The following is a 55392-nucleotide window of genomic DNA, read 5'->3' on the forward strand; positions in this document are numbered from 1 at the left end:
ACTATTAACTATAACTATACTCACTCACTCACTAACAAGTACTTTTAAACAAGTAGCTACAGTTAACTATAACTATACTCACTCACTAACAAGTACTTTTAAACATGTAGCTACTATTAACTATAACTATACTCACTCACTCACTCACTCACTAACAAGTACTTTTAAACAAGTTGCTACTGTTATCTATAACTATACTCACTCACTCACCAACAAGAAGTTTTAAACAAGTAGCTACTATTAACTATAACTATACTCACTCACTCACTAACAAGAAGTATTAAACAAGTAGCTACTATATACTATAACTATACTCACCCACTCACTAACAAGTACTCTTAAACAAGTAGGTACAATTAACTATAACTATACTCACTCACTAACAAGTACTCTTAAACAAGTAGCTACAATTAACTATAACTATACTCACCCACTCACTAACAAGTACTCTTAAACAAGTAGCTACAATTAACTATAACTATACTCACCCACTCACTAACAAGTACTCTTAAACAAGTAGCTACAATTAACTATAACTATACTCACTCACTCACTAACAAGTACTCTTAAACAAGAAGCTACTATTAACCACTTACACACATTCATCTAAGTGGTAATGGATGCTCGTACATTTTAACAGATTACTTATTCCTCCGCAATAACTCCTACCATTTATGATGACATTAGTAAACTCGACGCAAAAGAAATAATTCCATTTTCAACATCTTCGTATTAACGAGTAAACGCTTCATCCATAAGGCTCCTTCGCCGCCCGGAACTTGACGAATGCCTTACTGTCCACGTGACAGAGAAGGTCGCGTTCTCTACGGCTTAGGTGCGTTCATTCAAATGTTAGCTAAAGGAATCTCCTCAGGTCTCTCCTCAGGAGTCCCTATGTTCTGGCGTTTACATCTCCTGTAGACGATTACAATGGCGATGACTACAGTTGCGATCCCAACTGCAATCCCAACTGCAATCCCAACTGTACTAGCTCCATCTGATGAAGACGTTACCGCGGACTGTGTGGAGGATGTCGGCATGTCAGTACCTTCAAGGGAGTAATAGGAAATATCATTGGAGGTTAGAATACTAGCAATCGTTTGAAACTATTCGATATTTGCACACGTGTATTTTAGCGATTCTTAATAGTGATTGGTCAGCTAAAGCCCTAATACGTCACAGTGCTTCATTGTCGAGAACAATACGATATGACGTCATCCATTGTTCAAGAGGTCACAAAATGATTGCAGACGTCATCTGAACAACAGGCTTCATAAGCTTTTCTTCATTTTCTTTCTTACACTGTCAATGAGTAATATCTGGAATGATCTACTCGAATCTCGGAATTAAGTCTCTTGCCAAAGGCTCGACCCGTGAAGATCTGGGGAGAAATAGATCTTCAGCAACCCATGCTTGCGTAAAAGGCGACTATGCTTGTCGTAAGAGGCGACTAACGGGATCGGGTGGTCAGGCTCGCTAACTTTTGTTGATACATGTCATCGATCGAAATTACGTGGATCGATGCTCTTGATGTCAATCACTGGATTGTGTGGTCCAGACTCAATTATTTACAGACCGCTGTCATATAGCTGGAATATTGCTGAGTGCGGCGTTTAACAACAAACCAACCAAACCAAAGCCAAAGGCTCGAGATTAAGACAATTCATTCACTCGTGACAGATGCTCCGGAAGTCCTCGAAGCTGGTTGGCTATTCTCTCTAGACTCTACTCAGTAAGGATGTATTTAATGTTCTGGTGGTATTAGCATATAACCGAAATAATTAACACGTTTAATTGAGGATGCAATTAAAGATATGTCCAGAGTGCTTGGAATGATGCATTGTGGAACTAGCACAATACGAAAGTGAGTGAGTGAGTGAGTTGGGTTTAACGCCGCTTTTAACATTATTCCAGTTATATCGCGGCGTGTCAGCTTAATCTGGGAGGAAAGCCCGAAGTGATGCAGGTCTCAGACGTTTACCACTTTGGTGAAACCCACGAGCACGGGTATGGTGCTGACAAACCTAGAAACATAATCGGGGTAACCGGGATTCGAACCCACAATCATAAGTTTCTGGCGTGTCCAGGGGACGCAACTCTGCACAGCGAATCGCGGCGCCTTAGACGACTGGGCCTCCCGTGCCCCCCACAATACAAAGACAGAACAAAGTTGTAGACACCTATCGTTCTTGCCCTGTGATGACATTTGTTCTTACCTTCAGCCAGCTTGTGTATACCCCCACAGGACACGTTCCTACTGCTACTACTACACGAGTAGATCAGACCGACCTCCCCGAAATGTGAGCTTGTCATGTTGAACTGTGTGGTCTCATTGAACTGTGTGGTCTCATTGATGAGAGTGGTGCTGATGCGTCCCGTCGTCAAGACAACCAGAGACGACTCAGAGCAGTAGCGTCTGGAAAGGCTCACTGTCAGTGTAAGTTTATCTCCCTCGTTGAGAGAGCTGGTGTTCGTGTCGCTCGTTATGTTACACGTTGGTATCTCTGAAAATTATCATGTAAATAATGAACGAAAACGTGAAACAAAAAGAAATCACCTTATAAACTGAATACTCAAACCTATATTAACATTGTCTGAATCTTATTGGCATCTTCTGGTGAATTCAGCAATGTATTAGAAGCAAGGTGATGATATATTGTGGATGTAACAAGTCAACAGTTAAGAAAATATTTATCATTCATTATTTCAAGTAGACTGTATGTGATCAGGATTTGTTGGTACCTGTGATGTTTTGGGTATTTTCTAGTGAGTGAGTGTGTTGTTAAACGCCGCTTTTAGCAGTATTCGAGCAATACCACGGCAAGGGTCACCAGACACAGACTTCACACTTTGTACCTATGTGGGGAATCGAACCCGGGTCTTCGGCGTGACGAGCGAACTCTTTAACCACACCACCTCTCCCCCTTTTTTTATAGAGACTCGGTTCCATAAGTTCTAGGTATGTATTTTATTAACTTATAATGTAATTAAAGCACTATTCAATACTTATGAGACAAAAAAATGACCTTGTACTAGGTTTATGATTGAGTTGAAACGCCAGTTCATACTTACTGGGGCGGTCGGGTAGCCTAGTGGTTAAAGCGTTCGCTCGTCACGCCGAAAACCCGGTTCGATTCCCGACATGGGTACAATGTGTGAAGCCTATTTCTGGTGTCCCCCGCCGTGATATTGCTGGAATATTGCTAAAAGCGGCGTAAAACCATATTCACTCACTCACTCACTCACTCACTGATACTTACTGACAACAGTCATGTGACAAGTCTCAGGGCGTAGATTATTTGTATCATTCACACATTTCCAGTCACCCCCATGGGAGGGTAGAACACTGGGTATAGTGAGAACACTGCATGTATTGTTGATGACAGATGCTTTACCAGGTGGTATACACCCTCCATCTGACAGATTACACATTGCTGCAGTACGTCCACCGGGTGTTAGGTAGGAAGTGACATTACGACTGCTTTCACGACAACAGGTCAGATTCACCGACGAGCCCAATTCAACGACTTCTGGACAGCGAAAACTGGGTGTACCTTTGGGAAAATATGTCCAGATTTGACACACGCTATTTGGAGACATTACCGCTTGGATAGTACACTGATCAGTGTAGCAGGGTGTCGCTGATTTTACGCAGGCAAAGCTGACAAAGCTACAAACTCTGAGCCAACTCGACCTCTATAAAATAATTTATGTTATGGTCTTCCTTCGTACGGAAGCCTTTTAGGGCCATTTGTTTTTTTATTTTGTTCGATACTATCTTGAAATTTCAAGACATTAAGTTGAAATTTCAAGATACTAAGTTGAAATTTCAAGATACTAAGTTGAAATTTCAAGATACTTTCTTGAAATTTTAAGATACTAAGTTGAAATTTCAAGATACTTAGTTGAAATTTCAAGATACTTTCTTGAAATATTAAGATAATAAGTTATTAACATCCTAAGATGTAAAAATACGTTTGAAGTGAATAATCTTGAAATATCAACTTAGTATCTTGAAATTTCAAGATAGTATCTTGAAATTTCAACTTCTCTATCTTGACATTTCAACTTAGTATCTTGAAATTTCAACTTAGTATCTTGAAATTCTAAGATAGTATCGAAAAAATTTAAAAAAACAAATGGCCCTAAAAGGCTTCTGTACCTTCGTGCCTTAAATAAATCTTTATTATGCTTAGTCTGTATATATATATAATCAATAGAGGATGGGTATATAATGAAATAGGGGATGGATAAATTATATTTATATGAATATATGATGAGAGGCATTTAGACGTTGGAGTACTAAGTAAGGATAAGATATATGGATGGACAACTTCTTTATTACAATTAGGAACCACGTTTCGGTGTAGGTTCTAACACCGTCATCAAGCAAGCACCATATATCTTATCCTTACTTTCTATAAAGTGGTTCATTTTATGGGCTTCCCTCGTCCCTTAAATAAATCTATGTAATACGTAGTTTGGTTTGTTTGTTGTTTAACGCCGCACTCAGCAATATTACAGCTATATGACGGCGGTCTGTTAAAAATCGAGGCGGGACCAGACAATCCAGTGAATAATATCATGAGCATCGATCGTTAGTCGCCTCTTACGACAAGAATAGTCGCCTTTTACAGCAAGCATGGGTTGCTTAAGACCTATTCTACAATCAATAGAGTATGGATATATAATATATGAAGGGATGGATAAATTATATTTATATGAATATATGATGAAAGAAGAACATAACCTACATTTGACGGTTTTCATCAAAAGGGAAATCAAGATGAAAGAACGCATGTATCCATCACATCGGCTGCTCCTATGGAGAACTGACATCTGTAAACACGAAGGTCAATGTGGTGCATATTAAAAGCGGTAATAGTTTTTTTGGTTTGTTGTTTAACGCCGCACTCAGCAATATTCCGGCTATATGACGGCAGTCTGTAAATAATCGAGTCTGGACCAGACAATCCAGTGATTAATATCATGAGCATCGATCCACGCAATTGGGATCGATGACATGCATGAACCAAGTCAGCGAGCCTGACAACCCGATCCCGTCAGTCGCCTTTTACGACAAGCATAGTCGCCTTTTACGACAAGCATAGTCGCCTTTTACGGCAAGCATGGTTGCTGAAGACCTATTCTACCCCGGAATCTTCACGGGTCGGTAATATGAAGTGACAGTGGAAGATGATTCACACATCGTTTTTTTCTTGTTGCAGTTGTAACTGTAGTGAGTGAGTTGGGTTTGAACAATATTCCAGTTATATCAGGGCGTGTCAGCTTGATGTAGGGGAAAGCCCAAAGTGATGCAGGTCTGAGACGTGAAGCACTTTGCTGGAACCAACGAGCACGGGCATGGTACTGAAAAACTTAGGGAGAAAATCAGGGCGAGCTGGGATTCGAACCCACGGTAATAGGTTTCTGGCGTTCCCAAGGTACAACATCAATAATCGTGCTCGTTTACCTAACTTCTTGAGAAGAGCAGGGACGGCTAAAGTTTTTGCAGAGCTAGATTCACTTCAACCTCTTGTCGACAAACGGTCTGAGCGAATGAAGTAAGTAATACATAGAGAATCTCACCCGAGTTTCTTTTGATATCAAATATATCCACACGAGTTGATAAAAGTGGAAAAATTCCGAGGCTTGCCGAGGATTTTTGTCACTTTTATCAACGAGTGTTGATATATTTGATATCAAAAGACACGAGGGTGAGATTTTATTTATCTTCCAGCATCATCCTTCCAAGTTTTTCCATTTGTAGACAGTAATGAGCAGTGTCTGCAGTGTAAAAAGTACTGCTAACAGCTTCAGTGGTACAGCCATTAGTGATGTCATTTGATTATGATGTCATGGTAACCAGTGACGTCTCAATGTTCTGCAAAGCATTGTGATGTAATTTCATTGCAGCGACATCTACAGTGTAGATATCGCTTGATCTATAGTTCAAGCGATATCTCCTATGGGAGCCAGTTTTGGATGATAAATAACTCTACATAAGAGATACGTGTCAAGACAAATGAACAAGATAATGAATTAAAAAAAAATAGTTCCCTTCATCCAGGCAGTGCTGTGTACAAACAGAACGGACTGAGAGTTTGATCATGACTAGTCATAAATCAAATGTGCAAGTTTAGTGCTCATGATATAGTCGGAATAAAACCATCAACTCTGCTTTATGCAGAGATGTCTATTGGATATGTAAAGGGTTTTGTCACTTTATTGAAAGAGCGAAGGCTAAAGCTGCTAGAATGTCCTAGCGTGTGTCAAGTTTCTGTTGGATAGACATGGAAGTCCCAATGGGACCCTGTACAAGCTCTGGCTGGGCCCGGGTAGCCTAGTGGTTAAAGCGTTCGCTCGTCACGCCGAAGACCCGGGTTCGAATCCCGACATGGGTACAATGTGTGAAGCCCATTTCTGGTGTCCCCCGCCGTGATATTGCTGGAATATTGCTAAAAGCGGCGTAAAACCAAACTCACTCACTCACTCACTCACTCACTCTTGCTGAGCCATTCGTGAAGCACTTGAGAAGTGAATACTTCACAATCTCCACTTAATGGAAACGTTCACGTCCAAATCGGAAAGATGGTGAAAAACAAGTTCTCTGTCAGAAAACAATTGTCCATTGGAGTTGTTGTTTTTGTAAGCCAAGATTATCTGGTTAGGAAAGCGTATGTTCGTGTTTACAGGACAACAAACGTGTTACACACAGCCAATTACGGACCTTATGCTAATCATGTGAATTACCACGAAACTGACTTTCAAGATTATATCTGTACATCAAACAGCTGCTTTTGACATTAATTGTTATTTTTATTGACACAAGAAGATAGTGACCTTACACCCGTGTATTATGTGATATTTTACGACCGCATCAATGTTTTCACATTAACGACAACAAGAGTTATCTTCTCCTTAATTTTCCGTATTTTCACCCCTGTGCGCGTTTGGAAGAGTACTAACATGCACAAATTTCTTAAGAAGCAGAAGTAGCAGAAGATGTTAACACAAGTAGTAGTAGTAGCAAATAGCAGAAGTAACGACAGGAGTAGCAACAGAAGTAGCAGGAGTAGCAGAAGTAGTAACACAAGTAGCAGAAGTAGTAACACAAGTAGCAAAAGTAGTAACACAAGTAGCTGGAGCAGCAACACAAGTAGCAGAAGTAGTAACACAAGTAGCAGAAGTAGTAACACAAGTAGCAGAAGTAGTAACACAAGTAGCAGAAGTAGTAACACAAGTAGCAGAAGTAGTAACACAAGTAGCAGAAGTAGTAACACAAGTAGTAACACAAGTAGCAGAAGTAGTAACACAAGTAGCAGAAGTAGTAACACAAGTAGCAGAAGTAGTAACACAAGTAGCAGAAGTAGTAACACAAGTAGCAGGAGCACCAACATAAGTAGCAGAAGTAGTAACATAAGTAGCAGAAGTAGTAACACAAGTAGCAGAAGTAGTAACACAAGTAGTAACACAAGTAGCAGGAGCACCAACATAAGTAGCAGAAGTAGTAACATAAGTAGCAGAAGTAGTAACACAAGTAGCAGAAGTAGTAACACAAGTAGCAGGAGTAGTAACACAAGTAGCAGAAGTAGTAACACAAGTAGTAACACAAGTAGCAGAAGTAGTAACACAAGTAGCAGAAGTAGTAACACAAGTAGCAGAAGTAGTAACACAAGTAGCTGGAGCACCAACATCAGTAGCAGAAGTAGTAACATAAGTAGCAGAAGTAGTAACACAAGTAGCAGAAGTAGTAACACAAGTAGCAGGAGCAGCAACACAAGTAGCAGAAGTAGTAACACAAGTAGCAGGAGCACCAACATAAGTAGCAGAAGTAGTAACATAAGTAGCAGAAGTAGTAACACAAGTAGCTGGAGCACCAACATAAGTAGCAGAAGTAGTAACATAAGTAGCAGAAGTAGTAACACAAGTAGCAGAAGTAGTAACACAAGTAGTAACACAAGTAGCAGAAGTAGTAACACAAGTAGCAGAAGTAGTAACACAAGTAGCTGGAGCAGCAACATCAGTAGCAGAAGTAGTAACACAAGTAGCAGAAGTAGTAACACAAGTAGCAGGAGCAGCAACATAAGTAGCAGAAGTAGTAACACAAGTAGCAGAAGTAGTAACACAAGTAGCAGAAGTAGTAACACAAGTAGCAGAAGTAGTAACACAAGTAGCAGAAGTAGTAACACAAGTAGCTGGAGCACCAACATAAGTAGCAGAAGTAGTAACATAAGTAGCAGAAGTAGTAACACAAGTAGCAGAAGTAGTAACACAAGTAGTAACACAAGTAGTAACATAAGTAGCAGAAGTAGTAACACAAGTAGCAGAAGTAGTAACACAAGTAGCTGGAGCACCAACATAAGTAGCAGAAGTAGTAACATAAGTAGCAGAAGTAGTAACACAAGTAGCAGAAGTAGTAACACAAGTAGTAACACAAGTAGCAGAAGTAGTAACACAAGTAGCAGAAGTAGTAACACAAGTAGCAGAAGTAGTAACACAAGTAGCTGGAGCACCAACATAAGTAGCAGAAGTAGTAACATAAGTAGCAGAAGTAGTAACACAAGTAGCAGAAGTAGTAACACAAGTAGTAACACAAGTAGTAACATAAGTAGCAGAAGTAGTAACACAAGTAGCAGAAGTAGTAACACAAGTAGCTGGAGCACCAACATAAGTAGCAGAAGTAGTAACATAAGTAGCAGAAGTAGTAACACAAGTAGCAGAAGTAGTAACACAAGTAGTAACACAAGTAGCAGAAGTAGTAACACAAGTAGCAGAAGTAGTAACACAAGTAGCAGAAGTAGTAACACAAGTAGCTGGAGCAGCAACATCAGTAGCAGAAGTAGTAACACAAGTAGCAGAAGTAGTAACACAAGTAGCAGGAGCAGCAACATAAGTAGCAGAAGTAGTAACACAAGTAGCAGGAGCAGCAACACAAGTAGCAGGAGCACCAACATCAGTAGCAGAAGTAGTAACACAAGTAGTAACACAAGTAGTAACACAAGTAGCAGAAGTAGTAACACAAGTAGCAGAAGTAGTAACACAAGTAGCAGAAGTAGTAACACAAGTAGCAGAAGTAGTAACACAAGTAGCAGGAGCAGCAACACAAGTAGCAGGAGCACCAACATCAGTAGCAGAAGTAGTAACACAAGTAGTAACACAAGTAGTAACACAAGTAGCAGAAGTAGTAACACAAGTAGCAGAAGTAGTAACACAAGTAGCAGAAGTAGTAACACAAGTAGCAGAAGTAGTAACACAAGTAGCAGAAGTAGTAACACAAGTAGCAGAAGTAGTAACACAAGTAGCAGAAGTAGTAACACAAGTAGTAACACAAGTAGCAGAAGTAGTAACACAAGTAGCAGAAGTAGTAACACAAGTAGTAACACAAGTAGCAGAAGTAGTAACACAAGTAGCAGAAGTAGTAACACAAGTAGCAGGAGTAGTAACACAAGTAGTAACACAAGTAGCAGAAGTAGTAACACAAGTAGCAGAAGTAGTAACACAAGTAGCAGAAGTAGTAACACAAGTAGCAGAAGTAGTAACACAAGTAGCAGAAGTAGTAACACAAGTAGTAACACAAGTAGCAGAAGTAGTAACACAAGTAGCAGAAGTAGTAACACAAGTAGCAGAAGTAGTAACACAAGTAGCAGAAGTAGTAACACAAGTAGCAGAAGTAGCAACACAAGTAGCAGAAGTAGCAACACAAGTAGCAGAAGTAGTAACACAAGTAGCAGAAGTAGTAACACAAGTAGCAGAAGTAGTAACACAAGTAGCAGGAGCAGCAACACAAGTAGCAGGAGCAGCAACATAAGTAGCAGAAGTAGTAACACAAGTAGCAGAAGTAGTAACACAAGTAGCAGAAGTAGTAACACAAGTAGCAGAAGTAGTAACACAAGTAGCTGGAGCAGCAACATCAGTAGCAGAAGTAGTAACACAAGTAGCAGAAGTAGTAACACAAGTAGCAGAAGTAGTAACACAAGTAGTAACACAAGTAGCAGGAGCAGCAACATAAGTAGCAGAAGTAGTAACAGAATAGCAGTTCGTTATATCCGTATAAGGGTTTCGTTATAAACGTAGCTTACTGTATTTTCCATCAGGAGCAAGTGGAAAATTAGGAAATGTAGGACCAACATTAATAACAGTATTTGAAGGTGCACATGCTACAGAAATGCGAGATGTGAATATTTGAAACTTTATGAAAGGTATACATACATCAGGCGTTAACGGTGACAAAACCAAGGTTCCTGGCAGCAACTGCAAACGTCGGGTAAATCTGAATTTGTCCACTAAATATTCGTTCGATAGTGTAAAATATATCCTGGTTATTTACTGTTCATGGTACATTGTTAACATACTTCACACTCTCTGTTATCAGCTGTCGTTAGGACATTAGAAAATAGGAAAACATCGCCTCATGTGTAACTGAATGTTACTCGGATGTGATAATGACAATGTTGTGTCAGCAGTATTATAATTTCTGAGGTTACTGCACGAATCGAACTGTAGTATGGTTTGGTTTGGTTTGTTGTTTTACGACGCACTCAGCAATATTCCAGCTATATGACGGCGGTCTGTTAATAATCGAGTCTGGACCAGACAATCGAGTGATTTACATCATGAACATAAATCCACGCAATTGGGATCGATGACATGCATGAACCAAGTCAGCGAGCCTGACCACCCGATCCCGTAAGTCGCCTTTTACGACAAGCATAGTCGCCTTTTACGGCAAGTATGGGTTGCTGAAGATCTATTCTATCCCGGATCTTCACGGGTCAGTGTATGATCGTGTTTTGGGATGAGGTTAGGGGTGGGGTAGAGATAGAGGTAAGGGGTTAGTGGTAGAGGTAGAAGTAGGGGATGTTTGTTTGTTTGTTGTTTAACGCAGCACTCAGCAATATTCCAGCTATATGACGGCGGTCTGTAGATAATTGAGTCTGGACCAGACTATCGAGTGATTGACATCATGAGCATCGATCCACGCAATTGGGATTGATGACATGCATCAACCAAGTCAGCGAGCCTGACCACCCGATCCCGTAAGTCGCCTTTTACGACAAGCATAGTCGCCTTTTACGGCAAGTATGGGTTGCTGAAGATCTATTCTATCCCGGATCTTCACGGGTCAGTGTATGATCGTGTTTTGGGATGAGGTTAGGGGTGGGGTAGAGATAGAGGTAAGGGGTTAGTGGTAGAGGTAGAAGTAGGGGATGTTTGTTTGTTTGTTGTTTAACGCAGCACTCAGCAATATTCCAGCTATATGACGGCGGTCTGTAGATAATTGAGTCTGGACCAGACTATCCAGTGATTGACATCATGAGCATCGATCCACGCAATTGGGATTGATGACATGCATCAACCAAGTCAGCGAGCCTGACCACCCGATCCCGTTAGTAGCCTTTTACGACAAGCATAGTCGCCTTTTACGGGAAGTATGGGTTGCTGAAGATCTATCTTCACGGGTCAGTGTATGATCGAGTTTTGGGGTTGAGGTTAGGGGTGGGGTAGAGATAGAGGTAAGGGGTTAGTGGTAGAGGTAGAAGTAGGGGATGTTTGTTTGTTTGTTGTTTAACGCCGCACTCAGCAATATTCCAGCTATATGACGGCGGTCTGTAGATAATGGAGTCTGGACCAGACAATCCAGTGATTAATATCATGAGCATTGATCCACGCAATTGGGATACGTTGACGTGTATCAACCACGTTAGCGAGCCTGACCACCCGATCCCGTTAGTCGCCTTTTACGACAAGCATGGGTTGCTGAAGACCTATTCTACCCATGATCTTCACGGGTCATATGATACATGTAAATAAACAATCATATTTATTACTGAATATAGATATATGATCGTTTATTCACACCCTGTAATAACCAATAGTTACAGAAAACTGACTTATTGCTAACAGTAGAATTGAACTGCAAGACATCATAAACATGTTTAAATATGAATTCTTGACATATGTCACATCCGCAGTGGAGCCCCGCTACGCAATAAAACTTGGGGGAAAAAGTAAATGCGGAAGTTAAAACGGCTTACAAACTAACACGCATTCATGTTTTAAACAGATACCATTTGTACATTTCATACCTGTATGCAAGCAATTGACTTATTTCCTTATATGCGGCAATATTCTGTGTTTGTCGCGGTGACAGTTAATGCGCCTATACGCAGTTCACCAGAACACTGAGCTGCAATGCTTCCTTAACTGAAGCAGTGGACTTTGAAAGTATTATCTCAGAAATGTAAAGTTTTTTGGGTTTTTTTGTTTTTTTTTGTAGTTTAACACCGCACTCAGCAACATTCCAGCTATATGACGGCGGTCTGTAAATCCTCGAGTCTGGACCAGACAAATCAGTTACTGACATTATGAGCATCGAGCTACGCAAATGGGACTCGATGACATGCATCAACCAAGTCAGCGAGCCTGACCACCCGATCCCGTTAGTCGCCTCTGTCGACAAGCATAGTCGCCTTTTACGGCAAGCATGGGTTGCTGAAGACCTAATCTACCCCGGATCTTCACGGGCTATTTTTTTAGTAATAGCTGTTGTAATATAATGACATATACACACTTTGATTTTCTCATAGTGTTACTTTATAGTTTCAGTTCAGAACAGTATGACATCTAAACCTTCTCGTTATTTCCGAAATCCAATAGAACATATGGATATTGGGGAATGGCCATGTATTGGGAGGGGGGGGGGGGGGTCACTGGATTGTCTGAGACTTACAGACCGCCGTCATATAGCTGGAATATTGTTGAGTGCGGCGTTAAACAACGAACAAACTAACAAACTGGATGTGGGTGTGGGCGTGTTTTTTTCTTTGATCTTCTTTTGGTGTGTGTGTGGGGGGGGGGGGGGGGGGGGGGGGGGGGGATATCAGTAACGCATTTCTCTCGACCTGTGTCAACAGTATACATGATAGTGAGGATGTAAGTGGCTTATGACGAGACATTCAGAGGCTCTCGCTGTCGCTGTCGCATATGCACTCAACGGCTTTTTGAACGAGATCGGACCGTTCTCCGCAGAGCTGGTGCAGACCCACAGCTATATATTTAGCTAAGTTTTGTCCCAGCTGCATACCGGTTGTACAGTGTGGCTACTGATAGCAACAGGCTGCGACCACCGCGTGAGATACACCCCTTTCTATTTCGACAGATATTACTTCCTGGTCGTATTGACTCGGGGCTCACCACACACAACAGACAGCTACAAGTCGACTCGTCTCACATCAAAACACGGGCTGTGTACTCGCGGGCAGATGACCACGGAGTAGGCTGACCACTTTGTCGGATTAACGAGATTGATTAATGAGTGACTTCGGTAATTTGTTGCAAATTAGGTGTGTCGCAGTCGGAGTGCGAGACTGTCGGAATAACGGGTCAAGATGGCACTGATCCACTCGGTTCCCAACAGTCGTGGCGGATAAACCCGATTGTCGGATTAACGAGACTTGACTGTAAGTGGATTATACTTATTTGTAATCATCACTTGATCACAACTCCACGTTGGCTTGCATTTGGGATTAAATAGGATAGGGTGTAGTCTGATATAGACGCAGTCCCGGTGTAAAATATGACTGTGAAAACGAAACTTGATAAGGACAGTGTAACAGTGTGGCAGTACTAATTATGTTTGTTGGGTGCCGTGTTACAGAAGGCGAAGTTCTGCAGGAAAAAAAAAATTAAATCAAGGGTATTGTAGTGATCGTAGGTTTCCGGAGGTCTTCGGAAAGGTCCGAGTTGGTCGTCCCGTGGCTGACCGCGGGAGACCCCACATTCAGTGTGTTGTCAGCCATCGTTGTGAGTAAACCAGGTCGAGTACCCAGCTCAATGCAGTATTGACTTATATACTGACTTGACGAACCGACAGCCCTTGTACGTGAGTAGAAAACAAGGTTTGTGAAACCGAGATATCGTTTTCACAACAGTGGCGCTGTGAACACATCGAATTTTCTCGGGAAAATATTTTTTTCCGAATTCGCCGACTGCTCGACATTGCCGCCACGCCGTCGCCATCTTGTTTGTCTTGGCTACAGTTGGTTGGTTGGTTTGTTGTTAAACAGACAATCCAGTGATTGACACCATGAGCATCGATCCACGCAATTGGGATATGATGACATGCATCAACCAAGTCAGCGAGCCTGACCACCGGATCCCGTTAGTCACCTTTTACGACCAGCATAGTCGCCTTTTACGGCAAGCATGGGTTGCTGAAGACCTATTCTACCCCGGAATCTTCACGGGTCTCTTGGCTACAGGGACAAGAGGGATATTTGGCTAAAGTTTAATGAAACTTTTGCATTTTGCGACATTTTTGTAGTAGTAATTTCAGCGTGCGTTGATCAAGTACGTCCGTTATCGTGACTGTGCACAATAATTAATAATTAGGGAACAGTAGCATATCAGAAATTCATGTTCTTATGTCAATTTTGACCCTTTCACATGCGTAGTTGTGTGTGGCAATTGGTGACAGCTCGTAACGGATTTTTGTTGACGTTGCCTCGCGAGTGTCACCCATTTTCGTCACGGACGTATAAGTTCGTATGTCGTAACAAATAGCGTAGGTGTTTAGTGTAAGGGGAAGTAGGAATAGAAATGTTATTTTTTTTATTAGGATTCAGGGCAAATAGTTGTCTGGATATATTGTATTATTGTTCATTGCTCGGTGTGATTTTCCATGGTATTCTACACACTGTTGGAAGATGGAGGAAAAGGGGGTGAGAGTCAATTATGCCACTTGGTTTCAACTATGTGAAATGATTTGATGACAGTGACGAGATGGTGAGCCAGTTAGACTTTGCCATAAACCCCGACCATGGCAACAGGCGAAGGAACCATACTGAGAGGATGGAGGATCGGCATGTGCAACAGCCGGAGACAAATCCATACGACTGGATGCAGGAGGGTGGAGATGACCAGGCCGAAGGGGGGGAATGGCACAGACATAGACACATCCGAGGGGCTGGGAAGTTATGGTGAGCCTGTTTGACCATCAGAAAAACATGGCAGAGGCTCAGGAAAGGAGACTATCAGAGATGCTGGCAGCCCAGGCTGAAACTAGCTTGCGGATGAGTCGGGAACAGATGAACGAGATAGCTAAGCTCCAGGCTGAAACTGTCTCGCAGATAGTCGAGGCTTTGGCTAATTTGGCTCCCACACTACAAGGCCCGGGCAAGAGTAACTCGGGCCTGCAGCAAGACAGGCCGGCACTTATGAGTCCGTCGTGGGAAATAGTTACCAGTATCCAAAGGGGACCACGGGTTCACCCGGAACTGAGGTTGGACGACAGCCCACAAAGACAGTACCACCCTGACCACGGAGCAGAACCGGAAACATGCTCGAGGATCGCCACAGGGAGGTACTCCCCAGTTTCAATCTGACAGTTCTGGCGAGTATGGGAACTCAAGCCTGTACCAGCACAAAGGGACCCCAAACAAGGAAGCAAATTGGGGCCACAGCCCACCCTCTAGCTCCCGGCGAGCTTGGATGCAAATGGTGTGAATCCATCCACTTGGGATTACCCTTTGCCCAAGCAAGTGAACAGCTACCAATCAGCAATTGACCATCAAGGCGCACCGGATCCCAAGGTGGTCAAGCAGGAACCAACTAAAAGTGACAAGACCACGCGGGACAGAGGACTTAACAGAAGAGGCCCCGATAGAAGAGATTTGGATAGTCGAGGCGACCAGGACCAGGCCCCCGTGGATAGGTATCAAGTTGAGGAAAGTGACGTGGATGAGCGAGAGGACCCACGAGAGCCTAGCCTCAAGGGAGATAGAGTTAGACGGGATAGGGGCGTGAATAGAGGTCCGGTTCGCAGAGGCCCCGAACGACGGGAAGGAGGAAAAGACCAGCCCCAACGCCATAGTACCCCTAACCTAACATATGACGGAAGATCTGGTTGGTCAGGTTTTTACCTCAAATTCCAAACATTGGCCCGCAAAGAGGGTTGTTGGGAACAGGAGAAAAAGGATCAACTCACGTTAGTGATGCGAGACGTGGCAAGTGACTACATAACTATGTGCCTGGACCGGGACCCGGACTTGTCCTTTGTGGATATGGTGTTTAAACTACAAAAACGGTTTGAACGCAGTGAACTTGTGGAGACGGCACAGATACGATTCCCTACCATGAGGCAAGAGGGGGAAGAGACATTAGAAGACTGGGCACAGCGATTATTTGCCACGGCTGTGGTAGCTTTCAGGGATTGTCCAGACCAGTTCATCGATCGTCAGGTGATAATGCGTCTCTGCCAAGGATGCGAAAACAAGGAGGCTGGACAATTCATCTCTAACATGAAACAAGGGACCCTGGAGGTCGCCATTTCAAGCTTGCGCCAATACCAGCATAACACACAGGCAGTGTATGGAAGGGCCCGTCGGGAGATATGACAGATCGCTACAGACACATCACTACCACCAGAAACACGGGTGAAGGTGGTTCAAGCCTCGAGTCCCAAGTCATCAGGTAGTTCTGGTGATTCTGGCACAGAGATAACAGGGAGACTGGAAGCTGTGGAACAGAAAGTCAGTAGCCTCACCCTGTTTGCAGAGGAAACCAGGACCTTTATGAATGAAACCAGGACCTCAAAAAAAGAGATCAGGACTTCTATGGAGGAAATCAAGACCATGGTCACGAACCTGGTGGAGAATGTGAACAGTAGAGGACGTCAAATGTCTCCGAGCCCTAGCCGACGCACTAAGGGATGCTTTATCTGTGGAGTTGAGGTGCATTTCAAGGCAGATTGTCCCCGCAAGAACCCCAGCGAGGAGAGAAAGGTGTCCTTTGTAGAGCCGTCTGGGGGCGTGACTTAAATCATGTAAGGGGAGTGCGGACAGGCCAAAATCCCTCCCCCACATCTCACAGAGAGGTCGACCAGACACAAAGGGACCGCCTCCATGACCACCATGGAGACAATAATAGAGCGGGCACTGCTGGTTCATGACATACCGGACGGGGAACTTAAGCCGGTGAGAACCAGCAGCTTATCTACAATGCCTCATAGGACATTCGACAGGGACAGACCACCTCCATGGCCACCAGACATAGCAATAGAGTCGGTGTCACTGGTTCATGACACACCGAGGGGAACCAACAGTCTCCACACTGCCTCATAGGACATTCGATCGATTGGGACAGACCACTTCCCTGGCCGCCCCCAACAGCCAACAAGCCGGTGCCTCTGATGTACAAATCACCGGACAAAGAGGACAAGCCGGCAAGAACCAGCCAAAACTCAAACAGTGAGCCGGTACAATTGAAGCCAGGAGAATCACCCAGACTTAGCAAAGGCAGAGAGATTGACATAGAGACAGGGCTTCCAATGATTACAATCCATGCCCTTAACCAACTCGCCTCCTTCACGATCAAGGTGGATTTTCAAGGTGTGAACACAGTCGGAATAGTGGACAGCGCTGCTGATGTAACCCTTATTCAGATACTTTCTATGATGGGCTATCAGACAAACCAGTCCTAGTGCAGGAGGTCATGGTAAACAATGCAGGGAGAGACCTGAGGATGAGAGGATGGGTAACAGAGCCGGCCAGGCTGCGAATTCACGGCACGACGTATAGGCAAGAAGTCTTGGTAGCCCCATTCGGAGACTCGCTAATCTTGGGAACAGACTTCCTGATGAACAACTGCACTAATATCAGTTTAGAATATCAAAACATCACCATCGTGGGGGAAAATGTCCTAATGATCATCACACCGCGAGAGGGCAAGGTGTGCCGTGTCTTTCTTACCTCCGCTGTTGTCACACGGGTGACGGGACGATTGGATAAGAAAATAGAACAATATATGGTGGAGCCTGTCCTGGGAGTCCTGGGAGTCCTGGGTGTAGTGTCTGAAGCTGAGGTTATTGTGCCGGAATATGAGACAACAATGACAAGGTGTAGAATGGTTAAGAGTCCATATCAGTACAGAGTCAAAGGGATAGCGGATCCAGTGGAAGAGATGGGGATGCCAGTGGTCCCACCTCATTTGACAGACTTATTTGAATGTTCCAAGGTTCATTTGGAGAATGACGATAGGGGCCAGTTGGCAGAACTTCTGATTGAATTCCATGACGTGTTCGCCCGGGACGAGCTTGACCTGTGTGACATCTCAGCCATAGAGCATTCCATAGGCACCGGGGATGCCAAGCGGTTGAGACGAACGCCTTTCGGTTTCGCAGAAGAAGAGGAGGAACATCTCAAGAAGATGCTGAAGGGAGGCGTCATCCAGCCTTCAAAAGTTCGGAGTGGGCCTCGGCGCCAGTGTTAATCCGCAAGAAATGTGGAGGTGTGCGCTGGTGCATAGATTTTCGCTCGCTAAATGCCCGGACTATGAAAGACGTCTTCCCTCTGCCCTTGATCGATGAGTGCCTCGACACATTAGCAAACAGCACTTGGTTTTCGAAATTACTTGCCAACTCTGCCTACTGGCAAGTCAGGATTAAACAGGAAGACAGGAGGAAAACCGCATTTGTCACGAAATACGGCCTCTACGAGCACATAAGGATGGGTTTCGGATTGTGCAACGCTCCAGCCACCTACGCCCAGGTGATGACACTGATACTTGGTGGGTTGAGTTGGGACATAGTCCTAGCATTCTTAGATGACGCAGTGGTAAATGGCATCACCATCCCTCAGCACTTTGAGAATCTGCGGACTGTTTTCAGACGATTCCGAGAATACCGCCTAAAACAGAAGCTAAAGAAGTGCGAACTCTTCCAGCAGAAAATAGAGTTTCTAGGGAGAACAGTCAGTAGTGATGGAGTGGGGGTGAACAACGCTAGTCTGGGAGTAGTCGTAGAATGGCCAGCCCCTAAGACGACAAATGAAACAGAGAGCTTCCTGGGATTTGCAAACTACCACAGAAACTTTATCAAGGGTTATGCCAAGCTAGCGACCCCTTTGTATTCAATCACTGGGAAGAAGCCCTTCAACTGGGGTCCAGATCAGGAGATAAGCTTTGAAACCCTCAAACAGGCTCTGTTGTCTACACCTGTGCTCGGGTTACCGAACAAAACAGACCCCTTCCTGCTCGATACTGACGCCTCTGACCTGGCTATTGGGGCGGAATTGATTCAAGTTCAGCACGGAGAGGAGAGAGTCATAAGTTATGGCAGTTTCGCACTGACCCCGAACAGCAACGTTATTGCACAACATGCAAGGAGTTGCTTGCATGCGGTGATCCGCTTCACAAGGCAATACCGCCATTACCTTCTAGGTCGCCCTTTCACTGTCCGCACGGAACACAACAATCTTCGTTGGCTCCAAGATTTCAAATCTCCAGAAGGACAGATTGCCAGGTGGCTGGAAGAACTTGGACAGTACGATATGGTTGTGGAACATCGCCCTGGGGCAAAGCACCAAAATGCGGACGGGTTGTCCATGATCCTGTGGGACAATGACTGTGACAGCTTTCAAAGATGGGTGGCTCTTGAATATCTACCATGTGGAATGCAAGTATTGCACAAGAGCACAGGAAAACTTGGGTCAGTTCTATGAGGAGGTGGACTATGCCATACTGCTATCAAGGTGGCTAGGGCAACCAAGAGCCTAGTTACACAGACAGAAGATTTTAACGGTTGTTTCACAGATGGCTTGCTTAGGGAGCTGATGAGGAGGACCCACTGTGACTCCCTTGATGAACCCTGTGTGCGGTCCATATCGCTGGACGCCAGCTCCCCGGAGGTGGAGATAGTGCTAAGCCGGACAACCTCAGAAGAGAAAAACCCAGATGATCTCCCAGAAGCTCAGGCCTTTGGGTATTCCATTGAGCAGATACAGGTGGCGCAAGACGAAGATGCAAATTTGGAGATACTGTTGAACTGGGTAGACCAAATAGGAAGTACCCTCTGACCAAGAACTTTTTCTGGCGAGTTCAGCAGCCAAATAATATTACCTGAACAAAGAACTGTTCTACCGAGACTCCCGGTGGGTGCTAGTGAAGAAGAACACCTAAACTGAGAATCTCCCAGTACGAGTACTGATACCAACAGCACTTCAGAGTGAGGTCTTAAAGTACCTGCATGATATTCCCATGTCAGGACATATGGGAGTGGCCAAGACCAGAGAGCGTCTTCGAGCTAAGTATTACTGGTACAAGGGTTCACAAGAGGCCAGGGACTACATAGCCATGTGTTCGAGATGTAACCGGAACAAGAAACCGCTGAAACATGCACGGTGAGAGTTGACATGTTTCCATGCAGGCGCCCCCATGAAAAGAGTACACATGGACTTTGTTGGGCCGCTGCCACTAAGCAGACGAGGGAATCAACACATCCTCATGATCGTAGATCAGTTTACCAAATGGGTGGAGTGCATTCCCTTGCCCAGCCAGAAGGCGGAGGTGACAGCCAGAGCAGCTGTCAAAGAGTTGTTCACGCGTTTCGGATTCCCTTTCCAGATACATACCGACCAAGGAAGGAACTTCGAGAGCCGAATGTTCCAGGCGGTGTGTGACCCATTGCACATCTCCAAGACGAGAACAACACCGTTCCGACCATCTTCAAATGGGCAGGTAGAGCGCTACAATCGGACTCTTCTCCAGATGGTCCGATGTCACATCGGCAAGTCACAGGACACCTTGGATGAGTTTTTGCCTCAACTTTCCAGCGCAATCCGATCCTCTGTAAACAGGCAAACAGGTTTTACAGCAAACAGACTTATGCTGGGCAGGGAGGTGAACACACCATTGGATCTGATGTTTGGATCCCCGGTCTCCGAGGAAGAGGGTCCCAGTGTCCATGAATATGTCAGAGATCTGAAGGAAGCGATCCAGGAGGCCCATGACCTGGCTCGAGTGACACTAAAATCTGCAAGTGCATGAAAAGGGACTACGACCTGAAAACCTTGACCCGGACATTCCATGAAGGCCAGCCGGTATTTGTGTTGGACTCTGCTGCGTTACTGGGCCAGTGTAAGAAGCTCTTTCCTGTATGGAAGGGGCCTTATCTTATTGTAAGGAAGATCACGTCAAACCTTTTCATTGTGGCTACCCCAAGAAGGAACTAACATTACATCATGACAGAATCAAGCCGTGCGAAGACCGTGAGCTCCCACGATGGATGAAGAAAAAGATGAAATAGGAGGAAACAAGGTGGGATCTGGAAGGACTGTTTCCTGAACCGACTGCTGATACTCCAGACCCAGGTGCAGAAGATGAACTTCTTTACTGCATATGCCGCCAACCTGATGATGGAGAATTTAGGATTGCTTGTGATACCTGCAACAGTTGGTTTCATGGCAAATGTGTGGGGATCACCGAGGCGATGGCAGAGACGATAGGGGAGTACTTTTGCCTGGATTGCCAGTAGATGAATAGGATGACTGACAGTACGGTCATGACCGCTAGGGTTAGGCAGGTTATGTCATTCCCACTCTCTGCTGACGTTGGGGAGGGTGGGACCAGCCAAGCTTATTCCGCCCTTTTGTGGAGAGGGGGTGGAGTATTCCTGTTAGTAGTTTGCATTTCCTCTCTTTCCAGGTATAGCCATGTTCAGCACAAGTGACTCATCACAGGAGCGATCTTGGAAAGAATGAGAGAGGGGAAGGAAGAAGGTGGTTAGTAGAAGAGAGCGGTCTACCGCTCCTCAGAGACACTGTGAGTCCATCGTGATGGCGGATTTCAGGGGAGAGAAAAGGCCTCATCGATGGCGGAGCCCGAGTCCAGAGAGGAGGTATCGGGGGAGCCCAGAAGGGCCATCTCATCGGCATAGGAGCCCCAGCCTGCACTGTTCAAGGAGAACTACAAACTCGCACCATCCTGCAAGATATGGGCGCAGCCCAAATCGTCGTGGGGAAAGACAGTCCAGACACCAAAGTCCCAGCGTAACCCCGGATAGGCTCAGCATCAGGCTCAGCCGTAGGAGCTCTCCAAGGAGTACTGCTGGTTACAGGAGCCCCAGTCCTCGGAGCTCCAGTCCTCGGAGAAGCTCTTACAGGAGTCAGAGCCAGCAGGGGCCAACGTGGTCGAGTGAAGACAGAAGGCACCAACAGCCTTCAACAAAATCAAACCGGTCCGTCTCGCAGGCGGATCGGGCAACAGTCCAGGTTAACACCGGGACCTGGACACATGTGCACACAGAAAGGCAGCCTGAAGCATCACAGTCGATCGTACAGGCGGATGGGGGCGCACTGAAGAAAGGCAGGGGACCTTCTTCAACGAGTGGAATAGCCACAGGACTAAATCACTCACCCGAGAGAAGCATTAGACCCCTCACTTTGTCGTCATGGATCCAGTCTGAGATGGACGCACAGTCACAGTCAGAGGAAGGCCCTCATCAACGAGAGAAGAGGTTGAGGGGATATCTGCTAGGGTCGCCCGTCGGGCAGGCGGGTGAATGAGCCCTTTTCATGGAGGAGTTGCCCACAGCTGAGGTTCAGAAGGAAATTGTGACTGGAGCCCTCCCTAGGAGGAAGACTCAGTTCACCCTTGTTTTTCTAGCCAAGACCAGTTGCGGGGGCAGGGCTCAGGACCTTCTCAGAAGCAGGGCTCGGGACTTCTTCAGGGACCAGCCAGCAGGCAGAGAAGAGGCCTTGGAGAGCAAGAAGAGTAAGAACCAGTGGGAAGGTATGGAAGCCCCAGACAGACCGCCAAGAAGAATATCTTGGGGAGATGAACAGGAGTGGGAATGTATGGAAGTCCCAGACAGCCCGCCAAGGAGGAAAATAACCTGGGATAGCCCGGTCAGCCTGGCGGGGAAGAGAAGGATACCTTGGGAAGGCCAGAACCAGGTACCCATGAAGGCATGCAAGAAAAGCGTGAGTCCACCTCCGCCCAGAAGGGATAGTTTTCCGCTGCGGGGTTGCCCTGCCAAGACAAAAAGTTAAAGAGGCATGTCGTGGACCGGCATCTGCCGTGGTATTTCAAGGACAAAGAAAATGAAACAACCATGCAAGAGCCGGAAACGCACTCTAGAAGGGCATCTGCTCTAAACCATTTGGCTCGATGGATCCTGGGAGCAGAGGGGACTGTCTTCCAGTTAGTAGAGTATGCCAATCGATGCCTAGTGATCCCATCAGACAGCGAGATCGCTCAACTCGCGTGTGCGGGGATGAGGGAGCTAATGAGGAGGGAGGGGTGGTCACAACCTCATCGCCTCAGCCTACACCCCATAAATTCACCAGCTTGTCTTATGTACTGGAGGGTGCTGGCATTGCTCATGAATGCACTCACCCCATCCCAGGTTAACGAGTTCCGGACTTTCCTACAGCCAGTGGCATCCAGAGCCATTCCAAAACCCTTGGAAACAGACTCAAAACCGGAGTCCTCGGAAAATTGGGACCAGGAACTTTCCAGTACCGGTGAAGAGGTGTGGATTCCCATGGGTCTGGAGGCCACAGAGTGGAAAGAGACGGGTGAGGGCTTGGTACAGACAATCATGTCTTCCGACTATACTTGGGGATGGGAGTCCAGCATGTCACCCACAGAAGAGGGCACGTCGTGTCTTCTGGCCAGATATTTTGCATGGGACTCCCAGACATCATACGAAGGGGATGGCACGGTACAGTATGTCGTGTCTCCCGGGCACACCAGCAGGGGAGCAGGCACGGCAGAGACCGCTGTGTCGCCCATTACCATTCACACCAGCCATAGGACCCCGGCAAGACTTGTGGAAGAGTCAACAGAATTCTCACTCCCAGCCGCATTGGACAGCCACTTCCACCTCGACCGCACTAAGACACAACTGTGGGGTAGTCTGTCCAGGGCCAGCACCGAACAGCTGTTAGCGGAGGGTCCACAGCCAGTTCCTCAGCAGTTGCCACCCGTGCCCCCTACGAATTGTACATTATGAATATATCAATAATTGAAGTACACATATATCAATGGAAATATTAAACATAGGTATATATTTTTATATGTACATATCTTCAGTAGGGTGAAAACAACAACAATAGGTTAATTTGTGGATGTGGGGAATATCACTTGAATTGGTATTGCAATACCAATACTGTTTTGATCCTTGGAGTAAACAGTGCTTTTCAAAACATTTTCTGTTAAGATAAGGTAATCAAATGAATGCATCAAACAGCAGCCTGTGAAATATATAGCTGTACATATATTTTTATATCAATTGCATAATAATGCCAAAAGAAATGATGATGATGATGATGATGGTGATGACGATGATGATGGGGATGATGATGGGGATGATGATGATGGTAATGATGATGATGATTGTCATGATGATGATGGGGATGATGATGATGATGGGGATGGTGATGATGGGGATGATGATGATGATGATGATGATGATGATGATGATGTCCGTTTAATTTACTTCAGAACTGACGACAACTGTAAAGTCAGGGTGCAGTGATAAACTATGGCTGGCTGAACAATTGGGACTGTGTGTCAAAGAGAGTAGAAGTAGCCACTGACAGAAGACAATGGACTCTTCAGGTGACACAAATCAGGGAGAGAGACCTGAACCCGAGACACGATCCAAGACTGAAGAGAGATATAATGAGGATGATCCTGTGGATGAGCACCCCCATCAAGGAGTGATCCGGCCTCCATGTCCTGGTACTTGAGAAACAGGTGCTCAACTGCAGGGAACACAGCCATCAACATTGAGACGAGTTATACAATTTGTGCTACCAGCTGTCCTCTATGGAGCTCACAGTGTCCTTACAGATGCCTTGCCACCTTTTATACCACATGTCAATGTCACAGACAACTGTATCTCTAATGACCAGCACCGTAGGCCTGATGAAAGTGATACCATGGACAGAACAACAGATAACCTGACTGGTGAAAGTGATAACCTGGACAGAACATCAGACAACCTGACTGGTGAAAGTGATACCATAGACAGAACAACAGACAGCCTGACTGGTGAAAGTGATGCCATGGACAGAACATCAGACAACCTGACGGGTGAAAGTGATACCATGGACAGAACATCAGACAACCTGACTGGTGAAAGTGATACCATGGACAGAACAACAGATACCCTAACTGGTGAAAGTGATACCATGGACAGAACATCAGACAACCTGACGGGTGAAAGTGATACCATGGACAGAACATCAGACAACCTGACTGGTGAAAGTGATACCATGGACAGAACAACAGATACCCTAACTGGTGAAAGTGATACCATGGACAGAACATCAGACAGCCTGACTGGTGAAAGTGATACCATGGACAGAACAACAGACAGCCTGACTGGTGAAAGTGATACCATGGACAGAACAACAGACGGCCTGACTGGTGAAAGTGATACCATGGACAGAACATCAGACAACCTGACTGGTGAAAGTGATACCATGGACAGAACATCAGACAACCTGACTGGTGAAAGTGATACCATGGATAGAACATCAGACAACTTGACTGCTGAAATTGATACCATGGACAGAACAACAGACAGCCTGACTGGTGAAAGAGATACCATTGACAGAATATCAGACAACCTGATTGGTGAAAGTGATACCATGGACAGGTCAACAGACAGCCTGACTGGTGGAACTGATAACTTGAACAGAGGAATGGTTAACCTAGCCGAGATCGAGAGAAGAGATCACACTGTCCGTAGTGCAAATCTGTCTTCTGGGGATCAAGCCTCTTCCCGCCAAGCAGTCATTGAAATTGGAGAAAATAGTTTGACAGTTATTGACCCTGGGTCTTCTGGTTTAAAGGTCATACAACCAAATCAACAGCCCAGAGAACGATGTCTCACCAGAACCAATCTTCCAATATCAAACACGTTAGCAAACTCACAAGTGCCGTCTCTCCATGCTTCAAGGCAACATGTTCCAGGCTTTCAGACATCACATATCACTAATACAAAGGAGGGAGCTTCACTGATGACTGCAGGCCCTTCATTCACAAAAGCTCCATCATCTAGCCAAACAACACCAGAGAATAAACCGAGGCGTCAGCCTGTGCCATCAGAAAATCAGGAAGCAATAGGTGGGAAGATAATGCTTCTGCAGTCCATATTAGTTATTGTAGTATGTCTGAAGTAATATTCATCCATCTTCCCGAGGAAAGAGAGTTAACTGACTTTAAAAGTCCAGTTTCCACCCTTGCCGAACTAGACTGGAAGTCCTCGGCTTGATCGTAGCGCCAGCAGTGGCTATTTATTACAAGTTATGTCCCTTCTATGCCTCTCCTATTGACCAATCAGATTCAACCTCTCGTATCACTTGCATTTGCTTCAAACAAAACGGTGGCGCCCAGTCAAGACGATCTGATTGATATTCAAGATCTATATTGTGATAAAACGAGTCTTACATTGCGAAGTGCATCAAATCACGTGAGCACCTTGATTAAAAGCATGAAAAGATTTAGAAAATATGTGTTGACAACGAGTTAGTGTTGCACATGCTTTCCTGCAGTCGACCGAAATCTGCATGACACTTTACAAACCAGATTTTGATTTCCGTGCGCGATTTTGATTGGACTATGCATAGACTCGTTAGTCCAGGCAAATGTAACTCCATAATACCAGCCTAGTTCGGCAAGGGTGGAAACTGGACTTTTATAGTCATTTAACTCACTAACCCGCATTACTGTTTGCTCAAACCACACAAAAACACAACTTAAAAGGCGTGCATTGAAATAGGGTTTTATGCCCTGTAGCATAACCTCATTTGACTTAAATGTCAATTCTTTATCTGGAGGTTTTGATTAATGTCATATGTGCAATCGAGAGACTACGTCTGTTTAATATACGATATGTATTGCAGGATTTGATTTGCAGTGTTTGAAATAACTTGCCGGGACTACAAGTACAAACTGATTGAAGTCTAGTTCCATTTAACAAGTACTAGTATTTCAGCATTGACATAACATCTATGTTTGTTTCGTTAAATGCTTTATTACCAATACGCAACAATACATCTAGTCATGATTTGTCTGTAGAATTTTACATATTTACATATAGAATGCTTAATTCACAAATACGTTTCAAATCTGAACACATCTCATTTGTCTGTAATATTTAATTTTTTCATTTGCTTCCAGATCAACGTTTTAAGAACATCTGTGGTGAGTAGTTTCAAAGTGTGTGAGTGAGTTGAGTCTAACGCCACTTTCCGTGACAGTATTTTTTTTTAACCGTGTGTCAAGTTAGCCAAAGTAATGCAGATCCTAGACATTTACCACTTTGAAAAAAATTGAACCTGGTTATAGTGCTGACAAGCCAAGACTTATGTCGGTGGCGAATCTCGGATTCGAACCAACGGTCATAAGATTGAATCTCTATGCTAATTTGAGCAGTGGATGTTAAAAGTATTTTCTCAGAAATGTAAAGTGTTTTTGTTTTTGTTTGTTTGTTGTTTAACGCCACACTCAGCAATATTCCAGCTATATGACGGCGGTTTGTGAATAATCAAGTCTGGACCAGACAATCCAGTGATTGGTATCATGAGCATCGATCCACGCAATTGGGATATTGCTAATGTCAAAGCCAAAATCAATGAACACAGCCTTAATATTGTAATATCATAGAATGATCAATGTACCATGTCCAGAGGCCGTAGTTTTCCTCAGAATTAAAAGTAACACGTGAATGAAGAAACAAATGATGATACCAAATCCTAACCTCAGCCTGAACAGCACTCGAAGTTTTAAATATAGCACAGGTTCCCCCTGGTTACAAGAAATGTCCAAACTAACAGTCATCTCACAGCAGTTACAATAAAAGCAACAAGGAACTTTCTACATTCCAAATAAACTCTTTCAAAAACAAATTCGATTGTACGATTCCGACTCTATCATGAGCATGATTCACAATCAAATAAGGATAACTACACTTCTGGGTGTAGCATTAAGCAATAGTCTTAGAGGGTTAAGAGTATTCTTAAGGATAGTTTGAGAATGTTTCCGACTACAGCTCCAGGAATCATTCACTCCCCCGGAATTTGAAACTGACTTGAGTTACCCCTCATAAAGACACTATCCTGGAAAACTAAACTCCCGGGCAAAAGAAACTTATCACTTGCCAATTAAGTTTTATCTGAGTTAAAGTAAAACGTTATCAGACAACATCTTCCCGATCTTGTACCCGGCCTGTTTGCTGATAACGGCTCAACAACTTGTTGATACTGGTTTGACTGCAGCTAAAGGTTGTTGCAATCTGCTGTTAAGAGGGCCTCATATCGGCCATACCAATAGCTCAGTCACGTTCCTCTTGTGTGAGCCTCGACCAAGGGTCACAACGCCGGTTGAAGATCGCTACATCTGGACAATCCACCTGTGGAACCGATACTTGACGGTGACGGCATTTGGACACCCCATCGACAGACGAACAAGCAAGGACTGTAAGTCGGTGGCAGCGGCGTGATTTGGAAAGGGTACTGTTCACAGACGAAAGTCAATTTTACTTGTTCCGAAATGGTGGCCGAGTCCATGTTTATTGACGTAGGAGAGAGCCACTGGCACCTAACTGCATCCAAGATGAACACCCTTATGGTAGAGGCGGCGTCATGGTATGGTGCAGTATTTGTGGGCAGCTTATTACACGTGGGAACCTGACTGGCCAAAGATACAGATTTTTTTATTTTGACCCCATGTCTCCTCCGCCCGGCCTTATGGCATGTGCATTACCGATGTCATTGCAATGTTGTAAAGACATTGATAATAGGTTCCTTTCATTACAATAATCATCATATAGAGAACACCTTTTGTTTCTTTTTATAGAGGTATTGAACAAGGTGATAAGTGTCTTTTGCCCTGTGATGTTATTACCATATTTTGTAATTGTTGTAATAAGTTAATTCGAAAAGACCAAAATGTTTGTTCAAAATATTTCTTTTGAGGTAGGATAGGATAACTGTTCAAAGTGTGCCAGATCCTCAACGTGATAAAATCACAATAATGAAACTGATCTGGTCTTGTATAACAATATACTACTGGCCGGATGAATGTCTTAAGAAGGCTTCATTTCCCAACATATGCACCAGATACGCTGGGCTTTCACTGTACATGAATTAGAGTGATGTATATTCTTTTCCAGAAACAACACAGGCAATGATAGGACAGCATGACTCAGTGTATGTATCAACGTATGGCGAGAGGTTTGCCTTCAAACATCTACAGCAGCGTGGTGCCATATTTATGAAAGGACGACCTGGCTCTGGGAAATCTAGATTAGGGTTAAAACTTCTTGCTGACGTCTCAAGGCAAACAGATAGGAAACCCCTGGTGTTGACATCGGCAGAACAGTGGAGAGATATCCCTCAGAAACAAAACAATGAAGCATCTGGAAAAGCAGCGAATAGGTATGTTGTCATGATAGATGACATTTTCGGATCAACGAATTTTGTTGAGTCTCGCTTTGATGAATGGACTAGAGTGTTTGATGTCATGCATCCTTCTGTTGAATCTGGCCATGTAATGCTGGTGCTTGCATCTCGGCCAGACATTAGTGAACAATGTCAGGCCCGACTGAACAAATACAAACTAACTCGTCATATGTTCTATCTTACCTTAGATGAAGATGAGTTGACACTCCGACCTAGGGAAAAGATGATGTTGCTGAAAAGCATTTGTGAAACAAAAGTGAAGTTTACTAAACATGAGATAAATGAAATAGCACAGTTAAAGACTACACTTGGATTCCCTCAATGTTGTCAATATTTTGCAGGAAGTAAGGAAGCCCAGGCTCAAAGGGTTGGATTCTTCCAAAACCCAAACGAATATGTGCTGGAGGAAGTATGCTGCTTGCAAGAAAGTGATGGGCTTGGCTATCTTGTTCTATTGTTAGTGTTGTTTGGCAAAGGATACCTTGATCACAAGTATCTTCAACCTCACAAAAGTCCACAAGAGTTTCAACTAAAGTTAGATGACTTGACAAAGTTATGCTCAAAGATTCCTAACAATCGAAGTCTGTATGACATCAAACAGAAGGCTGATTCACTTTGTGGTTCATACCTTTGGCACACTGAAAAGGGATATGTTTTCCAGCACCAGTCAATATTCGACGCAGTTTTCATAAACATATCACAAATGTATCCTGACATTTACATTCATTTGTGTCCCGCTAACATACTTGTAGAATTTGTCAGAACATCAGAAAGGGAGAGTGAGAATAGAAGAAACCTTGTGCTCTTGAATGAGGACCATTATGAAGCATTCGCCGATCGAATAATTCAATTGATGGTCAGTGAAGAAGTGGTCACCATTTTGAAACACCCATCTCTTCGAAATGAAACATTTGTAAATCACGTAGTAGATAGATGGTTTTCACAACAAAATGTTGGGGATATAGTTTCTCGTGAATTTGAAAAGTCAAGGGAAGTGATCATATTTGCTCCTGCATCTCAGTATCTTCACATACGGATTTTGGAAGTCAAAACGTTGTTGGAGCTTTTTGTTTATAACAAACATTCTTTCATGCTCACCACCTTATTAGAAAAGTGCAGCCTTTCCACCAATGTGTTGCAGGGTTGTTTGCCATGTGCTATCTATGTAGGGGGCAACCTACTCATAGAGACACTTTTAGCCCAAGGAGTTAAACCAAATGAGAGCTGCTTCAGCACCCTTTGTGTTGCAAGAGGCATCGACACAAACACCACTGAAAGACTGTTTACCAACATTTGGGATGACATTGAAAAGATACATGCACAGTGGGCCAAGGCTAACGCGGATGGTGTGCATATGTTCAACTGGACACCATTTTCATTGGCAGTACTAAATGGGAACTATACCGTTGTGAAACTGCTAACAGATAAATTGAAGCACGAGAGAAAAAACAACATCATATTTGAAGATTCTTTAAAAGCTTTATTGTGTGAGCTGCAGACAACAAACCCTTATCCTGTGTTCAAACCATACGACATGGACAAATTGACAAAGATAATGAAGCTTCTACTGAACAATTATCATGCCAACGATACTGGTTATCTGTGCTGGTTAGCATCAGCACACTCTGATGCATCAGCTCTGAAGCTGATTCTTGAATTCATCAAGACTGTTAAAGTTGCATTGAATACCTCACGTATTACACAGTGCATACAACCGGATTATGGAAGTCCATTTGATCAGGCTGCAGCATATGGTGGGGCAGATTGTTTGGAATCACTGTTAGAACTTAACAGAGATCCATTCATAAATCCAAGTAAGGAAAGGAATGGGTCCTTGCTTCACATTTCAGCCAAACATGGAAACACAAAGTGTGTTGAGATGTTGCTGAAGTTGGGTCATCCTGTTATGGCCAAGGACAGCATTGGCCAGACTCCATTACACTTGGCGGTGTCACACAATCATACAGAATGTGTAAAACTGCTGATAGAACAAAGATCATCTGTTGCTATGCGTGACAATAATGGACGGACACCACTGTTGCTTATACACACATCCTCACTCACAAACATAGATATTATACAAAATATACTGGAGTCAAATGAACATATGGAAGATGAAGAACGCAAAATGCTTGTTCATAAGGCAGTTGCTTTTGGGGACATGGGATTGTTGAGGTTATTGTGTATTAGAGGCGTTGATGTAAATATGGAAATGGAAAAATACCACAAGTACTTTGGGTCAGTTTTTCTAATCTCATTTGAGATATTGCAACCTTCGTATGTTGGATGCAAGGAGACGTTACTTCATGCTGCTTGCAGACATGCTGACGTGGATATGGTCCAATTTTTATGTGTAAATGGAGCCAGCGTTGATGCAGTTGACACGGATGGAAAAACAGTTGCACATGCAGCAGCAGCATCACACATTGGTGGAGTAGAAAAACTTCAATATCTGTTTAATGTGAAACGTGCTCTTCTTCATACAACAGACAATGAAGGAAGAACAGCACTGTTTCCAGCTGTTATATCAGCAGCAGAGACAGGCGATATGGAGCTTGTTACGTTTCTAATAGACCAAGGTCTAAGTGTTAACTGCAAGGATAACTCCAACAGAAATTTGGCGATGCAATCTCCTGCACCTACAGGTGTAAGCCATAAGTACATCTCAGAAACTGTAACACATCTTTTGAATGCACATCTTGATATCCATCAGCAAGATCTTGAAGGTCGGACAGCACTTCACTTTGCTACAAGACATACAAATATCGACTGTGTTTTGGCACTGCTTCAAAAAGGTATTGCATTAAATATAAAAGATAACCAGGGTATGACAGCACTCCACTATGCTGCAAAAGAAGTCAATTCAAGGGACGAGAAGATGGTCCTTGGCATCATGAAACTGCTTCTAAAACAGGAAACTGAACAGGAAACTGGTATTGAAGCACAAGATATTTTTGGGATGACACCACTTCACCATGCTGTTAAGTCACAGAAAATTGATAGAGTAATGTTGTTACTGCAACAGAAGGTAAATCTCAATTTACAAGAAAGCAATGGGAAAACCGCCCTCCATTTTGCAGCAACGTTTCAATCGTCGCCAATTGCTTCACGCCTCTTAGATGGAGGGTGTGATGCCAATATGCGAGATATCGATGGCAAAACAGCATTACATTATGCTTCAAGTAATGAGTGCATCTTCAATATACTTCTTCTCCTCGAGAAAGACGTCGATATACACGTTCAAGATAACCAAGGACAGACAGCTCTTCACATTGCTGTAGAACATCAAAGAGAAGAGTGTGTTGAATTGCTTTTAGAGGAAGGCATAGATCCCATGATTCAAGATAATGACGGAATGACTGTGCTTCATAAGGCGGTTACTATGATGAACACAAGCAGGAATAATATTATTGTTAAACTACTGCTTGCAAATGGCGACTCTCAAGGTGTACAAGGACAAAATGAGAACACAAGTAAAGGCAATTACTCAAGAACGGTTGATAATGAAGGGAGGACAGTCCTCCACTGTGCTGCAATTCGTGTGAATACAGATTATGTAGGAATGCTCCTAAATAGAGGCGTGGACCCAAATATACAAGACCAACATGGCATGACAACACTTGCATTTGCTACAGAACGTTCATCAGTCCAGAGCATTAAGTTACTCTTCGATAAAGGGGCAGATCCTAACTTACGTGACAGTGAGGGCCATACATTGTGGTTCTATGCACGGTCAATAGATGTATGGGAACTACTGATGGAACAAAGAGTTGATCCAACTGTAACAGATGGACAAGGGAGGACAATACTTCACTATGCAGCACGTTTATGTGGTGCGGACGCAATTAAACTGGCGTTACAAATAGATATCGATCACACGTTGAAAGACGATACAGGTAGAACAGTCCTTCACTATGCTGCTGAGACAGGATCTGAAGAGACAGTTCAACTTCTCTTGGAGAAAGGCGTTGATCCAAGCATCAAAGACAAAACAGGGAGTGTGGCACTCCATTATGCTGCAAGGAGAGATTCCATTGGGGGTGTAAAACTGCTGTTAGAAAAAGGTGATAACATAGCTGTAAAAGACAACACTGGCAGAACGGCTCTTCACTATGCTGCACAGGTAGGAATAACTGACAGTGTTAGGTTGCTCTTAGAGAAAGGATTTGACCAAAACGAACGAGATAGTCAGGGAAAGGTGGCACTTCATTATGCTGCAGGGGGATTCGGGGAGGGCGTTTTGAAACTGTTGATCGATAAAGGGACCAACCCAAGTGTAGAGGACCAAAGTGGCAGGACAGCCCTTCACTATGCGGCAATGGAACAAACAGATGCCAGTGTTATGGCTCTTTTATTGACAGGTATTGACCCAAACAAACAAGATGAGCAGGGGAAAACAGCCCTTCACTATGCTGCAATGTACGGAACAGCTGACAGTGTTAAGGCTCTTTTATTGAAAGGTGTTGACCCAAATGCTCAAGATGAAGCAGGGCAGGTGGCACTCCATCATGCTGCAAGGAGATATTCCAGTGATAGCATACACTTGCTGTTAGATAAGAATGTTAACCTGACTGTAAAAGACAACACTGGCAGGACAGCTCTTCATTGTGCTGCACAGGAAGGGATATTGAACAATGTAAGGTTGCTCTTAGAGAAAGGCTTCGACCAAAACGAACGTGATAATCAGGGAAAGGTTGCACTTCATTATGCTGCACAGTCATCTGACCATGTGGACCTTCTGAGACTTTTCATCGATAAAGTGCCCAATCCCAGTGTAGAGGACAAAAGTGGCAGGACAGCCCTTCACTATGCTGCAATGAAAGGGTTGGCTGCAAATGTTCTGCATCTTTTACTGAAAGGTACTGACCCAAACAAACAAGATGAGCAGGGGAAAACAGCCCTTCACTACGCAGCCGGGCCAGGATCTCACTTAATGTGCAGAGCGACTGTCCACATACTCTTACACCATGGCAGTGAAGTCAATATCAGAGACAGGAGGGGCATGACAGCCCTCGATCATGCTGCAGAGGCTGGCAAACATGATATCATGGCACTGCTTATCGATAATGGTGCTACTATTGGTATGCAAGATCAACAAGGAATGACTGACCTCCATTATGCAGCAGAACGAGATAATATCCAGTGTTTCAGGCATCTCGTGCGGAAAGGCATTGACACTAGCATACAAGATGAACTGGAAGAAATATCAATTAAATTGTTTACCAATTTAAACAAGACATTTCCAGCACGCCACAGTGATAAATGAAAATCCATCTGTGCCAAGAAGCATGTACTATCACATCAATCACTCAAAAGTGTTGAAATCTTCTCCGGAAAGACATGAACCCCAGTACTCAGGGTCACATCAGACGAATAGCTCTTGTCTGTGCTGTAGATGAGGACTGTGGCAGACAGACAGACGGACACATGCAGACGGAAACATTACCATCCAAAACGAGTTCCTGTCTGATGAACTATTTCAGCGTAACATATAAATCCTACTCATAAGCTACAGGTACATAATCTGATGCAAGTAATTGTTTGTTATTAATATATGACAACAGTCTAGGTGTAGATCGTTTCAAACTGTACGATTGATGGTGTTTATAACATACATGATATTTGCCAACAGAAAAGTGTGTGTATGTGTGTGTGTGTGTGTGTGTGTGTGTGTGTGTTCATTCATTCATTTTTGGAAGTTGTCATTCTATGTTAAGATAACTAGGGTGTATCTGCAGAATGAGCACAACTGATTATTTATGATCAAATTCTACTGTCTAAATGTATATGAATGTAAAGCATAAATAGCACTTGTGAGTGAATGTTGGTGTTTATTCAGTATGTCACTTATATCGTAGTGTGGTAGATTCATGTTGGAGAAAGCAGATGATGCAATTCTTGGCAGTTAACCTATTTTCAGAGCACAGGAATGGCACTGACGTTAAAGTCAGAAAAATATTGTTGGCGGTGGATAAATTCTGCTTCATACATATCATCTTCATGCAGTTTCGAAAGGTACCCTGCACTGTGTCTGGCAATGTTACATACAGTATGTTGTTTACAGTTAATGTAAATCAGAATTATTTCATAGGTACATGTACTCCATTGTTGCACTGTCATCTTAGTAGCTATGTCCATAGTATACATGATAATTAGGACCCGTGAAGATCCTGGGGAGAATAGGTCTTCAGCAACCCATGTTTGCCATAAAATGATGACTATATATAAGTACAATTGTCACATGTTTTATCAATATTGTAATTCACCAGAAGTCAATTTCAAATTCATATATATTAGTGGTTTGGACGTAAATAGCATCTTCGGTGCCATGTGCGCTTGACGCATGCGCAGTTGATGTTACTCCATTCGGTTGAAAACATTACATGTTTTACATTTCTACTAATATTGTCTTCATTTGGCTTCAGGTGAGTTGTCAATGCACAAAATACACACCTTCCATCTCATAAGCATATAAACATTTAATTGTTAGTAATATCATGTTAATTAATACTATTAAATAGTTTGTATTTCATGATTATTGTCGGCCCAATGCATAGAAGTTTTCGTCTTCTGGAACGGCATGGTCAGAAAAGTTTGTTATTGCATAAATAGCATAGATATATTGAAGTTGTCCATTAGCTTATGGTAGAAGTGTATGGAAATGAATATTTCTGTAGTTCAGATAAGTTTAGATAGGAATAAGTTTAATTTGATGAGAATTTATGTCATTTCGTCAAGTCAAATTTCTTAGAGGTATTGCCTGTATGTGTGAGAGAGTTATTTCCCTTTGCTGCAGAGCGGAAGTAAACAAATCAGTAGTGTGAAAATGTTTTCCTTCAAAGTTTGTTGTATCTTGAGACAAGTGTTAAGCAAGTCATGTGTTTGCAAAATAGAGTAAGTTTCCATTATATCCTTATGCTTTGTGATTGTCTCTCAAGATATATATTGTTATTGAGTTGTGTCAGTCTGAAGTTATCGTTCAATAGTGTCAGGACTCAGAAGTGGTTATGACGTATGATGTACTGAAAGGTTGATTTCCTTGAGTAGGTTGTCAAAGTATTACTAGATCATGTAGATAGGTTTGTCAATTAGTTATGAGTTTAATCAGAAGTATGTGTAGATATTTCAAGGCTTGCTGTGATAGTTTCTTTGAAATAAGTTTTGTTTTATTAAAGGCTTGTTTGTCTCATTTTGAATAAAATTCATTGTAAATGTTTCATCATCCTTTTTCCAAATGTATAAGTTAAATTCTTTTCATTATCATCATCATATATATATATTTTTTAACTAAAATATTATCAATATTCTAAATATTTTGGAACTTTGTTTATAACATTGTTTTTCATCAATAATTCATAAATATCTTTATTAATATTTCATCAGGAGTTTTTAAGAATTGTTTATCTCTTTCTATGCTAAATATTTTCATGTCAATTATTTAGTAATCCAAGGGAGATAATGCAAAAGTTGAATTTCTTCATTATTCTTTTCACTGGCAAACATGGTGAATTTTAATGTACTAATTTCAAGTGATGTATATGTTGTTTATATTGTCAGTAGATTTGATGAATGTATGCCTTTGATATAAGCATCTGAATGTTTCCATGAAGGTGATTTAGAAATTCAAGGGAGATAATTTAGAATGAATGTCTTTGTTATCTTATCAATGGGTGATGTTTCAGATGACTGAGTCCAAGTTATATGCTACAAGTTTCAAGTGTTATTACTGTTTGAAATATTGTCAATGATAGAATGTACAGTGTTTCTTTATCTAGTTTTAAGGGTGTTGCCAGGACAACTTGAGAGTGTAAATTCATATCTCCAGTATGTACTTTTAGTAAGTTGGATATAAATTCTGTCAATAGTTTCAAGGTTGTATTTCAAGTTATTTCCAGTTCATGTTCATATGTTTAATGAAAGTTTGTCAATGTTTATGAAGTTGCATAATTGGCCAGAACTCTGGTCAATATTTGAATGTTAGGCAAGTGATAGTTGTTCAAGACAATAAGCCTATACATGATATTCTTACTTGGTCATAACAGTGAAGAAGCTTGTGAATGTCAAGTCTAAGTTAAGGGTTAAGCTTAAGTACTAAGAATGCAATGTTAAAGATACACTTAAGTCAAGATGTAAGATTGTAGATATAAGAAGTATTCCAAGTTTTATTCCAAGTTTCATGTATCATGTATATATAAGATTTATGATTACAGATTGTATATGAAAGCACTGTTATTTCACTGTACAAGTGTGTAAGAAATGTTGCCATGTGCGCTTGATGCATGCGCAGTTGATGTTACTCCATTCGGTTGAAAACATTAAATGTTTTACATCTCTACTAATATTGTCTTCATTTGGCTTCAAGAAAAACTTTCGGTTAACATGACACCTCCTTGGGCTGGGGAGCATTATACCGACTACATATATGCTTGTTGTAAGAGGCGACTAACGTGATCGGGTGGTCAGGCTCGCTGACTTGGTTGATGCATGTCATCGAATCCAATTGCGGTCGATGCTCATGATGTCAATCACTGGATTGTCTAGTCCAGACTCGATTATTTACAGACTGCCGGCATATACTGCGGCGTTAAACAACAAACAAACATTTGGGGAAATGTAATGTTCACGAGTTGGCAGGAACCGTTTATATTGTTCTGCATGGTACGGATGGAAAAATACATATAAAATATATTCAAACATTTTATCTAGAATATTGTTTACCTTAAGGATACGATGGCCAATTAATAGTTTGGCCCACGACAACGTGCAGCATGGCTGACGCCATTTTTCGCAAATGCAAAAACACGATAGCTCCAGGTTGTAATAAGAGTGACCTCCCTTTCCTATATGTGTGAGTGAGTGGGTATGGTTTTACGCCGCCTTTAGCAGTATTCCAGCAATATCACGGCGGGGGACACCAGAAATGGGCTTCACACATTGTACCAATGTCGGGAATCGAACCCGGGTCTTCGACGTGACGAGCGAACGCTTTAACCACTAGGCTACCCGACCGCCCCTTTACCTATATGAACCACTTCTGATGTGGATTCACGCCTATCATGTGAATAATGTGCACTCGGTGACAGGAGTAACAGACATAAAGGTTATGTCCAAATTGAGTGAGTGAGTACTTACCGCAGTGGTTTTTATCTCATTTTAATGGTATAACATTGTCTTCATTACTCTCTTGCAAAGATCCTCTAATACAACACCTAGTGGTTTTGTACATACATCATGCATTTGTGTTATGAAGTGAATTGTTACTTTGACTTTTTTATCTTATAAAATATGGTTGGTTGGTTGGTTTGTTGTTTAACGCCGCAATCTTACAGCTATATGACGGCGGTGTTATTTAACTCCGTTGTATAAGGGCATGTGGCCTTTCATACAATAAATTGAGTGAGTATGGTTTTACGCCTCTTTTAGCAATATTCTGGCAATATCACGGCGGGGGACACCAGAAATGGGCTTCACACATTGTACCAATGTCGGGAATCGACAAGCGAACGCTTTAACCACTATGCTGCCCGACAGCCCCTATGTCCAAATTGAAACGCAGAGGTTAAAGAAATTGTTTCGCACAGACCTGAATTCAGTGAATTGTGACATCAGTAAATGACCACCCAAAATCAATCTATAATCCATAAATTATATTGTATTATTACTGTTGAAGGACTTGAAAGAGTGCTCCAAATCGTACTCGATAAGTAGATTCAATTTGGAAAAAAAGCCTGTCGCTCAATGTCATGTTGCGTCTTAGACCTGAATCGCCTGATTTTGAAAATGTCTGAAAACCAGCCAAGTATCACAAGTACTGACGCTCATCTTACCATCATGCTTCATATGCTCGTCAACCCTCACTTTGAATTGGAATAGTCCTTTGTTTTAACTCCGTTAATGCCAAAGGGCCAGTACCATCTTGCAATGTCTTTTAGTAGAACTTCAGATAGAGGTTAGACTTGCTCCTCAGCAACTGCTTGTCCTAAGAGGCGACTAACGGGATCGGTTGGTCTGCGTTGGTCGATGCAATAGCAATAACGGTATCGCCTGGTCCAGACTCAAATAGTTACAGACCGGCGTCATGTAACTGAAATAGTGCTGATTGTGGCAATAAAGAACAAACTAAATCAAACTCAAACGGCAAATGAAATTCCTGCAAAATTTTAATCAGGCCCTGGTGTACGAGTTCTCCATGGCCACGTGTTGACCCCCCGCTTACAAATATTCATGTTGCCAACAACGGTGTACACAACGTCGAAACCAGTACCGGTTCACTTTGCACTTTCTTGATAGGCGTGGTCATGTCTTGCGTCGACAAAATGTAGTGCAAGCCAACCTGAGACCTCATGACAGATTTGGCGATGGATCGGTTATGGTGTGGGGTGGTATGCTATGACTGAGCGAATCCAACTCCATATTGTGCAAGGAAGGCTCACTGGGCAGTACTATCGCGACAACACACTGTCACCCTTTAGTTGTCCCGTTTGCAAGGGGTGGGTCGACGTTTTGTCTTTCAGGACGACAACGCCCGTGCTCACCGTGCGCGTCAACGTCACAGGCCGCCGGCCACGTTGGCTAGACCTGGCTAGGTGCAGCAAGAGAAGGGGACAGACTTCCTCAAATCGCCTTTGAAAGACTCATCAACATTTTACAGAATAGTGGCGGTATTACGCAATACTGATCTTATGGCGACTGAAATTCCCCATCTTACCCCAATCGTCCTTCAAGATCGTCGGCGGTCATAAGATCTACTGTCATACTTCACTGCCGGATGTAATGTGTTCCCGATTCGTTCATTATGATCATTATGATCAACTATTACAGGAAACTATTATATCTTACACTTTGGAAAACTATTAAGTTATGGCTGTGCATCCACACTTATTTTGAAGAGTATATATCCAATATGATTTAAGATCGGATAGGAATTGAATTATGACTCAAAACTGAAGACAATATACGCACTCACGCACGTACACCACACACAAGAGATTTGAATATTGGTATTATCTTTTACGGTTTCCCACTCACGACATTTTTGTCAGTGCAGTGTTACATGGTGTGTCTCACAGATTAATGGACCGCCTCCGTGGTCTAGTGGTAGAGCGTCCGCCCGGAGAGCGGAAGGTCCGGGGTTCGATCCCCGGCCGCGTCAGACGTTAAAACATGGTACTTGTTGATACCCTGTTGGGTATTCATGTTAAACTGCGGCATGGTATCTCAATGAGCAAGCACTATAAATCGGCATCAGTCCGGACTAGTACAAGCAGACACACAAACACCCACACGTACATGCACGTCGCTATATAAGTGCAATAATCCTGGACGCGACGTTAAACCCCATTTCACCTCACCTCACCTCACAGATTAATGAGGGTGTATGGTATTAGACAATATCTAGCTCATGTTGTCAATCACTGGTTATTGCTGAAATACTGCTGCGTGCGGGGTTGAACAACATAAAACAATATAAGTACAATAAACAATAATTTTCTAAAAGTATAATTATTCAAACATGCGAACGAATGATTATGACTGACATACTTCTGAACACTAATCTACATAAGACTAATACGGTGGAAGTATGGAACATTACTATTGGTTCCTGTATGACGCTCGGCAGTACTGCAGATATATGACTCAATTACTTAAAATACCCGTGAAGATCCGGGGTAGAATAGGTCTTCAGCAACCGATGTATGCCCTAAAAAGCGCCTGCATTTCGTAAGAGGCGACGCTAGGTGGGTGCGCCAGCTGACATGGTTGAGGCATGTCATGGTATCCCAATTACGTGGATCGATGCTCCAGTCACTGGATTGTCTGGTCCAGACTCGATTATTTACAGATCGTCGTCATTCAGCTGGAATATTGCTTAGTGCGGCGTTAAACGACGACGACAACAACAACGATTACTTAAAAAATATCGTAATTATTAGTCAAGGGCAAATGACGTAATTGTAAAATATGGTTGCATGAAGCATTGCCAGTTATGTTTGCACATATACGCGAGGAATCCTTCGACTTGTGTAGTTGTATCTGAAGAAGTTGTGAAGGTCAAGAGGTATGATTTTTCGGACTGTAAGTGCATAGGGGGTTGCGATTAGGGGAACTTCGTGGAAACGGTGATAAAAGGGTTACTTCTATGTTTGCAAATACATTCACTGAGATTAAATGTGTACGTGAATGTATATACTTTTCGTCATAAAACTAATTAATAAATGACGCAAAATATAATTACACTATATTTAGTTTGTCTGCAGCTTTACTCCGCATTGAACACATTTCCAGAGACACGTGAAGATTCCAGGGTAGAATAGGTCTTCAGCAATCAATGCTTGCTGTAAAAGGCGTCTAATGGGATCGGGATCGGGTGGTCAGGCTCGCTGACTTGGTTGATACATGTCATCGATCCCAATTGCGTGAATAGATGCTCATAATATCAATCACTGGAATGTCTGGTCCAGACTCGATTATTTACAGACCGCCGTCGTATAGCTGGAATATTGCTGAGGGCGGCGTTAAACAACAAACCAATCAACCAACTTTTCCGGATATTCAATATAATATACATATATACCATAAGTCTCGAGGGATCGGTTGACAATGAATTTATCTCACCGCCATTCATCCATACAGACCCGGAATGTATAAGTTCCAAAAGTTGCAAATTCCGATCTCAATAATATCCAATAACAGTTATTTATTTACAAAGACACACATAGAATAACATGTCTAGAAACGTCCCATTCATCGTTTTTGGATTCCAACTCTGAACACATAGACTCTTCCTATCCATGAGACTAACCAGAGCGTTTGTTTCTGAGCAATCGCCCGCTGTTAATGTGGAACATGGACGGTCGGGTGTTGAAGGTACCCATAAAAGCTAAACGGCAAACGGGGCAACAGACGTCCGCCAGTTCTTTGATTGACACGGAATGCACTATGCCCGGATGAGGCACAAACAATCGTCATCGAGTGTTGGGCGTAATTTAGTGAGTGAGTTGGGTTTAACGCCTCTTTTAACAGTATTCCAGTTATATTGCGGCATTTCAGCTTAATGTGGGAGGAAACCCCGAAGTGATGCAGGTTTACCACTTCGGTGAAACCTACGAGCACGGGTATGGTGATGACAAACCTTGAAACATAATCAGGGCGAACCGGGAGTCGAACCCACAATCATAGGTTTCTGGCGTGCCCAAGGGACGCAACTCTGAACGGCGAATCGCGGCGCCTTAGACGACTGGGCCACCAGTGCTCCCGGTGTGATTGAAGGTGGTGTGACGGCATCACGAGTAGCGAGAAATCTACAGGTTCACCAAACTAACATGTACCCTCTTACTGACAAACAGTGCGAAGGATTGCCCAAGACGCGGACGCGGACATGTAACGTCGTTACGTCAAGATTGGGTTATAGTCCCTCTTCACTAACGTCAACGCCACCAAGACGCGGACATGTAACGTCGTTACGTCAAGATTGGGTTATAGTCCCTTCTCACTAACGTCAACGCCACCAAGACGCGGACATGTAACGTCGTTACGTCAAGATTGGGTTATAGTCCCTTCTCACTAACGTCAACGCCACCTACCGGCGTTAACTCCTGCCACCTGCCAGACACAGACAGTTGGAACCCAACCTATGTCAGCTCGCATGATTTATCAGCAGGTGCCGACATCCATACTTTGGGTTTGCGTTTCTTTTGGAATTGAGTATGTATCCGAGGTTCACGCTTTGATTCAGCCATTTTGAAAGCTAGCAGACGACGCAACCGAACCGAGTTACTCATCTTCACCAAATTTATTCGGATAAACATCGTCTCATTTCGACGATACTCATGCGTGATATAAAGCAAGTTACTTAAGGTGTGTTCCAATTGATTTCCCAGCTGGTTCCATGGAAAATAATTGGCCGCTCTTTAACCGATCAGAAGCTAGTATTTAAATGTAAGGTGAGATAACGCGGTTTGTAAATCAAGCCTGGACCAGACAAACCAGAGATTGATTTTATGATCAACATCTCAAGGTCAGGCTCACTTTCTCGGTTGAACGCGTCCAGTGACGGCGTGAGCCGAGAAGTCAGCCGGGTCATGTACTCAAGCATAAAGAATGTACTGAAGCACGTCGTGATCTGCACAATAAACAAACAAGATCAAAGTGTCTTGCTGGTTGTCTAGCGATAGATAGATCGTGCATTTTATTTCTTCCAAGTTTTGAGAATGGTCAGTTCCTGTAGGTGTTCAAGGAAATGCTGGAGCGGTCGGGTAGCCTAGTGGTTAAAGCGTTCGCTCGTCACGCCGAAGACCCGGGTTCGATTCCCGACATGGGTACAATGTGTGAAGCCCATTTCTGGTGTCCCCCGCCGTGATATTGCTGGAATATTGCTAAAAGCCGCGTAAAACCATACTCATTCACTCACTCACTCACTGCAGGAAATGTTGAGTGGTTAAGCAGCATAAGTCGATCCACAGTGTCTCATAAAACAATATCTGATTGTTATATGCATGTTGTGGTGTTTGTTTGTATGTTGCTTAACGCCGTACTTATAAATAATCTAGTTATATGACGGCGGTTTGCAAAATAATCGAGTCTTGACAAGACAATCCAGCGATTGACATTATGAGCATCGATCTACGCAATTCGGGTACAATGACATGCATCAACCAAGTCAGCGAGCCTGACCACCCGATCCCGTTAGTCACCTCTTACGACAAGCATAGTCGCCTTTTACAGCACGCATGGGTTGCTGAAGACCTGTTCTACCCCGGATCTTCACGGGCCCAGTTTGTTATGACAATTCAGATGATCAATAGTGTGGAGCTTTATTTCTTATTATTATCCCGTTAGTCACCTCTTACGACAAGCAGTCGCAGGGGTTAAAAGTATACATAAATGAATACAATGTCTTTAACAGTCTCTCGCCTATCCCTTTATGTGGAGGGGGCACGGGTGGCCCAGTCGTCTAAGGCGCCGCGATTCGCTGTGCAGAGTTGCGTCCTTTGGGTACGCCAGAAACCTATGATTGTGGGTTCGAATCCCGGTTCGCCCCAATTATGTTTCTAGGTTTGTCATCACCATACCCGTGCTCGTGGGTTTCACCGAAGTAGTAAACGTCTGAGACCTGCATCACTTCGGGCTTTCCTCCCGCATTAAGCTGACACGCCGCGATATAACTGGAATAATGTTAAAAGCGGCGTTAAACCCAACTCACTCACTCACCCTTTATGTGGAGTTAACTGTACATTCCGGATGTTTCTTGGATGCGCAAATTGCTTGGTAAACACCCAGTTTATATTCAGGGACCAATGGTTGTTGACAATAATTGGCGTAGGTTCAGCTGCGTGTTCGATGATCCTTTTGTACTATACCCACTTGTACACTGACAAAGCCTTGCGGTGTTTCTCATATTACGCTCAACTACGATTGGAACAATCACATACAATATACATGTAAGTACACGGGTCAATGGATGTCACGGTGACATTGTCAGTGTCATTTTAAAGCATCTGTAGTTAACCCTCTCTTGAGAAAAACATAATCAGATATTATTAGGTTCATACCAGAGATTCGGGGGCACGGGTGGCCCAGTCGTCTAAGGCGCCGCGATTCGCTGTGCAGAGTTGCGTCCCCTGGACACGCCAGAAACCTATGATTGTGGGTTCGAATCCCGGTTCACCCCGATTATGTTTCTAGGTTTTTGAGCACCATACCCGTGCTCGTGGGTTTCACCGAAGTGGTAAACGTCTGAGACCTGCATCACTTCGGGCTTTCCTCCCACATTAAGCTGACACGCCGTGATAAAACTGGAATACTGATAAAGCGCGGCGTTAAACCCAACTCACTCACTCATGTGGGAGGAACGCCCAAGTGATGAAAGTCTGAGTTGTTTACCTGTTCGGTGAAACCAACGAGCACGAGCATGGTGCTGACATAGCAAGAAAGAAGTGATGTGCGGATTCGAACCCAAGAGTCGAGATCAATTGTACGAGGGACACCAGCCCTGTACGGCGAAATGCTGCGCCTCAAACGACTGTGTTACCCCTGCCGCCAAATGAAGGACACGCCATTGCACGAACCAACTTTACACACAGGACACTCGGGACGACGTCTCTGCATGGTGGGTTGATCTTGTGGATATCCACCTAGCTTGGGATTGCTACCTCAACCAGGTAGCCAGGTAGGTGAACCATGTTCACTTTGTCCTTAATATGAAATATATATCCCCACCAACATGTGCATAATCACTTTCATGTATATACTGTTATATATAGTGAGTGTTCAAATCGACTGTACGTTATAAACGTGGTCGAAGTTAGCACGCATGCCTCGAGGCGGAAATGCCGATGATGATATATATTTATTGATACCCGAACATTTATTGAATAATCGCTAGGCTGTTCGCATGTTGGTGTGTGTCTGATTGTGTGATTATGTGTGTGTGTGATTGTGTGTGTGTGGGGGGGGGGGAGGTTTAGTGTGGGTGAGGCTGTGGGTTTGGGGGTTGGGGTTGGTGTGGGGTTTGGATGTGGGTGAGGCTGTGGGTTTGGATGTGGGTGTTATATAATTTATGCATAATATAGTAGAAACAAAAAGTAACAATAATAATATCATTTTGACAATATTTCAAGCATTTCCTGCCATTATCAAAATCTATATCTTCATTGTTTACATTTGCACATGTCATTCGTTCCTTAAATATAATTTATTTATGATTTTTAAATGTGAAACTCGCCTTGGTATAATCCTATAACGTCTCCTCACACCCCTTCCTACCCGACCCGTGAAGATCAGGGTTAGGTTTTCAGCAACCCATGCTTGCCGTAAAAGACGACTATGTTTGAGGCGACTAACGGGATCGGGTGGTTAGGCTCGCCGACTTGGTTGATACATGTCATGGTATGCCAATTGCTTAGATCGATGCTCATGATGTCAATCACTGGATTGTCTGGTCGAGACTGGATTATGTACAGGCCGCCGTCATATAGTTGGAATATTGCTGAGTGTGGCGTTAAACAACAAACAAACAAACAAACATCTCCTCCTTGCAGATTTACCTCTACCATAACCCCGGGGCTAACCCATACCTTTACCCCTACCCTAACTCATAACCCTACACCTATACCTTCCCTTTGTCTACCCCCCCCCCCCCCCCACCCCCCCACTCACCCCCACCCCCCACTCACCCCCACACACACCATCTACCCGTAATAGAAACGTGACCTGCGAGATTTCCGGAGAATCAGAGCAATGGGGAGGCCGTTACAGCGAGTTTCCCAGGAATAGCGTGCCACAGTACATGTATATAAAACCTGACGTAATAACACCTCCATAAATATAGCTTGACGAGGCCACTGTCTGACAACCATATCGGGCTCGGGTTGTGAGAGCGGTGGGTGTTTTATCTTTTGTATAAAGTGGTTGGAGGAAGATTTTTTTTTTAATTATTTAAAATTTCATGTCAAACACTGAGCAGTGGCACGTAAATGACGCATAACGCGAATTCACAGACACGGTAAAGAAAAAAATATCTCACCCCTCCAGACGATTATAAAGTGAATTCGCGGTATTGAGTTCGTGGCTATTGGACATGTTCTGACTGCTTGAGGCTGCATTGTCCACAGTTCTCCCGTTCTGCCTGCCTCCGGTCAGTTGGGTAGCCTAGTGGTTAAGACATTCGCTCGTCACGCTTAAGGTCAGGGTTCGATTCCCCAGATGGGTACAATGTATGAAGCTCATTTCTGGTGTCCCACGCCGTCATAGTGCTGGAATATTGCGGCGAAAACCATACTCACTCATGAGACTTGTTTCTCTCTACCCTCTACTCAATCACACTATCTACACCCTCTATCAATGTCTCTCGTCATTTCTCTCCGCAATCTGTGAATCGCTCTTTTTTATTCATGTCAGTATTTCTCTCTCTCTGCCTCTGCTCACTCTATCAAACTGTACATCATCCGCCTCGTTCTCAACACCGAAGGCCTGGGCTCCTTTGCCCTCATGGGCACAATTTCGGGATCTCACCGCTGTGTTGGAATGTTACTGAAAGCTGTAAATCCATATCCACTCGCTTTATGTTTGAACATGTCTTAAAAAATGAGGGTACGGATACCCACTCATACACCCATACATCTCTGCACAAGGGCGTGGTTGTCTGACAAGTGTCATAGGCAAAGTCCAAACATTCAGCAGTATGGGTTACTAAAACGTCTCATTACATCGCATGCTATATATTGTATATTCTTTATTGTATGGGGGCGGTCGGGTAGCCTAGTGGTTAAAGCGTTCGCACGTCACACCAAAGACCTGGGTTCGATTCCCGACATGGGTACAATGTGTGAAGACCATTTCTGGTGTCCCCCGCCGTGATATTGCTTCAATATTGCTAAAAGCGGCGTAAAATCATACTCACTCACTTTATTGTATGAAAGGCCACATGCCCATATACAACGGAGTTAAATAACACCGCCGTCATATAGCTGTAATATTGCGGCGTTAAACAACAAACCAAACTAAACATATTTTATAAGATACAAAGTCAAAGTAACAATTCACTTCATAACACAAATGCATGATGTATGTACAAAACCACTTGATGTTGTATTAGAGGATCTTTGCAAGACAGTAATTAAGACAATGTTATACCATTAAAATGAGATAAAAACCACTGCGGTAAGTACTCCTTTCTTGGATTTTCGTATATAGGGCAAATAAACATAAAATGGTTTTCATCTTCGACAACAATGTCACAAAATGGGGATAACCTTAGGGATTTCTCAACAGATAAAAATCTCCCTGTGTTAATTTTTAGCTGTATAACAATATCGCATTATGGTCATGTCACAGTGACGCAAACGGGTGTCAGGCCGACGTTGACAAACCCAATAGCTGCATACACGACAAAAGCTGGTAAACAGTCACGTTTGCCTCGCTACTGATATTCAAAGTCAACAACCATTGACGAGGGTGTTATTGTTAGTATTGTCACAGCTCGATAATCCGTTAGCTCCAAGGAATCTTACCTGCTGTACGCAAAACTGTTTCTTCGTGTTTATTGTGCTTGGCATGTGGCTATGCTATGAATGTTTTCTTGTCTTGTCTTACGATCTGTTTTTTGTTGCTATTGACGATCATATCAAATCGCGCTTTGGCAAACACGCACGACTTAGGTGACACTGGGTGTTTGGTTTTCTATATCTCAGCCAGATGTCTTGGCAATATATGGCGCACAAAATATTCTAATAATTCATCTAAAAAACTTGACCTCTTCGGGTTATTCTCAACCGGTTAATTTCAAAATAATCAAATGGAAAAGCTGGTTCAAAAGAGTAATGCACATAATGGAAATAGCCAGAATTTGTTGTTTGGCAGACGAGCAAAGCGTTATCGAATTACAAAAGTGTTCTCACGCCAGACAGTCCTTCATGTTTAGTATTGTTTTGGTTTGTTAGTTTAACGCCGCACTCAGCAATATTCCTGTAATATGACGGCGGTCTGTAAATAATCGAGTCTGGATCAGAAATCCAGTGATTGACATCATGAGCATTCATCCACGCAATTAGGTTACGATGACATTCATCAACCAAGTCAGCGAGCCTGACCACTCGATCACGTTAGTCGCCTCTGACGACAAGCATGTTACCTGTTACGGCAAGCATGGGTTGCTGAAGACCTATTCTACCCCGCATCTTCACGAGTACAGTCCTTAATGAAAAAAAACGTCAGTTAGTGAAGCCTTCGAGGACGGATATGTGCTGAAAAAACATAACGATGGAAAATTGGGGAATCGAACCCATGATTGTAGGTTTATCCACACGGCAAATTACTCCCAGTCGCGTCCCGGTATGTAGATCGGGTATAGTGCTCGGGTAAGAATAAAGGTTATGTTGAGCGTGTAGGTTGAATGCCAATTAAGAAGGGGGGCGGTCGGGTAGCCTTGTGGTTAAAGCGTTAGCTCGTCACGCCGATGACCCGGGTTCGATTCCCGACATGGGTACAATGTGTGAAGCCCATTTCTGGTGTCCCCCGCCGTGATATTGCTGGAATATTGCTAAAAGCGGCGTAAAACCATACTCACTCACTCACTTATGAAGAAGAGGTTTGGAGCACGGGTCTTGAGAACGGTATCGAGAAGTATGGCACTAGGGTATAGAGAGTGGATATCGAGAATAGGTAGTGCATGGCACTAGGGTATGAAAACGGCAATCGAGACAAGGTATGGCGCTCTAGCATAGAAAATGGATATCGAGAATAGGTATGGCACTCGCGATCGGGTCTTGGTAACGATATACGTATTGCACTCGTGTATAGAAAACGGACTTCGTCAATAGGTATGGATTTTTGCACTCAAATAGCGACGAACATGCGCGCGCGTGTGTGTGTGTATGTGTGTGTGTGTGTGTGTCTGCTTGTACACGTCCAGACTAATGCCGATTTATTAGTACTAGCCCACTGAGATACCATGCCGCAGTTTAACATGAATACCTTACTCAGACACAGTATACTGACTCCCAGCCGACCAGTCCTTGTTTTAGCCCCTTAATGTTGAGCGCCAGACAGGGTAACAACAAGTACCATCTTTTAACGTCTTTTGTTAATAAATTCTGGAATAAATCATAATAAAAAGTGATTGCATTTATCGAGAGTAGAAAAAAGATGAAATATAAAGATTTATTGTTAGATTATAGATTACAGAAGTTTTTTTTGTGTGCAGAATGTTTATCATTGCAATGTCTTTCTTCATCCGTCTCAATGACATTACTCCGCTTTTAGTAATATTCCAGAAAGCCACGTCGGTTGACACCAGAAATGGGCTTCTCACCTTATGCCACGTGGTGAATCAAACCTGTGTCTTTAGCATGCCGGCTGAACGCATTAACCGCTACGCAATGTCACCGTTCATTCTCATCTCATAAATGATTATTTGCATCTTCCTGAAACAAGGGAGTTAACTGACTGTAAAAGTCCAGTTTCCATCCTTGCCGAACTAGGCTGGGGTGACAGAGTTAAAGTTTGGCTGGACTTACGAGCCTATGCATACTCCAACCAAAATTGCGTAACTAAATCGACATTCGGTTCGTAAACAACCAGGATTTCAACGTGCAGATTTCGGTCGACTGCAGGATTTACAAAGGATGTGTACTGTCAACTGGACAGCGACAGATATTTTCCAAATATTTTCATGTTTTAAATCAAGTCGCTTACGTGATTTGATGCAGTTCGCGCGGTAAGACCCGTTTTATTACAATACAGAGCTTGATCTTCGATCAGATCGTCTTGACCGTGCGCCGCCATTTTGTTTGAAGCAAATGCATGTAATATGATAGGTGGAATCTGATTGGTCAATAGGAGGGGCATAGCAGGGACATAACTCGTAATCGCAACTGGTGGGCTATGATTGAGCCCAGAAATTCAAACCTAGTTCGGCAAGGGTGGAAACTGGACTTTTAAATTCAGTTAACTCTCTTTCCTCGGGAAGATGAATGAATATGACCTCAGAAATACTACAATACTAATATATCGACTGCAGAAGCATTATCTTCCCACCTATTGCTTTCTGATTTTCTGATGGCACAGGCTGACGCCTCGGTTTATTCTCTGGTGTTGTTTGGCTAGATGATGGAGCTTTTGTGAATGAAAGGCCTGCAGTCATCAGTGAAGTTCCCTCCTTTGTATTAGTGATATGTGATATTTGAAAACCTGGAACATGTTTCCTTGAAGCATGGAGAGACGGTACCTCTGAGTTTGCTAACGTGTTTGATATTGGTATTGGAAGATTGGTATTGGTGAGATATCTTTCCATCTTTCTAAGACCTTAACGTGTTACCACGTTTAACAAAGTCCTATTCAATGTAATACAGTGATAGCTCATAGATGTCCAAAGGTTAGATAGGACCAATTGTGTACTACCCAAGTCTTTAACGTGTTACCACGTTTAACAAAGCCCTATTCAATGTAATACAGTGATAGCTCATAGATGTCCAAAGGTTAGATAGGACCAAGTGTGTCATTGTTTACTTGTGTGAAGGGACAACAAATAATCTAACTGTGCATTTATCTTTCCAGTTTGTTGAAAATGGTGCATCAAGTACTTCTTATACTGGTCCTTACTCTGTCTATCATTGGTACGTTTAATGATCATGTTACATTCTGAGAAAAATGTTGCATGTTTTATATATAATTTAAGTTAATAATTGTGTATGATGTTGCATTAGACACATGGAATATCCTATTTATTGTATACATTTTTGTGTAGTAGTTTACGGGTAAATACGGGTATTTCATTACAAATGTAAAAACTTGAAACCAAAATTCACCCTTTTTTACACGCAGGGACATTTCAACACCCACTGTATTTGCAACATATAAAGTAGAACCGTGTTTGCAAAATCATTAATATAATTAAAATCATATATTTATATACAAACTCAGCTTCAACAAAAAATATTCTTGAAATCTCCTAGACCGCTGTTGAAAGAGAAAGAATACACGCTGGTCAAGTAACTAAAATGGCGCTGTGCGAAGCGAACAGCCTCGTTTGACGACCTAAGTGAGAAATTTACAGTTCATATCGAAACATTTTCAAGAGAATAACAAACGTGAAGAAACGATATTAACTCCGTAAATGACCGTCTGTCATTATTTTGCCTTGGTTGTGTGAAACTAACGTAAAAAGAAAGTCAACAGTTTGTGTACGGGCGAGACACTTACGATAAAGGAAATAATTTACGGGGAGTAACTTGTAAGAAAATAGTTCCGTCTAAGTGTTAAGTTCACTGCAGTGAAATATCAAGTGTTATGTTCACTGCCATGCGAATATCACTTTTCTCAACTTCATAAAACACAATCTTTCACACTGAATTATAAAATATAATTTCTGTCATCGAGCGACGGGGAAAGGAGATATTTTCAATAGTGGCGTAGCCGTCACATTTCTCCCATGAAATTTCACTCGACACATGGAATAACCTTTATTTATTTACTTTCATAATCATAAAAATAGACAAATTGCAAGTGATTCTAGGTCATTTACTTGGCTAGCCTAACAACAGTGTCTGCGTTTCCATTAACCTATTCCACACACACTAGCGGACTACTGAACCTATTCCACACACACTAGCGGACTACTGAACCTATTCCACACACACTAGCGGACTACTGGACCTATTCCACACACACTAGCGGACTACTGAACCTATTCCACACACACTAGCGGACTACTGAACCTATTCCACACACACTAGCGGACTACTGAACCTATTCCACACACACTAGCGGACTACTGAACCTATTCCACACACACTAGCGGACTACTGTTTCCTGATTGGCTAATAATGGAGTGGGAGGGGCTTGTGGTCCATTATTACGTCGTAAGATGTTACTGATTTCTTATTTTTTCATATATGTTTTGTATTAATGAGCAACCTGTGAAGTTATTACTTTTGACTCAAATATCAGTGTACATTCAGTGTTGATATCGGTTGCAACTTTAATGCCTCCATAAACGCGTATATTATTGAAGTACATCTCACATAGACCCGCCTTACAGTAGTTGGTGTTCCATTGCTGCTGTAGATGTATTCCCGACACCGGCCCCGTGCCCAGGTGGAGCGGCAGCACCCAATACAAAATACACCATAACTACTGACAGAAACTACACAGTCTTCATATGGGTGCGACCAGCTGATGGCCAGTATGTCGTCACCTGCAACCCTAGCTGCAGTCCTATCGCTGGATACAGTGCAACCATGAACGCCACACACTCGACACTCACTATAGACAGTGTTGGGGTGGCAGATGCTGGGACGTGGGTGATGAAAGATGCAGATGGTGCATCAACTGCATCGAATGACGTGTGTCAACTGAGCATCTCAGGTGAGTACAGATAAATCAATTCATGTCATGACAAATACATGACTTGTGTATATCCCAATTGCGTGGATCGATGCTCATGATGTCAATCACTGGATTGTGTGGTCCAGACTCGATTATTTACATACCGCCGTCATATAGCTGGAATATTGCTGAGTGCGGCGCTAAAAAAACAAACAACAACAAATGTTACAAGTATGGCCCCGTTAGGCAGGCGTATTCATACAGTTTCTAGTAAATTCGCTTAATTATGTACATGTTGCGACATATTTGTTACTTCGAGTCTGATATGCAATTTTCTCTTTGTATAGTTAGTTATCGTATTATAAATATTTGTGTCGTAATGTTATGAAAATAAGGCATTAATGACCCTCATCGTGCAAGCATTAATTAACTGCCCCGTAGAACAACCTCTCCTTCTATTGCAACATCAACAATTACAACATTATTTTAAAATTGAGTGAGTGACTGGCTTGTAGAAATATTCCAGCAATATCACGGCGTGGGGACACCAGAAATGGGTTTCACACGTTGTACCTGTTGGGACTCGAACCAGGGTCTTCGTCGTGGCCAACGCTTTAACAACTCGTCTACCCCACCACCCCTGTTTCATAGTTACTAACGGGATGCATATATGATGAAAACATAACATCGGTCTGAGCATGATATACCATGATCTATATACATATATGCTACAGGTCAATGTATATATCCCGTATGTGATGTACTTCTCATGTGTTTCGTTGATTCCTTTCAGCTATTTCCTCGACATCAAGTGACACGCCCACAACATTCGGTGCGTTATCAAAAGTATCGTTTTCAAAACAATCTTTTGCCAAATATACTAGCTTATAAAGAAACTGTGCACGGAGAAAATATAGATATAAGGGCACACCGTCCATATATGAAATATAGGTTTGAACACAGCAATGATCGGAGACATTCAAACGCTCATGCACGTGTCATGCGATATGGCGTCATTGATGGGGGCCTATGGACGTGCAATGTGTTACTGCACGTGCATCCTGTGCAGCTGTACACAGCATGTGCAACTAAAAATTCGCTGTCACTTTGGAAAGCATGATCTGTGGTCATTCAAAAATTCAAAACTTCTCAGGCGCAGACACAAGCATATCACAAGCAAATCATGCCAAGATTGACAGCTGCACAGCGTCATGAAGCCATGGGAATGATCCGAGCGGGAATGAGGCAACAACAGGTGGCAACACATTTCCAGTGCCATCGTAACACGATATCGGCATTGGTGAGGCGTTATCAGAACACAAATGACGTTGCCGACCACCCACGTTCAGGACGTCCCCGAGTAACGACGCCAAAACAGGACAGATGGATTCGAGTGACACATCTCCGACACAGGTTCCAAACGGCAGTAACGACGTCCCAGACAATTCCTGGACTGCGCCGTATCCATCCCAACACTGTCAGGAATCGTTTACGTCAGTACGGGATTCGACCACGACGCCCTGCCATACGTCCCATCCTGACACACCGTCATCGAGTCAACCGTCAAAGAGGGTGTCGAAATCATGTTCGCCAACCCCGAATATGGTGGAGAAATGTTGTCTTTACAGATGAATCGAGGTTCAACATTTCCCACAGTGACGGGCGCCAACGTGTCTACCGGCGTTTGGGAGAACGTTATGCACGCAACTGTATTGTGGAGAGGAATCGTTTTGGAGGTGGCTCTGTGATGATTTGGGGTGGGATAACAGCACGGCACCGAACCCCTTTGGTGGTTGTTCAGGGCAATCTCACCTTGGTTGGCTACAGAGATCAGAGTCTGAGGCCTGTGGTCATTCCTTTCCTGCAACGTCATGGCATGGGATTGACATTTCAACAGGACAACGCTCGTCCTCACACGGCTAGGGTCGCAATGGATTTCCTTCACCATAACAATGTCATGTTACTGCCATGGCCTGCAATTTCTCCAGATCTCTCCCCAATAGAGCATGTGTGGGATGAAATGGAGCGCCGTCTGCGTCGCCTTCCACATCCTCCAGATAACGTCCGCGACTTGGCACAGGATTTGAGGAGGATATGACAACAAAAACAAAACAAATGTTACAAGTATGGCCCTAGACTAACATTTAGTCTCTGAAATCTTATATTACACAATATCCTTCTTGACTCTATAAGTAAATAAAAAAATTCCCTATGCTGATTGCAGAATAGAGCTAGCTTGAGCTGGCTAGACTTGCTTTTGTATGCATTTCTAGGTTATGTTTTTTTTTCATAAAATAAATATATTCCACGGTCATGG

The 55392-nt window shown here is 43.2% G+C and overlaps 2 protein-coding genes across 2 annotated transcripts; one reads left to right on the forward strand and one right to left on the reverse strand.

Annotated features, from left to right (window-relative positions):
* Positions 1-845: 845 nt before the first annotated feature.
* On the reverse strand, positions 846-10249 carry LOC139457830 (uncharacterized). The gene is made up of 5 exons (XM_071239177.1): positions 10213-10249; positions 4755-4839; positions 3261-3554; positions 2217-2504; positions 846-1048 (listed from the first exon to the last, which is right to left on the reverse strand). The coding sequence occupies exons 2-5, from the start codon at positions 4837-4839 to the stop codon at positions 846-848; spliced, it is 870 nt and encodes a 289-aa protein (XP_071095278.1). The 5' UTR covers positions 10213-10249.
* Positions 10250-24390: 14141 nt separating this feature from the next.
* LOC139458385 (uncharacterized) lies at positions 24391-36462 on the forward strand. The gene is made up of 3 exons (XM_071239796.1): positions 24391-25914; positions 26971-26994; positions 28964-36462. Exons 1-3 carry the CDS (start codon positions 24723-24725, stop codon positions 34516-34518), a joined length of 6771 nt encoding a protein of 2256 aa, XP_071095897.1. The 5' UTR covers positions 24391-24722; the 3' UTR covers positions 34519-36462.
* The last annotated feature ends 18930 nt before the right edge of the window (positions 36463-55392 follow it).

Source organism: Haliotis cracherodii, unplaced genomic scaffold, assembly GCF_022045235.1.
Source record: "Haliotis cracherodii isolate W230 unplaced genomic scaffold, xgHalCrac1.p SCAF_12, whole genome shotgun sequence".
Classification (NCBI taxonomy): domain Eukaryota; kingdom Metazoa; phylum Mollusca; class Gastropoda; order Lepetellida; family Haliotidae; genus Haliotis; species Haliotis cracherodii.

What these genes read in the sequence shown, in the direction of transcription:
- LOC139457830 (XM_071239177.1), bottom strand. Translation starts at nt 4,839, where the DNA reads ATGTCAGTTCTCCATAGGAGCAGCCGATGTGATGGATACATGCGTTCT. An exon ending in TTGTCACATGACTGTTGTCA is followed by an intron (nt 2,505 to 3,260) that starts GTAAGTATCAGT and finishes GATAATTTTCAG; the next exon opens with AGATACCAACGTGTAACATA. An exon ending in TATACACAAGCTGGCTGAAG is followed by an intron (nt 1,049 to 2,216) that starts GTAAGAACAAAT and finishes ACTCCCTTGAAG; the next exon opens with GTACTGACATGCCGACATCC.
- LOC139458385 (XM_071239796.1), top strand. Translation starts at nt 24,723, where the DNA reads ATGGACAGAACAACAGATAACCTGACTGGTGAAAGTGATAACCTGGAC. An exon ending in AGAAAATCAGGAAGCAATAG is followed by an intron (nt 25,915 to 26,970) that starts GTGGGAAGATAA and finishes ATTTGCTTCCAG; the next exon opens with ATCAACGTTTTAAGAACATC. An exon ending in ACGTTTTAAGAACATCTGTG is followed by an intron (nt 26,995 to 28,963) that starts GTGAGTAGTTTC and finishes ATTCTTTTCCAG; the next exon opens with AAACAACACAGGCAATGATA.